Consider the following 72089-nt stretch of genomic DNA (forward strand, 5'->3'; position numbering starts at 1 on the left):
AGATGTGTTTGTGAGGACAAACATCCTGAGCGATTGATGATCTATGATTGACTACTATAATTATGAGAGATTCTAATTTAACAAGCTAAATTTTTGACATTTCAGAAGAATTTTGTTTGGCATAATCATCAATAAAGACTGAGCTGAATCAATAGTTCTTTGGGAATGTGCTCAGGAGGAATTTAAGACTGGTGGAGTAGTGGTTCTTGCAGAAACTATCATCATTTTAGGAAGGCATGAACTAAGCGCTTATTATTTCCTCTGCCCACTCTTGCTTGGGCTGCTCCCTGATGGGAATACCGAATGGTGAACTGCCTGTAATATTTGCTGTCCAGTTAGACACCTTTTTTAGTTGAAATAATAAGAAGTTGGGCAAAGATTCTGTCCTTCGGAGAAATAAATTTAGCAATATCATAAATGGCATTCAATCAGTTTTTAGTAGTCACATAAGAGATCACATGTGCATTGTGAAATAAGTTTCAATAATATTAATAAGATGATAGAATAGTACTTAGTTTCATTAGCATGGAGTGCTCACCAAATGTCATGTATATATCAAAGTTAAATGCTTGCAGCCAATGCCATTCTCAAGATTTAGCAGCAATTATACTATCTAAACATACTCATTTAAGGATTTATTTGTAACTAGATTTTTAATTTGCTCTGATAACCCTCAGTCTTCAGAATTGAAAATTATAAATTACAGCCTGTCACAAATTATTGAAAAGGTTTAACATCACACAGAAAACAGTACAATTCTTGTAGCAATGAATAAAATCATTTTCACCGCTCTTTTTACTAACCAAGATGAGTACCTCTTCATTAAAGAGTTCATAAGAAAATAGTAGCCTCTCAAGCCTTTCCTACCATCCACTATTTATTTAAATACAGTACATATATACTGTACTTCCCAGTTTTCTTCTTCTTTCTATTGCATGTATTACATTGTACTGCTGCCACAAAGTTAACTAATTTATTTTGATTCCGATCTAGCCCAGGTCTCATCTCCTAATCTGTGTCAGTGCCCCAGTACCCTATAACAATCAATTTCCTAATCTTTCAGAAAAAACTACTTCCTCTTTAAGTTCTTCCAATTAACTATCTTCCATAATCTTTCAAGGTAGAGAACTCTAGAGGTCCACCTTCTATGAGGAGAAGTTAATTTTATACCCCAGTTTCAAATAGCCAACCTGTATATCAAATCCTTAAATTTATTTCTGCACCTTTTTTCTCTTTTATTAAACAAAAATTATAGTACTCCTTTTTGACAATCTTTCTGGTACTCGTTCTAATGCATTTTTTATGTGGCTACTTGTCATATTTTGTCTGATAACTCCTTTGAAGGGTCTTTGGGTGTTTTATGCTATATATTTTGCACTATATGAAATACAAGTTAATCTTTATTACTTGGATACACATGCAATGCATGGGTGTTCAGATGAGATACAAGGGGAGATTTTAAACAACAGCTGAGTAGAAGGGATTGTGCTGAGGTGATGAGGATCCCATAAGAGGTTGAATAAAGTGAACCAAGCAAGGACAATGTGCCTAAAACTATTACATTGGATTCAAATCCCTTTATATTCAGTTGTAAAGCTGACCTACGTGTGAAAGGATGTCCATCTTTACATTGTAAATTTTTATTGTCCAATGATAAATGTACAACATTTATTCATAAAATTTAATTTAAGCTATGGAGTTTCATATTAGGTTACAGTCATTAAAGAGATTATAAATTTAAATAATTTATCGAAATAATGATGTTCAATGCATCTTTATTCAAGGTCAAAACAAACAAGAAAAATACTCTTTTTTCAGAAACATACTTTACTGCTAAGTATGTGTATTTTAAAAAATTAAATGTTTTTTAAGATTTTGTGTTAATTTAATAAAATGGTTTAGGGGATTTATTTACTTTTAACATTGAAATACTTTTATGCTGTTGTGCTTAGGACCCTATGATTGGCATATAATTTAACAGAAAACTTATTTGTTTGATACCAGGGGTCTGATATATTTAACAGATATAATTTGTCATCTCCTGAGGAGAGGTTAAGGGCTAAGAGCACAGATTCTTTTGAGCTGGCTCTCTGCCACTGTGTCATCTGTCCAGGACTAATCAAGTTATCATATCAACAAATCTCCCCCAGTCACAGACTTTAGTGTCTGGCTTTTGAGGGAAATTTGATGGCAGCAGCGCAGACAAATTTCTAGCAGCAGGATGTTGGAGCTTTCCCGCCTGGCAGTATGAAAAGTACCTGTAACCTCCGCACAACCTCTCCTCTCCCTCACGCTGAGAGTTCACTTCATGGGAGTCTCATGCTGTTCATTGCAATCAGTCAGCAGCCTCTGATTAGGCCAGTAAGAAGGAGCTGCTATTAATTTCAAAATAGAATTTGCTCTTTATTTCAATAGACCCTTGAGCTTAAGGGTTTAGTTCCGAAATATAATATAAATCTCAAAATAAATGTCAGGTTGCAAATTGCTCACAGCACTCTATATACATAATTAAGCTAAAGAAATTAAACAATGCTGTTTTCAAATGAAACTAAAATAGTCTGTTGCAAAGACTTAACAAGTTAGTCCAAGTGGAATGAAGAAATTGGGGAAGAAATTTCTTGGGTTGCTAGTATTAAACGCAAGTGATTAATGGCCACAGTTTTCAAATCTGTGTGTTTGGTTTCGTTGGACTCAATGGAAATGAACATGTGAGATGAGCACATCTGGCAGCCAACATTGGAAATGAATGTACAGTTTATGCCTCAGATTTCCATGTGTGCTTGGAAGACTTTCTCCCTCAAGGTGCTGTGAAACACAACGTAATAAAGCAAAGCCATTCTTCATCAATTGTGGACAAAACTAATAAAGATTAGCAAAACACTTATTAAATAAGTGAATCCATAACATTTTGTAACAAATATTCAAACTTTAAAACTATCAAAATACTCTGGGTATTTGTTGCAAACTGTAGGATTTAAGTTGTTTATCTTTCTTTGTAGTTTACAAGACATTAAAAATGTTAGCTTGTCTGAAGTGTTCTTTTAAGATCAGAAACAACCTGTTATATTTTTTAAATGGAATGTCAACGGTTAAATGTTTTTGGGCGAAGCAGTAGTAAGCAGCCTTCCGATTTAAAAAAAATCAGATTTCAGACTTCCCTGGCACTCGTAACAAAAGCTCAGGTATGGAGCCTCTGTTGGAGAGTGACCTTTCACATCTGCAGGCAACATGCTGCGTACAGCCCGCACAATGGAGCTCAAGGCTGGTCAGTGCACTGACCCTGGCTGCCAAAGCTACCTGCTGCTCTCTTCAAAGAAATCAAACATAGGGTCTGCCCTCAGAATGATGAAAAACCCTGAGATAATAACAAGGCAGCTAATGCGCTCAGAGCTCGTGGTGGCTATTTTATCTGCCATCAATAAGATTTATGCTCCAGAAGCTATTATTTCCTAAACATTTTGGAATTGCTTTGACTTATTTTTTTCTTCTTTTGTGTAGCTAGTTAGTAATGCCCTCTAAGCATCACTAACTGATTATGTGCACTCCATAAAGACTGAGTCCCTATTAACCATAGCTAATACCAGCATGCAATTATAAAGTACTCAAGCCTTTCTATTAGCAAAACAATGCTCAAACACTGAAATATCTTGCCCTAAATGATAGTGATACTTCAGAGTATTATAAATTAACAATGGTTACATTTTGATGATTTAATTTACTAATGTTTTCTATTGCTGAAATTTACTTTGCAGATCGCACTATTGAGGTAATATTTAATGGGAAATTACATATCAAATAAAACAACTATTATTTTATGCTGGGCAAGTGACTGACCTCTCTACACATGGGAATAATTTAATACTTCCATACTAAATTTATTGTTCGTTGAAATGTTCTCAGATTTTTTTGTGTTATAGGATCATTAACATTGACATGAAACGGTCAAACATAGATTGATAATCACAAAGCATTGCACATTACCTAACAACTGTCTGAGTCCCAGAGCATTTAATCTATCCATTAACCTTATAGAGATATTCTTTATTAAGGCTTTTGTCTGAACACAAAACCATTGTTCTTATACAGTATCTCTCACTATAAAACTAATAATGTCGCAGCTGTGAGCAAATGTCCACTATTGTCATTACCTGGATCAATTGACAATCAACAGGAAAGTGATAAGCCATTTACTCTTGTGCTGAGAGGTGAAATATGTTAAGTGTCTGCTCCCAAAACTGGGATTAGACCAGCAAATTCTCTGGTTTATGTTTTACAGGCCTCTTTTAGCAGAGTTTATTCTGATTCATTCACCACATGATTAAAGGCCACTTTTATTTCCGTTCTCTTTAATAAAATGTGATTCCATGTCATTTACCCAATTTTCTTTTTGAAAAAGTCAACTGCATTCAGCTTGCCTGAGATAAATGCCTGTGCTCGCTTATTGCTTCATTTGTATTTGTGATTTTTGGGAAAGGAAGAGCTTGAGGTGGAGCATCTGAGATATGGCAGAATTCCCTCATACAAACATCTCTACTGTACTTACTGAACAAATTACGTCAGCTGGGACAGCTGCCTTTATCAGGGAACAATCCATATCTGGCATCTGACATGAAAGCAAACTCCATTACCCTGTAGCCATACAGATCAAAACATTTCGCTTCCAGTTTTTTCCCAAGCTATTTCATGACAGTTCAACAATGTCAGCCTGCGTCAGTGTATTTATCAGAACGATGGTTCAGATGGGGAATGGAATTGTAATCAACCTGTAACAGCCCCAAGGCATGATCAAACAAGATCTAGTGAGATCATCAAATTCATTTTTGAACGAATCCCAAGTTTTCAGTTCTACCAACCTTTCCGGAAAATTGTACCAAATAAGAAGCCCTTTCCTTTTGGCTATCATACTCAATGCAGCTGAATTAGTATTTAAGTATGCCTTGAAATGGGGTTTTACATGATTTGCACAGATAATGCATAACTTAAGCCTCTCCATCCTGCCTCCTTCATGCTCAGTCTTCATCACTATTTGAGACCAGTTTTGTGGATCTTTTTGCACAAACTCCTTGAGTTAAATATATTCCTTCTCTTGGTGACTAAAAGTGAGCATAATAGCAAAGTGTGGGCCAGCCTTATCAAGACCTCTTGCAATACAAACTTGATTAAACAATTGGATCAAAATTCTGTGACATTTTTCTCTCAGGGTTGGAAGAAGTAGAGGTGGTTCAATCAGGAGCCATCCTGGGCTTATGGAGCAGTTTTTGCCATTAAAGTGGTTCACCTATCCACCTCAGGTATGTCAAGAGAGGGAACGCATGCTGGGAGTGTTTCAGATGCAGGGAATTCATCAATGAGAATGAGGCATTATCAAGAGAATGTGGCTGTGTGCGTCGTACAAAACTCACCTGATCCTTTAAAGGAAGATACTCCATATTTTATGAGGCCTCTGGCTTGAACCACTCCACATAGAAGAGCTTTCCCAGTTTTACAATTCTGAGTCTCCTCCCTCTGGGTCAAGTTTAGTGACATCGTGACCTTCTGACAAATTGCCCTCCCACTAGTAATGCATACTTTGGAGTAGTCAGCATCAAATCATGGGAAAGACACTCAGTACATTAACAAGGCTAACATTTGCCTTTTGCTTACTTTACAGTAAACTTCTATCTTAAGCTTCTACGATCAGATCTCTATCTATTTCATGTAGTGCCATTTCTAAGGTATATATCGCAAGGAATGATGTGGAAATTCAATATTACTCCAGGGTACTATCTTCATAATGAGCATAGATTGGTAAATAAATTTTAATTTGTGAAGTTGCTTTGGATTTTTGAATTAACATCATCAATGTACTGGAAATGATGCAGACTACTGCACTGAAGTTCAGTGTTTCTACTTCATTTTGACGTCATGAATAGCTACAGTTACTTTTAAAGAGGGCAGAAATCCGGTGCAGCTTCCTCAATTATTCATCAGGGCCCCGCCCATCCTCGGGCAAGATTGTCCTAAGTACGTTCAATTCACTGATAAAAGGCTACTTTAAAATATGTTAAAAATATCTGATCGGGATATCCAAATTGCAAAGATTCACTTGTTTGGTTAAGAGCTGTCTTCTCCTCCTTCTAAAGTAATGGAACTTGATATTAACTCTCAGAAAATTATCATTCTCAAAGTCATGGCTAATTCTAAGATAGCAACATTCTTAGATCAACAGTTTCATGAATGGTCTCCTTGCTAATGAAATAGAGTATAGTTCAAACATAGAACATAAAACAGTGCAGCAGAGTACAGGCTCTTTGCCCATGATGTTGTGCCAACCTGTATAAACTTATTCCATGATCAATATACCTCCAAGAGGACCACAACGTTGTGGTTTAGAGGCTTGCGTGCCTCAGTGACCCAGAGAGCTATGTTGGCTGAAGTCAGGGCCTTATGCTTTGGCTCCTGGTAGGGTAACCCATGACAAACAGGTCAAAGCGTAGAGGCCAGACCAACAGTGGTCCAACGGTGATCCAGGTTCGGGGATTCTACTCAGGGCTAACAACCCGGACTGGTAAAACAAAATTTTTATGGAAACAGCAGTGAAGGATCCTTCTATATCTGAGAGAGATGGTACTCCTGAGCCTTTACCTGGGACTTGCATGACTGACAGTAGTGAAAGCCAAGAGGAAGCCCTGAACAACATCAGAGATGGAGGACCTTCATTGCTGCCATAAATGCCAGTGATGTAACGGGCAGTAAGTAAGTATAGTCAATCTAGCCATTCTCTCCAACACTGTCTGTAATCCTCCATTTTTCTTACACAAATGTGCTTATCTAAGAGTCTCTTAAATGTCCAAATTGTCTCAGCCTCCACCACCACAACTGGCAGTGCATGCCAGGCACCTACCACTCTCTGTATATAAAAAAAAGTGACCTCTGACATGTTACCTTAACTTTCTTGCACTCACCTTAAAAGAATGTCCTCTGATATCAGCCATTGTTGCCCTGGGGAAAAGGTGCTGTTTGTTCTCTATTATATCTATGCCTCTCATAATATTATATATCTCTATCAAGTTTAAAATCCAAAGTTAAAATGAAATTTATTATCAATGTAAATATAGGTCACCATATACAACCCTTAGATTCATTTATTTGCAGGAATTCACAGTAAGTACAAGAAACACAATAGAATCAATGAAAGACCACACCGAACAAGACAAACAACCAGTCTGCAAAAGGTTGTTGAAAGAAAGAAAAAAAGAAAAAAAGAAATAATAATAATCATAAATAAATAAATAGTAAATACTATGAACATGAGATTAAAAGTACTTGAAGGTGAGTCCTTAGGTTGTGGGAGCAGTTCAGCGATGGGGTGTGAAGTTATCACCTCTGATCCAAAAGCCTGATAGCTGAGGGGTAATCTCAGCTCATGAACATGTTGATGTGGGTCCTGAGGCTCCTGTACCTTCTCCCTGATGGCAGCAGTGAGAAGGGAGATGGTGGGGGCCCTTGACGATGGGTGCTGCTTTCCTGTGAGATTGCTCCATGTAGATGTTCTCAATGGTGGGATGGCTTTTCCCATGACGGACTGGGCTGCATCCACTATTTTTTCCATTCAAGGGCATTGGTATTTTCATACCAGGCCATAATCAACACACTCTCCAGCACACATCTATAGAAGTTTGTCAAGGTAGTAGATGACTTAACGAATCATTGCAAGCTTCTAAGAAAGTAGAGGTGCTGCTGTGCTTTCTTCATAGTTACACTTACCTGTTGGACTCAGAATCAATCCTCTGAAATTATAACTCCACAAAGTTTCGAGTTACTGACCCTCTGCTCCTCCGATCCCCTGATGGGTTTCCTCCTCCTGAAGTCAATGATCAGCTCCTTGGTCTTGCTGACATTGAGTGAGGGGTGGTTGTGGTCGCACCACTCAGTCAGATTTTCAATTTCCCTGCCATATGTTGATTCAGCCAATGACAGTGGGTGTCGTAGGCAAACTTACATGTGGTATTGGAGCTGTGCTTGGGCTCACAGTCATACAGTAAGTATAAAGCAAGTATTGCCTTCCATCCTCCTTCTGTTCTAGTACAATTTGTGATTCAGTTGTCATTGCCTCAGGGTTTCCTATATCAATTGACATATCTGGGTTTTCAACAAACTCGAGAGAGAACCATTTTGACCTGCTGCTTCAGACTGAACACTTCCTTCCTAATCCCCACATCCTGGCTACGAGCAGGCAGACTCTGCCAAATTTTATAGTCTCTTCCATCTGGTGCCTGCTGATTTATTGGAAGTCCATGGTCTTAGGGTTTTGCAGTGGAGGTATTTGGCAGACACATCCTCATAAACTGTGATAGTGATTCTTCTCCCCTGACCTACCGAAAGAACTTCGGTGTTTGAGTCTACTCAGGCTCCAACGGACTGCAATGAGCTGGTTGTGGGTGGCTACTTCTTCCCAGGTGCAGTCCGTATGATTAGTCCATGAGGCAATCATCCATAAGGAACTCCTACTTGTGTGACAGTAATCATGTTAATCATGGGAAGAGCATAACAGACAAGCTAAAAACAACTCACACAAAGCGCTGGAGGAACACCTCAGGTCAGGCAGCACCAATGGAGATAAATAAACAGTTGACGTTTCGGGCTGAGACTGGAAAGGAATGGGGAAGACGCCAGCATAAAAGGTGAAGGGTGGGGAAGGAGGATGGCTAAAAGGTGATGGGAGAAGCCAGGTGGGCAGGAAACATAAAGGTTTGGAGAGGAAGGAACATGATAGGAGAGTAGAGTGGACCTTAGGAGAAAGGGAAGGAGGTGGGGATCCAGGGGGAGGTGATAGGCAATTAGGAAGAGGTAAGAGGTCAGAGTGGGAAATAGAAGAGAGGGGAGGGAAGGGAATTTTTTTTTACCAGGAAGAGAAATCAATATTCATGCCATCAGGTTGGAAATATAAGCTGTATTTCATCTAATGGAAATAGCACACATTCCTTATTATATATGGCAATGACGAAGAAAATAGGAAATTCTTTTAATATACATGTGTTTAATGTTCTGAGGAAAGTTCTTAATTTGCTACATAGTGCTTGGAAAGCCCATGCAACTGGTGCGGACAAGAAAGCGGACAGCGGTGGGTGTTGAGAGGGGGATGGGACAGGGGGATAAAACTTCTACCAGCTGCGTCTGCAGTTGTCATTAAATAGAATCTCATTATCCCAGGAGCAGCAGAATCAAAACTAGCAGGCTTAACAAGAGAAACAGAATGCAAAGATTGATGGAGACCCCTCCAAAGGTCATTGATATAGAAAGTACTTCTCAAAAGATCATTCACTTTGTAGAAATTTACTCCATCAATATTATCGGTCTGTTGTTTTCAGAGAGGACGATATTGCTCGCATTTAAAAAATGTCTTTGGATGAATGAGCACTAAACAATGTGGTAAAGTGAGAGCAGAATGAAGCATAAATTGGTAGCATATAATTTTCTGCTAAATTATATAGTGTTTTCATAATTCAGCTGACGTCTTGATAGAGAAGAAAATCAGAACATGCGAACGAATGGTTAGAAACACAGAAACATAGAAAATAGGTGCAGGAGTAGGCCATTTGGCCCTTCAAGCCTGCACCACCATTCAGTATGATCATGGCTGATCATCCAACTCAGAACCCTGTACCAGCCTTCCCTCCATACCCCCTGATCCCTTTAGCCACAAGGCCCATATCTAACTCCCTCTTAAATATAGCCAATGAACTGGCCTCAACTGTTTCCTGTGGCAGAGAATTCCACAGATTCACTACTCTCTGTGTGAAGAAGTTTTTCCAAATCTCGGTCTGAGAAGTCTTCCCCTTTATCCTCAAACTGTGACCCCTCGTTCTGGACTTCCCCAACATCGGGAACACTCTTCCTGCATCTAGCCTGTCCAATCCCTTTAGGATTTTAAATGTTTCAATAAGATCCCCCCTCAATCTTCTAAATTCCAACAAGTATAAGCCTAGTCGATTCAGTCTTTCATCATATGAAAGTCCTGCCATCCCAGGAATCAATCTGGAGAACCTTCTTTGTACTCCCTCTATGGCAAGGATGTCTTTCCTCAGATTAGGGTAGCAAAACTGCACACAATACTCCAAGTGTGGTCTCACCAAGGCCTTGTACAACTGCAGTAGTACCTCCCTGCTCTTTTACTCGAATCCTCTTGCTATGAATGCCAGCATACCAATCGCCTTTTTCACCGCCTGCTGTACCCGCATGCCCACTTTCAATGACTGGTGTATAATGACACCCAGGTCTTGTTGCACCTCCCCTTTTCCTAATTGGCCACCATTCAGATAATAATCTGTTTTCATGTTTTTGCCACCAAAGTGGATAACCTCACATTTATCCACACTAAATTGCATCTGCCATGAATTTGCCCACTCACCCAAACTATCCAAGTCACCCTGCATCTTCTTAGCATCCTCCTCACAGCTAACACTGCCGCCCAGCTTCGGGTCATCCGCAGACTTGGAGATGCTGCATTTAATTCCCTCATCTAAGTCATTAATATATATTGTAAACAACTGGGGTCCCAGCACTGAGCCTTGCGGTACCCCACTAGTCACTGCCTGCCATTCTGAAAAGGTTCCGTTTATTCCCACTCTTTGCTTCCTGTCTGCCAACCAATTCTCTATCCACATCAATACCTTACGCCCAATACCATGTGCTTTAAGTTTGCACACTAATCTCCAGTGTGGGACCTTGTCAAAAGCCTTTTGAAAATCCAAATATACCACATCCACTGGTTCTCCCCTATCCACTCTACTAGTTACATCCTCAAAAAATTCTATGAGATTCGTCAGACATGATTTTCCTTTCACAAATCCGTGCTGACTTTGTCCGATGATTTCACCGCTTTCCAAATGTGCAGTTTTTTCTTTGATAACTGACTCTAGCATTTCTTTGATAACTGACTTCAGCATTTTCCCCAGCACCGATGTTAGGCTAACCAGTCTATAATTCCCCGGTTTCTCTCTCCCTCCTTTTTTAAAAAGTGGGGTTACATTAGCCACCCTCCAATCCTCAGGAACTAGTCCAGAATCTAAATAGTTTTAAAAAATTATCACTAATGCATCCACTATTTCTTGGGCTACTTCCTTAAGCACTCTGGGATGCAGACAGTCTGGCCCTGGGGATTTATCTGCCTTTAATCCCTTCAATTTACCTAACACCACTTCCCTACTAACATGTATTCCCCTCAGTTTCTCCATCTCACTGGACCCTCTGTCCCCTATTTCCGGAACATTATTTATGTCCTCCTTAGTGAAGACAGAACCAAAGTAGTTATTCAATTGGTCTGCCATATCCTTGCTCCCCATAATCAGTTCACCTGTTTCTGTCTGTAGGGGACCTACATTTGTCTTAACCAATCTTTTTCTTTTCACATATCTATAAAAGCTTTTACAGTCAGTTTTTATGTTCCCTGCCAGTTTTCTCTCATAATCTTTTTTCCCTTTCCTAATTAAGCCCTTTGTCCTCCTCTGCTGAACTCTGAATTTCTCCCAGTCCTCGGGTGAGCCACTTTTTCTGGCTAGTTTGTATGCTTCTTCTTTGGAATTGATACTATCCTTAATTTCCCTTGTCAGCCACGGGTGCACTACTTTCCCTGATTTATTCTTTTGCCAAACTGGGATGAACAATTGTTGTAGTTCATCCATGCGATCTTTAAATGCTTGCCATTGCATATCCACCGTCAACCCTTTAAGTATCATTTGCCAGTCTATCTTAGCTAATTCACGTCTCATACCTCCAAAGTTTCCCTTCTTTAAGTTCAGAACCTTTGCTTTTGAATTAACTATGTCACTCTCCATCTTAATGAAGAATTCCACCATATTATGGTCACTCTTACCCAAGGGGCCTCTCGCGACAAGATTGCTAATTAACCCTTCCTCATTGCTCAATACCCAGTCTAGAGTAGCCTGCTCTCTAGTTGGTTCTTCAACATGTTGGTTCAAAAAACCATCCCGCATACATTCCAAGAAATCCTCTTCCTCAGCACCCTTACCAATTTGGTTCACCCAATCTATATGGAGATTGAAGTCACCCATTATAACTGCTGTTCCTTTATTACACGCATTTCTAATTTCCTGTTCAATACCATCCCCAACCTCACTACTACTGTTAGGTGGCCTGTACATAACTCCCACCAGTGTTTTCTGCCCCTTAGTGTTATGCAGCTCTATGCATATCGATTCCACATCCTCCCGGCTAATGTCCTTTCTTTCTATTGCATTAATCTCCTCTCTAACCAGCAATGCCACCCCACCTCCTTTTCTTTCATGTCTATCCTTCCTGAATATTGAATATCCCTGAATGTTGAGTTCCCATCCTTGGTCACCCTGGAGCCATGTCTCTGTGATCCCAACTATATCATATTCATTAATAACAATCTGCACTTTTAATTCATCCACCTTGTTACGAATGCTCCTTGCATTGACACACAAAGCCCTCAGGCTCACTTTTACAACACTCTTAGCCCTTATACAATTATGTTGAAAAGTGGCCCTTTTTGATTTTTGCCCTGGTTTTGCCGGCCTGCCACTTTTACTTTTCACCTTACTACTTTTTGCTTCTACCCTCATTTTACACCCCTCAGTCTCTCTGCACTTGTTCCCATCCCCCTGTTGTGAACTAACCTCCTCTCTTCTAGTCTCTTTAATTTGATTCCCACTCCCCAACCATTCTAGTTTAAAGTCACCTCAGTAGCCCTCGCAAATCTCCCCACCAGGATATTGGTCCCCCTAGGATTCAACTGTAACCCGTCCTTTTTGTACAGGTCACACCTGCGCCAAAAGAGGTCCCAATGATCCGAAACCTTGAATCCCTGCCCCTGCTCCAATCCCTCAGCCATGCATTTATCCTCCACCTACTCTCGCTGTTGCTTGGCACAGGCAGTAATCCCGAGATTACTACCTTTGAGGTCCTTTTTCTTAACTCCCTTCCTAACTCCCTATATTCTCCTTTCAGGACCTCTTCCCTTTTCCTACCTATGTCATTGGTACCTATATGTATCACAACCTCTGGCTCCTCACCCTCCCACCTCAGGATATCTTGGACGCGATCAGAAATATTCCGGACCCTGGCACCAGGGAGGCAAACTACCATCTGGGTCTCTGGACTGCATCCACAGAATCGCCTATCTGACCCCCTTACTATCGAGTCCCCTATTACAACTGCCCTCCTCTTCCTTTCCCTACCCTTCTGAGCTACAGGGCCGGACTCTGTGCCAGAGGCATGGCCACTGTCGCTTCCCCCAGGTAAGCTGTCCCCCCCCCCAACAGTACTCAAACAGGAGTACCTATTTTCAAGGGGCACAGCCACCGGGGTACTCTCTATTACCTGACTCTTCTCCTTCCCCCTCCTAACCGTGACCCACTTGTCTGCCTCCCGTGGCCCCGGTGTGACCACCTGCCTGTAACTCCTCTCTATCAACTCCTCACTCTCTCTGACCAGACAGAGGTCATCGAGCTGCAGCTCCAGTTCCCTAACACGGTCCCTTAGGAGCTGCATCTCGGCGCACCTGGCGCAGATGTGAACGTCCGGGAGGCTTGGAGACTCCGCCTTGTATGTACTTTGTTGTACAAGTAGGTAATTGGGTGAAGTTATGGAAGAATTTCCATGAATGCTGATGTAGTTTCAGCAGAAATCAGAAGAAGCCAGGAGGAATGATATAAGTAGCTAGTTTCAGTTAATCTGTGAATGTGCTGACCTTTACTTAAAGTAGATGCAGAAAAAGATTCATGAGTACCAGGCATCGATAGGTGCAATTTATTCTATATGAATGAGTACTTAGCATTTAATGCTCTGGCACCAGAATCTCACATATGCAATAAACAGTCATCGCAAGCATCTCATATATATCTGGAGAAGAGACATTCAGTCTACTGTTGGTGTCCCTTTGAAGATGAAGATCTTATATTTGTGGCATCATCCTTGTTGTCTGTGTCCTTCAGATTCTTCAGTAGATTCAGAAATGCATAAAAATGGAAATTCTCTGATCATTGAGCTCCGTGAGGAATAGAGAGTTATAGGTTAGACTCTAATGACTGTAACATCAAACCTTCTGCATTCTCAGTGTATGTGGGGAGATGCAGAAGTTGATGTCTATTTTAAAGGTAATGCCCATAAATGCAGACAGACTTACCCACAAAGTTATTTTATCTTCTACTTCAATTACACACATATATTGCTATCTGCAAAGTACTTAAGATCCTGATTGAAAAGTGCATCCTAGTCTGTTATATTATTATTGGCTGTTTAGTCAACCTGATAACATCATGCAGAAATAGGCAAGGGGAAGGGGGAAGATGGCTAGAACATTGTGGAGAACTTCTCTCACAGTACATAACAGACATCAATCCTTTGCTGCTAAATGGAAATCTGACCCAATAATTGAGTAATGTCAAATATATATAATCTTATTGACTTTAATTTTGAACACCCTTCATGAATCTGCTTTGTGCTCTCAATTGATCTTTGCTTTACTAAAGTTACTGTTTACAATTTTATAAGTCATAATACCACATTTTCCAGTACACAAATATTCTATTAATAAACAAACTAAACTAAATTATTTTCTTTTAATTGGAACTTAGTAAGTTGTAATATGGTTGAAATACTGTATATATGTAGTTCTATTCTGGATACTCCATGCCATTGCAAAAAAGGCAGAAAACTAGAGCTTCCTTTACCATCGTAATGATAATAACAATAATAATAACTTATTTATTCAACACTGTTCATACAAATGATGTAGTTCAAAGTGCTTTATAGTAGGATAAAGTGCAAACATAAAAGTAGGATAAAATTATGTTAGTTAAATGTAAGGTTAAATAAACAGGTTTTGAGCTGCCTTTTAAAAGTGTCAACTTAGTCTGTATCCCTTATAGTTGTAAGTACTGGGTTCTACAGTTTAGGAATATAGTTCAAAAAAGCTGTCCTGCCAATTAAATTTTGGGGGCGATTGTTTCAATTAAATGGACCAACAGAAGAAATCCTGAGAGCTCAAGCGGGATTATAAAATGAAAGCTATTCTGTGGTGTACTCTGGTCCTAGAGAGCTTTAAAAACAAGTAACAGAACTTTAAAATCAATTCTAGAAGATACAGGAAGTTAATGCAGAGTAGTTAGAGTGGGAGTGATATGCTCCCTCATCCTGGTTTTAATTAAAAGTCTAGCATCGGCTTAGGAAGCCTAGTCAAAAGTGCATTGCAGCAACCTAGTCTATTTGATGGAAGGGCATGAATTTATTTTTCAGCATCATTACGTAACAGAAACAGACTTTATTTTGCAATATTTCTAAAGCGTAATAATGCTGCTCTGGTCACTTTCTTTATGTGAGATTTAAAATTCAAATCTGAATCAAGGATAACATCCAGCTTATTACTTTTGATTTTGCAGGAAGAACCAAGTTTCCCAAGTTTATCAAGGAGTTTATCTCTTTTGGCTTTGGGACCAACCAAAAATATTTCAGTTTTATCTTCAGTTTTAGGAAATTGTTGCTCATCCATTTGTTTATTGCAGCCATACCAGAAGTCAGAGAAGATAGGGTGTTATCATCATCAGGCTCAACTGAGACATACAATTGTGTCATCTACATAACTATGAAAATCAAGCTTATGCTCTCTCGTAATGTCTCCTAAGGGGAGCATGCATAAAGAGAAGAGTAGGGAACCAACACAGCTTCTCTGAGCAAAACCAAATGGTACCTCGTATCTCTTAGAAAACTGGTCTCCAAGACAGACAAAAAAGAAAATTCCAATTAAGGACATTACCAGAGCAGCCAACCTAGTTCTCAAGACAGTTTAGGAGAATGGTGTGGTCAATTGTGCCAAAAGTGATACTTAGATCCAGGAGAATTAGAACTGAGACAATGTGGTAACAGTGCTGAGTTGAAGGCCACTGACAATTTTGACAAGGGCTGTCTCTGTGCTGTGGTTTGCTCTAAAACCGGACTGAAACTTTTCTAGAGTATTGTTCTCATTCAGAGGGTTGTTGAATTGCTTAAAAATAACTTGCTCAAGAATCTTGTCCAGGAAAGGAGGATTTGATTTAGACCTGTAATTGGCTACTATTTCACTCTCAAGGTTTGGCTTTTTAAGTAGGGGATAGACAGCTGCAATTTTGAAGGCATGTAGAAAACTTACAGTTTTGAGGGATGTGTTAATAATTTTTCTAACAGAATTAAAAATACTACTAAAAGATTTCCTTAAGAAGTGTGGTAGGGGCAGGGTTGAGACAGCAAGTTAATTATCATTAACATTGACATTTTCTTTAGTATTTTGATTTGTGTGATGTATTGTGCAAAGAATAGAACGTATAAGGATCTGTTGCAGAGGTGATGATGATACCAGTCTAACTTCTGATTCTCTTCTCTGTGCTGAAGACCAAGTAATTGCAGCATTCAGTTTCTGCTTCGAAGTTCCTTTAACTTCTGAGTTGCATTTCTAATTACAGGGGTTGCCTCCATTCCCATCATAAGCTTAGAGATCTTCTTAAAGTGATTGATTCTATATTGTTTCTGAACTTGAGCTTTTAAATGGCATTAAACTGTTAGGCAACTTCCTCCTTGGCCTGCCTCATGAAGAGTATGAATGATCAATGCCACTTTGAAGGATAGCAGACCTCCCCGGCACTGCCATACCCACATCCATATGTAACTTTACACACCAAATCTGTTGGCATTTTCTGCTTAGCATTGCCAAATGTATTATGTCACAATGATTTATCTGGGTCAAGACCTCATTTCCAGGTTTTACTATTAGTTACACAACTAGAATTGTTCCCACTGTTCAAACATTAGATATCTTAAATTATTGTGCATTCCTTACTCTTGGGCACATTCGTTTACAAGTCTTATTGTTTAATTTTAGCATCAATGCAACTTCACTTGTCAGTTTAATGTCATGGTGCTTGCATCAAAGAATTGTACAAAAAAGGAAGTCCATAAGACCATAAGACATTAGGAACAGAATTAGGCCATTTGGCCCATTGAGTCTGCTCCTCCATTCATTCATGGTTGATTCTCTTTACCCCTCCTCAGCCCACTCCCTGGTCTTCTCCCTGTAACCTTGGCCAATCCCATGGCCAATCAAGAACCTATTAATCTCAGCCTTAAATACACCCAATGACCTGGCCTCCACAGCTGCCTGTGGTAACAAATTCCACAAATTCACCACCCTCTGGCTAAAGAAATTTCTCCGCATCTGTCTTAAATGGAGACTATGCCCTCTTGTCCTAGACTTCCCCAATATGGGAAATATCCTTTCCATGTCTACTCTGTCTAGGCCTTTCAACATTTGAAAGGTTTCAATAAGATCCCCCCTCATCCTTCTAAATTCCAGAGAACACAGGCCCAGAGCCATCAAACATTCCACATATGATAACCCCTTCACTCCTGGAATCATCCTTGTGAACCTCCTCTGAACCCTCTCCAATGCCAGCACATCTTTTCTTAGATAAGGAGCCCAAAACCATTCACAATATTCAATGTGAGGTCTCACCAGTGCCTTATAAAGCCTCAGCATCATATCCCTGCTCTTGTATTCTAGAGCTCTTGAGATGAATGCTAACATTGCATTTGCCTTCCTCACCACTGACTCAACTTGCAAGTTAACCTTTAGGGTGTTCTGCACAAGGACCCCTAAGTCCCTTTGTATCTCAGATTTTTGGTTTGGTTTTTCTCCCTGTTGAGAAAATAGTCTGCACATTCATTTCTTCTACCAAAGTGCATGACCGTACATTTTCCAACATTGTATTTAATTTTCCACTTTCTTGCTCATTCTCCTAATCTAAGTCTTTCTGCAGCCTTCCTGTTTCCTCAACACTACTTGTCCCTCCACCAATCTTCGTATCATCTGCAAACTTGGCAACAAAACCATCTATTCCATGATCTAAATCATTGATATACAGCATAAAAATAAATAGTTCTAACACCAGCCTCTGCAGAACACCACTAATCACAATAGAGTGATTGATATCATTTACTCGGACTTTCAGAAGGCTTTTGACAAGGTACCTACAAGAGGTTAATAATCAAATTACAGGAGGTAGGGGTTCAGGGTAAGGTATGCGAATGGGTGCAGAATTGGCTCAAAAACAGAAAACAATGAGTTACGGTAACAGGATCATTTTCGCATCTAGAAAATTATAAAAGTGGAGTTCCACACAGATCAGTTTTAGGGCTACTGTTGTCTTTAATTTGCATTAATGCTTTGGATAAGTTCATAACAAATAAACTTGTAAAGTTTGAAGATGAGACAAAATTAGGGGGACAGGCTGATAATATTCAGGCAGCAGAATTAATACAATTAGATCTAAACAAAATCCAGATGTGGGCAGATAAATGGCAGCTGAAATTTAATGTAAATAAATGTAAAATATTACATACAGGAAGAAGAAATATTAGATATAAATATACATTAGGGAGGTCTTGAGTTAGAAAGTGCACTGAATGAGAATGATCTGAGCGCACTGGTAGACTCATCGCTATCAACGTCTAGAGCAGAGGTGGCCAACCTTTTACATTCCATGTGTCAATTTTTTCACAGACGAGTTCAGATGCAAATTTTTCATGCACATGTTCGAAATTAACATAATTTTACAGGAATTGAATGGGAGTACAAGAATTGTATGGTGCATCTGAACTCGTGAGTGAAAAAATTGACGCGTGGAATGTAAAAGGTTGGCCACCCCTGGTCTAGCCAATGCACAGAGCAATTCAGAAGGCTAATAGAATGTTCAGCTCTATAATGCGCTCAGTGGGGTTAAGGAGACATTCTCCTTAACCTGTATAATGCACCTGTGAGGCCACATCTTCTGTGTACAATTTTGGTCTCCATATTTTGTAGGGGATGTGAAGGCACTGGAGAGAGTTCAGAGAAGGGTGATGATATTCATTCCAGGGCTGTAGGGTATGAGCTATGAAGAAAGACTGAGAGAATTGAATCTTTTTAGACTAAGCAGACATAGAATGAGATAGAATTGTTCAAAATCATTGAGGGTATAAATAAAGTGGATGCCAACTGCTACTTCAAAATTAATCTATCAACAAGGACACAGGACCACAAGTGAAGACTGGTTAAGGGGAGATTTCAGAAGTTCTTTGGAAGTGGAGTCATTGTTGCAATGCAGGAAGCATGGTAAAACATCACTTTTCCTTTTTCTTTGGAAATTCTCTCTGTTCTGATTTGAGTTACGGTCCATTTCTTGAGCATCTTCAAGTCTGAGGAATAATCAAAGTCGAAGTTGAGTTTATCACCATCTGCACAAATATATGTATGCACTGGTGCAGTGAAAAACTTACTTGTGTCAGCATCACAGGGACATAAAGTCATATAAGCAGTATTCTTAAGGAAAATATGAATTAAGCATAACTTTTTTATAAGAAAGAACAGAATTAAAATAAATACAATGTCCATTTTAGCGTAAAAGTGGTCAAAGTGGTCATAGTTTTACTGCACTGAGGTAATGATTCAGGTTGTGCTGGATGGTTCAAAAACAGAACGGTTGAAGGGAAGTAGCTGTTCTTGAGCCTGGTGGTGTGGGACTTCAGACTTCTGTACCTCCTGCTTGATTATAGTTATGAAAAGGTGGCATGCCCGAATGGTGGGGGTCTTTGATGATGGCTGTTTCTTTCCAGAGTTCCTCTTGTAGATACTACTGATAGTGGGGATACATATGCCCATGGAGTTTTGGGCCTTACTCTCTGCAGCTTCTTACTTTCCTGAGCATTCATATTGTCATGCCAGACCATGTTACAACCAAGCAACACACACACAATACTGGAGGAACTCTGCTGGCCAGGCAACAACTATGGAAAAGAGCACAGTCGACATTTTTGGGCTGAGACCCTTCAGCAGGATGCAACCAGTCAGGATACTTTCAACAGTACATTTGTAGAAGTTTGCTCGAGTCTTCAGTGACATGCCAAACCACCTTAGCTCCTAAGAAAGTAAAGATACTGGCATGCCTTTTTGGGATTGTATCTGTGTGTTAGTGTGAGCTCTGACATAATGGCTATTTCAAATAATTTTTTTTATAATCCTGAGACGTACTGTTGATATTGCTAAACCTAAAGGCACTCAGGAAACATTTTCAAAGGTTAAAAAATGTTTAAGTATTCTTTTGTTATTACAGTAATGTACGTTGTTTTAATCATTAGGGCAGATGAATAAGAAGAGTGAATCCAAATTCATTCTTTGTATTTTTTTGTCTCGCCTGTATACTGTTAGAAATGTCCCTAAAGGTACTAAAACTGATGAAACCTTAGTAACGTAGAATAAGTAGCAGCAATTGCCACAGCTGAATCTGTTACCTAGAGCAGCTGTAATCTCATCAGAATAGGTGGCCTTAAGGTAAAGCAAAGAAGAATCAAAGCTAATAACTGCAATTTTCTGTCTCAGTACGGAAAGCAAACATTGACCAGCAATGCAGAGACAGCTGACAACTCAAGTGAAAAGAAGAACAAATAAGACTGCTCTAAAGTTTGCAATTAAATTGAAGTCATTGCGTTGTTATGTACCCCATCCAGCCCCAGACAATATGCCAGACAAGGTCTCTCATTATGCATACGTCAACCTAATAAAACTGCGCAGTGCTGGAATTCACAGACACCTCCTCTTGTTTTTACAGACTTAGTAAACAATCTTGTTTAACAAAGGAATGAGTGCTTACTCTGCCCAGTTTATGGTTTATTTCCTGCAATAACAATTGACCTGACTCTTCATTCTATTGGTTTACTCAGGTACATCTATCAATACAACAGAAGGGCACTTAGCAAATATCTTTGTTATTGCCTTGCCTGTTGCATCCAAAAGAACATTCAATATGCTGTTTGATTTGATGTTTTATTTTAAACATTCAATGCTGTGCCAAAGATGTTGAGGAATCTGTGGTCAATAAGCTATTCCAAACAATTAAATATTACTTATAATGTTCCTTACATCTGTCAACTATAATTTTACTGTTGAAATAGTGCTGAAAATAGAGTGTATGAAACCAAATGAGAATGTATGTACAATTCAACTTGATGCCTCTCTGTATTTTTTCCCATTTCTTTGGTGTTTTCAACTTTATCAATCATTTTTAGTCACATGTTAGCTTCATCTACTTTTCTCTGTTTAGATGCCAGCATGAGAAAGATGCTCATCTCCAAACAATTAACTTATAACATGTTAACTGGACAAAGGCTGTGCAAAGTGAACACAAGATAAGTTCTTACTCTCTCTTGTTTTGGGAACAAGTCAACCCTTCATCTGTTTCCAGGTTGACTATTACCAGAATGCCAATTTCTTGCTCGCCCGCTTGCCCTAGGCAAATGTTGCGGTCCTCTCTCCTTGAAACACTACAGTCACCGTTAAAATTATGTTGATGATCCTTGCAAAGTGCCAATATGAATCCAAGTAAGGGTCGTATCTAACTTGGGAGGATTCAATGCCTGTAACATAACTGCTTTTGCACTGCTCACTGCTAGAGGCCACAGGAAATGGTGGAGTTGGAACATTATAAGTTAAGAGCTTGAAACATAGAACATGGAACATTATTACAACACAGTACCGGCTCTTCCGTGCACCATGTTGTGCCGACCTTATAACCTACTCTTGAATCAATCCACCCCTTCCTTCCCACAAAGCACTCCATTTTTCTATCATCCATGTGCCTATCTAAATCCCCTTGTGTCCCTAATGTGCAAGGGGTGGCCTGTACCACCAAAGCTGGCAGTGTATTCCATGCACCAACCACTCTTCGCATAAAACACATAACTCTGACATCCCCCCCCACCCATACTTTCCTCCAATCAAATGTCTCCTCATATTAACCATTTCCACCCAGGATAGAGGTTTCTGTGTCCATTCAATCAATATCTCTTATCATCTTTTATCGAATCACCTTTCATCCTCTTTTGCTTCTGTAGCCCCCTGGTAGGCCTCAGGCTCGCTCAGCTTGCTTTCGTCTAGGGGGAGCAGCCTTCGGCCCCGCCAAACTGGGTAATCAAGTTTGTGTGGATGCTGTGTGATGTACCCCACCCCGCCAAATAACAGACAATACACCATATATGATTAAATGATTACACTTTATAGATCTTGCTGGAACTATGTAATTAATAGAGATAAAATATAAAAGGAAAATAAAAGGCGCCGAACTTATCAATGTTCAACCACTTTGTGCACAACAGTTGGAGCTCAATTAACGTAATCTTGTTTCCACCATTCGATCCCCTCCGACCTCCTCGACCTGCCGCCTGGGACCAACCACGGTGGTCGACCAGACACTCCACAGGAGTCTGTCTTCGTCTCCTCTCCTCACCGAAGACCCTGGGCCTCAGACTCCCGCTCGGGGTCTGTCCCGCCGCCCAGCTTACAGCATCGCGTCGCCTCTCTCTACCCCCATCCACCTTCTGCCTCAAAACCTGCGAAAAGCAATAGCTTACAGACACACAAGAAAGAATAACATCTATCCCAATAGGTTTGTTCTCCCTCTTATCAATAATATAACCCAAACAAGCAGAGAGAGAGAGAGAGAGAGAGAACTCCTTACCTCGCAGTTATTATTACAGAAAAGCCATTTTAATTATAACATAACAAAGAAGCCATTTTGTTAGCTTTCGCAGTAACATAAAAGAAGAAACCCTTTACACTCTCCACCAAATAAAGTCACTGTCATGGTCTGGTCTGAAGTCCGCATTCTGGTTCACGGTCCAGTCTGCGGACTCCGGACTCCGGGTCTTCTGGCTGTCCCTTGTTTCGGTTGGACTTAACCATAAGCACCTGATGCTCATCTTGGGGCTGGGAATATAAGTGGCCCTGGGATTGAGTGTGATGGTGGGGGTTGTCTTTTCAGTCTCCCCTTGGAGCAACCCATTGGTGGAAGGCTAATGCCGTCATTGAGATAGGGATTTAGCTGATCCGTAGCCCGCTGAGGTTACTGGCCGCCTCGAGTCTTGGAGCCACCCCAGACCTAGCTCCCTTCCTGTCCCTTGCCTCTGTCAAGTAAGCCAGGCTGTTTGCCGCTATCCTGCGGTTGGTTCTGTCCCTCCCTGCCCTTGCCTCCGTGGGGTGGAGTCCCGCGTCCTGCCCAGGAGTTGCCTCGAAATACCCTTGCCCTGTCACACCTTCGCCTGGTCTCCAAGAACCTGAGCCTCGTCACGTCCTTGCCTGGTCTCCAGGAACCCGAGCCTTGTCACGTCTTCGCCTGGTCTCCAGGAACCTGAGCCTCGTCATGTCTTCGCCTGGTCTCCAAGAACCCGAGCCTCGTCATGTCTTCGCCTGGTCTCCAGGAACCCAAGCCTCGTCACGTCTTCGCCTGGTCTCCAGGAACCCGAGCCTCGTCACGTCTTCGCCTGGTCTCCAGGAACCCGAGCCTTGTCACGTCTTCGCCTGGTTTCCAAGAACCTAAGCCTCATCACGACTTCGCCTAGTTTTGGGGTCTGAGGCCAAGTCAAGACCCAGGTTCTGGGTCCTTGTCCAGTCTCTGGCTCAGAGTCCATGCCCAGGCTCCTCGCTCCCAGTCCCTCGTCCTGGTCCTGTTTCCCTAGCCTAGTCTGTGTCCTGTCCCATCATTTAATTTTGTCTGTTCCTATTCCTAGTACTTCAGTGTCTGTGTCTTGCATTTGGGTCCGTTCCCAACGCCACCCATTGTGACAGTCATGTCCTCATGACTTCTAAATAACTTGCCAACCCTTCCTACAGACAGAAAAACCCAATCCAGGTACAAACAGTCACATTGCTCCCCAAACAGTAGACCTTAAGCCCTGTTTCACGGGCGCTACATAGGCCAACCTATCTGGGAGTTTCCTAATCCTCCGAGACCTCCGTATCCCCTCATCTAAACCCTTCAGGCTCAGACACTACTGGGGATACCTCGGGTCTGCTTGCCAGCTCCTCTCTCAAACTCTCACTCATGCCCCCACTGCAACTTGGAACTCCCTGTCCCGTGTCCAGGGCCCCGCTTCTTTTCCTTCCGGGTCCTGCTGTAACCCAGGCTGCCCACAGCTAGCCCTCCTCATTTCCCCTGACTCAGTGGGAGAAGGGCCAAAAGTCTCCTCCTCAATCAAGGGGAAGTTAGCGAAAGGCAGCATGTACTACACATCCCGCACATCATCCTTTGAATCGGTATTCTTCCCCATTTCCTTGATCAGTAGCTGCTGTTTGATTTTCTCCAAACTGAAGCACTTAGCCTGGGCTGCCTCTGCATCCTCTTCAGCCTCCTGTAATCGAGATGTCAGCTTCTTCTCTGACTCCTCCAACTCTTGCCCCAGTCTCAGCAGTTCTGACTCACGCTTCATGTCCATCTCCATCTGGGACGCAATTACACCACCAGCTTCTTCCAATCTGTTCTGGATCGATGTCTTGAGATTCTGCTGATCCTTTCGAAGGCTGGTCATTGTTTTGTCTCTCTGGATTAATTCATCAGTACATGACCGCAGTTTCGGATCGGAATTACGTTTCCCCGTCTCCACTTTGACGAGCGTGAACTCCAATTCTTCAATGGTTGTCCAGGGCTCCGGCACTCGCCTCACATCATAGTCCCCCAAGGCGAATCCAAACCCTAGGCAATGATCCACATACGCCAAAACTCCAGACACCTCCACATCCCCCATGGTCTTCCTCATGCCCCGCGGGAAGGTTGCAGGGGCTCCGGATATGCCCTGGGGCATCTTTTCGGATCGGAAGAATCCTAGGGGATCTATAACAGCTGTCTTCTCCTTGTCAGCCTCACTCATCGGGATCTGGCAACATCCATTCCTCAGATCCAGCACATTAAACCACGTCACACTACATAAACGGACCATCGCATCTTCGGCCCTCAGGGCCGTATTCTGGGCAATGACAGTGCGCCTGTTTAGAGTCCTATAATCTACACACACGCTGCCTACGTCTTCCATGGCTACAGGGTCCAGTCGCTGCGACCTCTCTCTCACCACGGTGTCTTCAGTGGTCAACTCCCCTCCCTCATGGTATTTCAGAGCACCTACTAAAAGGGTCTCACCCTCAGATACTTCTCCCAGACCGTACCACGATCGGCTCTCGTTTAAATTCGGTACTGGCCCAAGGCTACTACACAGGTCGACACAAGCAGCTTGAAACGCTGGGTGCACAGACAATGTCTCCATGAACTCCAGTTTCACTGACCAATAATTGTCTTCTGGATAATCACTGGCACTAGTACCCCAAATCTCCAGTGCCCTTAATGTTACCAAGAGTAAATGCTTCAGACACCGGTTGTAATACAAACTGTACAACAACTTGACCTGAGCCCCGGTGACGAGGATGGCTTTAGCATAGCTTCCATCCATCCACACATAACGACACACAGGGGTGTGGTCCCTCTAAGCCTTCAGGAATAGGGTCTTTTCCTTTCAGAAGTTCCTTGATACATTGCTGGGAACGTGCTCCCCCAGACACCTCAAGCCGTTCCCCCACTGGGCCTCCACTAAGTTTCCCGACACCTCTCTGATCAGCTGAACAACTGAGCCAGGGGCTGATTCCCTTAAATGATCCCCCTGGCACTGCAAGCAATTTAGCTGCCCTCCTAGCCAGAGAGGATACAGTGAAAGCTTTTCCCCAATCTCCTGACACAGGTATGGAAAGCCCCCCAGGCGCTGCATTTTACTTCCAGTCGAACCAGCCACATTTTCCCCCGCTTTCAGATAACTGGCAGCTGTCACTACGGGGTAATTGAACCTGACAGCTCTAACACCATCAACAGCCTGCCTACTCAAACTTTCAAGCAATCCCTGTCACTCTCCCTCAACCGAGCACTGCCACTTCGTGCACAACAATTGGAGCTCAATTAACGGAGTCTTCTTTCCACCATTCAATCCCCTCCGACCCCCTCAACCAGCCGCCTGGGACCAACCACGGTGGTCGACCAGACGCTCCACATGAGTCTGTCTTCGTCTCTTGTCCTCATTGAAGACCCTGGGCCTCGGACTCCCGCTCAGGGTCGGTCCCGCCACCCAGGGTCACAGCATCGCGTCTCCTCTCTCTGTCCCCATCGCGCCTTCTGCGCCAAAGCCCGCGAAACACACAATAGCTTACAGAGCACAAGCAAGAATAACATCTATCCCAATAGATTCATTCTCTCTTTTATCAATAATATAACCCAAACAAGCGCAGAGAGAGAGAGAACTCCTTACATCGTAGTTATTATTACAGAAAAGCCATTTTAATTATAACATAATTATGGTTTAACTAGAGTATTAGTATTAGTATCCTGTGAATGAATCATTCAATTGAGTACTGATAGTGAAGCCGGTGAACATCAAGCTGAGTCAGGTTCTAAGGTTGAGACTTGTAAATACTGTGGAGTTTATGAATGAGGAGCCACTCATTATATAAAGCCCAATTATTAACTTGCCTTTATAACCATGGTGCTGTTTGATGGATCTGGATAAGCTGAGGGTTTATACTGATCTCTGATATTAATGATGGTTATGCGTCTGAAGTTTACAAAGAGCTGACCATTCTTTTCCTCCAGAGGTTATTACCTGCCACTGTTAGTTATCAATTGTCAGCCTATGCCTAGAGCCTGCACAGGACCTGCTGCAGACAGCTTCATTATCAGGGAAGTTGTGAATGAAAATAAACATGGGATGTGTCAGCAAATAACTCTATGCCTTGTCTAATGGCTTAAACACAATTCTTTTAAGAATGTCTGCTTCTTTCAGTCCAAACGGCTACTAGAAATCAGATTTTACTGCTTATAATGTTTTCGCGTGCTAAAGCATTTTTATGTTTAGCACTAAAATTAAATTAGTTCTTCTGGCAAACACAGTGTGAAGCTGACCAAGCAACATGTTTGAATCAATTAATGTGGCCAGGCACAAGGCAGAACGAACCTTGTGAGTGAGCTGATGGGAATGGGAAATGCTGTAAATGAACTACCCCAGAGCACTCAGGAAAAGACCATGACAAGGATGCTGTGACCACAATGCCAGGCCAGCCTCATCAAATACAGGAGCTGATGAGGAGGACAGAGGAGTTCATTTTCAGACACCTTCAGGAAGCGGTGTGACATCAGGTGATCATGAGTTCTAGTCTGGAGAGCAAGCACACATCTTAGCAAGGGCTTATAGACAATCTCATCACACAATTCCTACTCTGGTGCTAAGGGAAGGTGCCAAAGACCACGTATGTCTTAATCATCTCTGTTGCTCTGCTTTTGGGTCATGCCTCCTCTCCATTCCCTGACAAGATGGGCGAATAGGCAATTGACCCAGTAGTTTGCTCGCCAAAAGGAATTCATCCGCCAACACAAGTGCACGATTGCAAACTACTGACCATCTGCTCATCACCCTCAACCAGCTCTCCGTCTCATTACAGCAGCCCCACAAGTGTCAACTTCCTCCCTCAGAGCCCCGGATTCTGGTGCCCAAATGCTTTGACAGCTCCCCGACCTGATGCTACAACTTCCTGTCCCAGTCCATCTCACACTTTGAGCTCCAGCCATCTCAGTATTCCACAGACCAATCCACAATTACCTTCACCATCTCTCTCTCTCTCGAATGGGTGAGCTCTGACCTGGGCCGCCGACAAAAAAAAAGCACCATTTGCACTAAGTATGAGGAATTTACTGCTGAGGTGTGCTATGTTTTTGACCATCCGGGAGATAGAAGGGAGGCAGAAAATCAGATACTTCACCTGCGTCAAGGCTCTTGCTCAATGTTGGATGACACCATGGAGCTCAGGGCCCTTGCATTGCTGTGCAGCTGGAATGCAGGAGAACTGTTGGCCCATTATCATCACAGTCTCTCAGAGGACTTGAAGGATGAGCTGCCTACCAGGAAGATGTCCACTGACCTTGAAAGCCTCAACACTTTGGCCCTACAGAACCCATGCACCACCAGGTAGAGATGAAGAGTTCCCCTAGCCTCTCATTCCAGCACCATAGCTCAACTCACTCTCCCTGTCCTTGTCCACACCCTGAAGATTCTACACAAAGAGGAGGCTCTGGTGCGTTCTGGTACAACAGGCAACTTCCTGGACGAGAATCTTTGTGTGTAGCTTGGACTCCTTACCAACTTTATTCCCCAGCCCTTCTGCATCACACCGTTGACGGACATCCCTTGGCGACTGGGATGGTCAGAGTGTGCACATGGCCCGTGCACGTGAGCATTGGAAGGCACCATGAGCCTATTGAATTCCTTCTCATCAACCCACCCAACAGTCCTCTCTCCTTGGGTTACCCCTGGCTCGCCTCTCACAGCCCTCACTTTGCCTCGTCATCTGGTTCATTACTCAGTTGAGGACCCATCTGCAGGACCACCTGCCAACAGCCTCAGTTGACTTCATCCCATAAATCCATGGAGACGGAGGAAACACTTGATCTCACCAAATTCCTACAGGAATACCACAGCCTAGACTTTGCCTACAGTAAAACTGATGCCAGCACCCTGCTGCCTCACAGACCACACAACTGAACGATCAACCTCCACACAAGCACCACCCCTCCCTGAGGTCCTCTGTTCTCCCATTCCCCTCCTGAGACACAAGTCATGAACGACTTCATTTGAATGTCTCAGTTCCCAGCAGATTCTGGATTCTTCTTTGTCAGGAAGAAAGATGGGAATCTCCATCCCTGCATCAACTGCCGTGGACTTGACAATATCACTATTAATACCCATTACCCACTCTCCTTGATGGATAATGTATTTAAAACTCTTTGTGGGGCCCAGACCTTCAGCAACCTGAATCTACGGAGTGCGTACAATCTGTTCCACATCCACAGGGGGCTGAATGGAAGATTAGATTAGATTATGAGGACACACAGTCCTCTTTTATTGTCATTTAGTAATGCATGCATTAAGAAATGATACAATTTGTTCCTCTAGAATGATATCACAGAAACACGAGACAAACCAAGACTAAAAAAACTGACAAAAACTTCATAATTATAACATATAGTTACAACAGTGCAAAGCAATACCGTAATTTGATGAAGAACAGACCATGGGCACGGTAAAAAAAAGTCTCAAAGTCTCTCGAAAGTCCCATCATTTCACACAGACAGTTGAAGGGAGAAACTCTTCCTGCCATGAGCTTCCAGCTCTGCAAACTTGCCGATGCAGCATCCTGGAAGCACCCAACCACAGCCGACTCTGAATCCGTCCGAAAACTTCGAGCCTCCGACCAGCCCTCCGACACCGAGCACCGAGCACCATCTCTGCCAAGTGCTTCGACCCCGGCTCCAGCAACAGACAATAGGCAAAGCCGAGGATTTAGGGCCTTCCCCTCCGGAGATTCTTGATCGCACATTAGCAGCGGCAGCGAAGCAGGCATTTCAGAAGTCTCTCCAGATGTTCCTCTGTGCTTCTCACGTCCATCTCCATCAAATCAGGATTGTGCATGGCGCCTATTTTACAAATACGATATCAATTCAGAGTGGCTGCACGCGCTGCATCGCGCCGCCATCATTTCCTTCCCTCCATACCATTATGCTCTTCATACCATTACGATGTCCAGCCATTTACCAAACCTTGATTAACGAGATCTTCCGAGACATGATACACTGACTGGAATGTGCTCCTCTACCTTGATGACATCCTTATCTTCTCCAAGGGCTGCCAAGACCACACCTGTCATGACTAATCATTCCTTCGGCATCTCCTTGAATTCCAGCTGTATTTCAAGCAAGAGAAAGGCCAGTTCCACGCATCAGTCAATTCCTTTCCGGGTTATGTCCTTTCACCTGAAGGCATAACCATGAACCCGGAGAAAGTTTGTGCTGTCATTGAATGGCCCCAATCGTGCTCCATCAAACATCTGCAGTGCTTCTTGGCTTCTCCCATTTCTACCACCGTTACACCAGAAAATGAAGCGAAATCGCTGCTCCTCTCACCTCCATCATCTTTCTCAAGGATAACCTTGTCTGAGACCATAAGACCAGAATTAGGCCATTCCATCCATTGAGTCCACTCCACCATTTCCCTCTTAACCCCATTCTTCTGTCTTCTCCCTATAGCCTTTCATGCCCTGACTAATCAAGAACCTATCAAACTCTGCCTTAAGTATACCCAATGACCTGGCCTCCACAGCCACCTGTGGCAATGAATTCAATGGTTTCACCATCTCTGGCTAAAGAAAATCCTCATAATCTCTGTTCTGAATGAATATCCCTCTATTCTGAAGCTGTGCCCTCTGGTCTAGACTCCCCCACTATAGAAAACATCTTCTCCACAGCCACTGTATCTAGGCATTTTAACATTCAATAGGTTTCCATGAGATCCCTCCTCATTCTTTTAAATTTCAGCAAGTACAAGCCCAGAGCCATCAAATGTTCCTAATATGATAACCCTTTCATTCCCAGAATCATTCTCATGAGCCTCCTCTGAACCCTCTCCAATGTCAGCACATGCTTTCTGAGATAAAGTGCCAAAAATTGCTCATGATACTCCAGGTGAGGCCTCACCAGTGACTTATAAAGCCTCAGCATTACATCCTTGCTTTTATATTCATTTTCTTGAAATGAATGCTAACATTGCATTTGCCTTCCTCACCACTGACTCAACCTGCAAGTTTACACAAAGATTCCCAAGTCCCTTCGCACCTCAGATTTTTGAATGTTCTCCCATTTTAGAAAATGGTCTTTACTTTTATTCCTGCCACCAAAGTGCATGACCATACACACACAACTCTGTATACCATCTGCCACTTCTTTGCCCATTCTCTTAATCTGTCTATGTCCTTTTGCAGCCTCTCTGCTTCCTCAAAACTACCTGTCCTTCCACCTATCTTCATATCATCTGTAAACTTGTCCACAAAGCTATCAATTCCGTCATCCAAATCATTGACATACAACATAAAAAGTGTTCCCTACAACAAACACAGCAAAACACCACGGGTCATTGACAGCCAACTAGAAAAGGCTCCCTTTATTCCCACTCTTTGCCTCCTGCCAATCAACCAATACTCTATTCATTTCAGCATCTTTCCTGTCATATCATGGATTCTTATCTTGTTAAGCAGCTTCAAGCATCATCTTCCCAAAGATCTCTGAAAATCCAAGTACACAACATCCACTGATTCTCCTTTGTCTATCTGGCTTGTTATTTCCTCAAAAAATTCCAACAAATTTGTCAGGCAAGGTTTTCCCTTAAGAAAACTATGTTGACTTTGGCCTATTTTATCATGTGCCCCCCAAGTACTCTGAAACCTCATCCTTAACAATTGACCCCAACATCTTCCCAACTGTTGAGGTCAGGCTAACTGGCCTATAATTCCCTTTCTCTTGCCGACCTCCCTTCTTAAAGAGTGGAATGACATTTTCAATTTACAGTCCTCCAGAACCATGCCAAAATCCAGTGATCCTTGAAAGATAATTATTAATGCCTCCACAATCTCTTCAACTACCTTTTTGTTAAACCTATGGTGTAGTCTATCCGGTCTTGGTGACTTATCCATCTTCAGACCTTTCAGCTTCCCAAGCACCTTCTTATGCAGCAATGACTTCTGCCCTTTGAAACACTTGAACTTCTGTCACACCACTATTGTATTCCACCATGAAGACTGATGCAAGATACTTATTTGGTTTCTCTGTTATTTCTTTGTGACCCATATCCATTCTCACCTCTCTTTTACTCTTTCTATATCTGAAAAAACTTTAGGTACTCTTTTTGATATTATTGGCTAGCTTATCTTCATATTTCATTTTTCTCCTCATTATGGCTTTTTAAGTTGTTTTTTGTTGGTTTTATAAGTTTCCCAATCCTTTAACTTCCCACTAATTTGGCTCTATTATATGCCCTCTCTTTTGCTTTATTTTGGCTTTGACTTCCCTTGTCAGCCACGGTTGCATTATCCTGTCTTTAGAATACTTCCTCTTCTTTGGGATTTATCTATCTACTGTCATGGACAACGCTTTCGAGGAGCTCAGAAGATGCTTCACCATCGGTCCCATCCTCCACGATCTGAACCTCACTGGATCTTTCGTGGTAGTGATGGACGCATCCGACGTGGGCGCTGGAGCCATCCTCTCCTGTTGAGAACTGGATGGGAAGGTGCACTTTTGTGAATTCTTCTTCTCAAATTCAGCTCTTCACTCCTTCTTTATGGAGTAGGAGATATGGAGTTATTTGCCGTTAATATTAGTAGGGGGGCAGCTGTTGATCCCAGGGGATCATGGGTTTGCGTCTCTGGTGGACTGTGTCCTCTCCAGGGCGCAAGACTGGGCAGGAAGATTTGAAGAACCGGCTGTTGCCCATGTAGCAAGTTCCCCCTCTCCATGTCACTCATGTAGTCCAAGGGAAGGGCAAGTGCCGATACAGCTTGGCACCAGTGTCATTGCAGAGGTTGCCAGAGTGAAGTTGCAAACAACATCAAACTGCCTTAGGGACCCCGGCTCCGGATTTCTTCCTTGGGGTTTACTCCCAAAGCCTTTCCCATGGATGGGTATGGCCGCAAGGCAGCGGAGGTTTAAAATTAGAGTTTTCCTTCTCTGCCATTAGTGAGTCTTTGATGAATGGAGCCATTGGCTGATGGGAAATATCAAGCCCTTCCTGATCGGGACTCACCACCAGAACCTCTTTTCCATACAACAGACCCCTCCAACTCAACCCATGTCAAGTCACTGGGCCTTCTCTTAGAGCATCCAACTTCCCCATCTCCTACTGAACCGGCTCTAGGAACACTAAGGTGGTCACAGAGTCATGACAGCTTAACCCGGCTGAAACAGAGATCAGCCCATCACTGCATCCTTGCAGATCCTCGCCCCGATTGCCTGGAATCTTGAGAACAGATCCACCAGGCCCTATAGCACAAGCCGGTTCCAGCCGACATTCCTGACAACCTCGTGTACATGCTGACAGCTGTACTCTCTGAGGCACTCCAGTGGGTCTGTTCTCCACCCCTCTCTGGCTCATGATGGACTCTGGATTTTCTGTGACACTGGTTCTTGTGGCTCACCATGATTGCAGATGTAAATCAGTTCGCCACTGCCTGACCTCAATATGCCCAGGCCAGTTCCTCCAACCAGCGGCCCTCTGTGCTCCCGCGACCTGTACTGCAACCTCAATGCCCGTGGTCACACATCACCATGGATTTCATCATGGGTTTGCCACCTGCCGATGGGGCCACGATGATCTTGATTGTGGCGGACCGGTTCTCCAGGGTGGCCCACTTCATTATCCTGCCCAATCCTCCGTCAGCCACTGAGACACAGACCTGGTTCTCCAACATGTAGCTCACCTCTGTGCTTTCCATCAGCACATTGAGTTGGACCAGGGCTCACAATTTGCCTCCTGCTTCTGGTGAACCTTCTGCTCCCTCCTCCACACCTCAATGTGTTTGTAATCTGACTATCATCTGCAGACCAATGGTCAGTCAGAAAGAACCATTCAGAAAGTGGAGAAGTTTCTGTGATGCCTCGCTGCCTCTAACTTTCCACATGGATGATGTATCTGCTCTGGGCCGAGCTGGCCCACAGTCTACACACCACCTTCACCACGAGTATGTCATCCTTTGTAGTCCTTCATGGCTACCAACCCCTGGTGCCAATGGTGGAGGACCCATTCACCAGGTCCCTGGTTCACCATTGCTGGAAAGGTTGGAAGAGGGAACTGAGGGCCACCATAGCAGTCATCTGCAGACCAGCTGAGATCTGGACCTATATATGGACTCCTACAAGTTCTCACCTGGTTCATTGTTCCCTTCAAGATTACCCATCACATCAATCCAGTTACTTACCATCTCCAGCTGCCATCATCCCTCAGGTTCACACCTATCTTCCACATGTCCTGCTTCCGGCCGATTGCCCATGAACCATTCAATCCACCTAAGCCTGCACCTCTGGAACCTAGAATGATGGAATTTTGTGCAGTGCACAGTGTGCCAATTGGTGGATTCATGTTGTCGTGGATGGGGTGTGCAGTATCCAGTCCACAAGGAAGGGTAGGGCCCAGAGGAGAGTATGTGGGTGCTGCCCAGTTTCATATTTGATCCATTGCTCATTGAGGAGTTCCATCAGACCCAACAAAGTCATCCTGGGCCGTCGGGTCCTGGCCATAGGAGGACTGGTCCTGTCAAGCCTACATAGGCAGACATCCCCCAGTCTCAACCCAGCTAAAAGGGGACACCTGTCACTCATTTCCAGCACATCACCTGCCGCCTATTTAAACCCAACTCTGATCCACAGTCCTTGTTCACCCATTGTACCAGCTGACCACAACCAGTGCCTTCTAGTCTTCAGTTACCTTGCTGCCTGTGGTGCCTAGTATCTGTTCTCTCTTGTTTTGTGGCTTGTTATTTTTGCGGTTATTGCAAAATTTATCATTCATTATTGAATCATTTCCATTGCTCTACTTTTGGATCAAGCCTCCCCTACATTCCCTGACAATGTGATGACTTTGTATTTTATACAGACTCACACTGGTACAGCTTGGGGCTCTGGACCAGCTGAAGATGAGTAATCTGAGCATTTTCTGGGAGAACAGTATACTACCGAGAAGCCTGATTCTCTCTAAAGCAGCAGAGGCCCGTTGCACATGAATTAATCATCCCCTAAAAACAGAGAGATGCTGCCAGTAGCAGATCGCTCTCCTGCAGGAGCAGAGACACGGCACTGGTGGAAAAACAGCTCTCTTGTAGGAGAAGAGCTACAGCGTGCGTGAACTTCTCTCTCTTCTGCAGAAGCAGGGACTTGCCTCAGTATTCACACACCTTCTCTTCAAGAGTTATGCTCTGAGAATTCAGAGAGCTGTTTTCAAGAAGGGTGAAGACAGCTAACACAAAATACCTATAATTTAGAGGCTGTCAACTGGGTCAGCAGGAGTTCCAGTGGTTGAAGAAAATGGTGTTTTGTCTGCAGATTATTTCAGCTTTGTTAGCCAGACCCTAGAAAGGTTATGTGGCGTGCATGTTCAAGCCTCTGATATTCCTCCTTATGAGATTTATCACCAGCTCACTCCCTGTCATGACCTCTCGGGCAGCCATCTCAGGCTGCTTCTTCCATAGGCCCAGCACAGCAACCTACAGCATTCATGAATTTTAAAGGGCGTCAGTATGGCCTCAAGTGTAGGAGCCAGATGACAACCACACAGGAGATATTGATATAGCATCGGTACATTCAAGCGCACCTGAATGATTTCAGATGGTTGCGATACTCAAGTATGCAGCTTTAGAAGCAAATATCACCTCTGTATTTATATATTATTTCATTTCACTTCATCGTAAATGATAGCTAAGACATGAGCAACATGTAAATATTTTTTTATTTCATGTAAAAATTATTTTTTACTGCACAGAGGTAAATCGCATATGTGTGGCAGCTGCTGATATTGCAGCATCCTTGTATTTCCTTATACACACCATTTGTTAATAGATTAAGTGAGCTTTATTTGTCACATGTACATCAAAACATTGGAACATTCAGTGAAATGTGTCCTTTGTGTTCACCAACACCGTCTGAGGGTGCGCCATGATTCTCGCACCAGCAAAGCATGCCCACAACTTTCTCACTCAAACCTATAGATCTTTGGCACTTGGGAAGAAAGCAGACCACCCTCATAGTCACAGGAAGAACGTACAAATTCCTCGCAGACAGCAGCGGAATGGATTCGGAGTCGCTGGTACTGCGAAGTATTACGCTAATTGCTACACTACCGTGCTATAATATTAATAAAAATTGATTGCTTTTGGAAAGTTAATGATACGTTTTGTTAAAAATTACAGCCTCACTGCACTAGAGCAGATAGTTGTAAAATATTTTGACTGGTGTCATTGCTGCCTTCTTATTCTGCCAATGATTGTATATAATGTGTCCAATGAGTCCAGTCTGCAATTCTTCTCTTCTCTTTTGCCCTTCAAATACTCAGTATGGCAAACGCTGAGGGAGAGACTCCTTGAGAGGCTGACAAAGCATAACGAAGTTACATTCTACTCTACATTGCCCATTCTTTAGGATTCATCCATTCTGTGGGTAACTGAAATAAGTGAGCAGGTGTTTGTCAGAAGTGTGCAGAAAGGTATGATGCTGGATTGATCTTATCGAATTGCTATGAATAGAGAGACATGATGATGCTACTGCTGTGATTAATTCATTGACGATTACAATCACAGCTGCAAGGCATCCATTTGACCAGTAGGAGAGAAGTCAAGGGACTCCTGCGCATGAGATTCTCCTGTTTATAGCATTTTCGAGAGTCCAGTGTTTCTAAGCCTAAAAACCCTCCTCAGAAATATCTGTTTCATGGACAGTAGTCTCCAGTTCATTCTTTTTCTTAAACTTACCCTCAGTCATCCCTTCGTAGCTTTAAGCCTCCCTGTATATATGTCCTAAAGTTTCCTTTGTAAACTGTGCTGTCTTTTCATTTTCATCTGTTTCGTCAAGGCCTATATCATTGATCAATCTTTAGGCACCTCACAAGGTTTCCTTCTTTTGATAATTTTCCATTCATTCCTCCACAGAGTACTCTGTGATATTTTTCTGGATTAAAACATCTGCAGAAATTTGGTTATTGTGAAGTATAATTATTTGTTGTTGCTTTAACTATCTTTATAACCTTTATGATGTGAACATTCAGCTGCTAATTTTAACATCATTTTATTATGTTGATGCCTCAGCAAATAATAAAATATATCTGCAAAAAAATGTATGTTTTAATGCTGTGAAATCACTAAAAGTCATTACTGCTTTGGTACATAATACAACTTCAGAATTCTTATTGAACTGAGAGGGAAGAATGATTTGTACATTACAAATTTAGTTATCCTTCCATGCTCTTCCCAGTTTAATATTGGAAGGCTGCTAAGTTTCATTGTGTCCTTTTATTACAGAGTCATTCAGTGGTATTACTCCTCTGTCACTTGAATAATCATCATTGTCTTTGCTCATTTTCAATGTGATTGAAAATTATTGAGGAATGCGGTTTTGGAAATTTATTAAAAATAGGAGATATCCATAACTTTTCAAAAAGAAATCAACAACTTAGAGTCTTAAAGGAAAAACATGTTGCAATGAGTAACTAAATCAAAAATGCTGGAAATGAATAGCAGGATGTAAAATTAGAAGAGTTATTTTATTCATAATTTTAAAGAATATTATAAGTAATCTTATAACTTACAGTTCCTTTTTTCACTTTATTTTGTCAGATCCAAAAATAGCCTTCTTGACAAAGAACTACTTTCCTCTTTTCAAATATTTATCTTAGCACGAATTAATTTACAATGTATGAAATCCTCAAGTATTCTATGCTTTCCTCCTGAACTTCATACTTGTAACAGAAGGACAACAATTTGCATTATAAATTTAAAGGCTATTTTCCATAAATTTTTGAAGAGAACTGCTTTTCCTCATCTTCTTTATGCCCCACAAGTAATATGATTCATTCTGCCAGTCATTCTTTCTTCTTCAAAGAAAGCTTTTGATATTGCTTGCTGACTATAGTCTGTCGTTGTACTGAACCCTCAATGATGTATCTTTAAGTAGAACCTTCTAAACTACTTTAAGCATGTCCATTCTTCTAAATGATGTCTTCAGTATTCACTAATATTATTTGAGTGTTCCTAAGTTCAGAGTTCCCCAGTTCATTACTCTGTAAATAAATGGGTGTCTTATTCCTTCAGACTTTCGCTGGGTGCCTGTATCTCTTTATGGCGCCTGTATTGGAGGCCATAGTTCAAGCACAAATTTGTACATAATGCCATTTTTCAAATGAATAATCTCCACACTTCTGAATTCTTTTCGTTTCTCACTGAAGTTTAATATTCAAGTATGACTAAGAGCAAGAGAGAATGGGGCAAAAATTCAATATTTTATGGAACTACTTTTATGTAGTTGCATTACTTTTGTGGAAAAAAGAATAAAAGTATTTGACATAAATCATGTCTTAAAATAGTATTTCAATTTGCTTCCATGAACTCCAAAAGCTTGATGTTTGGTTTTCATTAGAGCAGAGCATTTCTCATTTATAATTATCCATACTGCAGCAGAGGACACAATGCAGTTCTTAGAATTTTATATTGAATTTATATATAGAATGCAAAATGTGCAGGGCTGTAATTAAATGTCCCATGTGGTTTGATCTGAATGTAATCTCCTAATGTAAATGGGTTGCAATTTGGTTTGTGTTGAAGAAAGGGGCAAACCTTGATTTTTTTTTAAATGGTATTTCTATCTGATCATCTGAAAAATAAATCCCAGACAGTAGTGTCCACTAGGGCTTTAAACATGTAATTCATGATGTGATGGCTGTTAAATGTCTTCTAAGTATTTCTCTCTTCCTTCTGTGGACCTTGATATTTCTGTTAAGAGCTTCAACTCTGAAACTCAATCTTAGAACGGAATTTGCCTGCCTTTAATCTGGATAAGGGAATGCACAAATACAATAGTTACAGGCAGAATACATTGTTGGTGGTATTTTTTATTACGTTTTAACAGCTTCAAGTAAAACTGACGTGTAACATCAAACAAAGTCATAACATTAAATCAAACCCAAGCATGTACTTTTGCTTTTTAGCCTTAAGAGCTGTAAAATTCTAATATTACCAAATTTATTGGATATATTTTTATGATGCTTACAAGGATATGAAGCAAAAATGTGACTGAGATGGTCTGAATATTTGTTGTACAGAGCTGTCTTCCTTTGCATGCCAGCTGTATTACTGAGTGATCTATTAATCACTAGCAATGTTGGATGCTTGGCTGAACCGTGAGAAAATGCTGAACACTACTGCCCAGAAATTGCTATTGGTGAACCATTAACTAAAGATTTTGGGGTATGAAAATGTGTTGATTAACCCTGAGTTTTGCTGCTTCTTTTTCTACCAGAATAAAATAAGTAATGCTCTTTAACCTCTGGACAGTGGGTGACCGGTGGAGTGGATCTGTTGCTGATCATGTGAAGGAACAATATCCTGGTATTAGTACAGTGGAGAGCAGAGCAGGCGATTATTCAACAGAATTGCTATTCAATGTACCTGCGCAGACCAACATCAAGCAGATTTGTTTTTCAGGAAAGAGAGAAGAAAACTTCACAGAACAGATAGTTGTCATCAAAAAGTCAATACTAGCCAATCTCTCCAATGTGATCTTCAAAGCATAGCTCTCAATATTCCTTGTGTTGGACACTTCTGACAAACCACCCTAAATAATAGCCAGTTAGGGTTCCATATGCATTTGTGGTAGCGGTTGAAGTCTGTTGAATCTTGGGGGTTGGGGGAGAAGGGGCTACAGTTAGCACTACTTGCAAGAGTAGCCATCCTCCCCTCCTACAATCACAGGAATACGGAACCAAACAAAAACAAGCAAATTGCTGAAGAAACTCAGTGAGTCAGGCAGCATCTGTGGAGGGAAATTGACAGTCGATGTTTCACGTCAAGACCCTTCATCTAAATCAGGGGGTTTCCCAGCCTGAAGCCCTCGTTTAATAATAGGGGTCCATGTCATAAAGAAGATTGGGAACCCCTGATCTAGACTGAAAGGTAGAAGGAAGATAGCCAGTATAATGTGAGAGGAAGAGGTGGAGCATTAACTGGCAAGCAACAGGTGGGTTCGTGTAAAGTTCCATAAGGTTTTTTAAGGTTGCTGTTTTGGGGATAAGTTCCTGCTACCTACTAAATGCTCCCGATAACATGAGTCTCAAATAGCTTTCATGTGTGGCTTAGTTACCAAGCCTGGCAGAACCGATTCTACTGACAGGAGAAGAGGCAAAGGTGGGTTACTGGACCTTAAAACTAGTCACTTTGGGCAGATGAGGTTTGTCAGCCATGATTGGCAGCTCATCTAGGAGAAGGAAAACTCTGACGTCAAACCTCTGCTGCTTTATGGCTGTACCCACTCATGGGGAAAGCTTTGGGAGTGAACCCCAGGGAAAAATCCAGCGCTGGAGTCCCTAATGTAGTTCTTTGTTGTGCTTAACAGTGACTGACAACTCCTGCGATCCCACTGGTACCAAAATGGTCTCTGCTGTCCCTTTGGATTCATCAGCTGTGTGGAGAGTGGGGAGCCTGCCACATGGTTAACAGGTTGCTCTCCATATCGTACAGCCCTAGTTTGTAATCGTATAGACAGCTCGGACACGACATCCATGGTCGACCCCGACCAGTGGGGAACCTCATGTGAGGAGCTGTAGGAGTGCCGTAGCTGCTCTGATTCCGATTCACATGGAGATTCAGCTTTATTTAGCACGCGTACATCAAAACATACAGTGAAATGTCTCATTTGCATTCACAACCAGCACACCCAAGGGGGCAGCCTGCAATTTGGTAGATGTTCTCCCTGTGCCTGCATAGATTTCCTCTCATACTTCAAAACTATATAGGGTAGTAGCTTAGTTGGCCACTGTAATTTGCCTCTGGTGTGCAGGAGAATGGTAGAATCTGAGGGGAATTAATGAGAAAATGGGGAAGAATAAAAAAAATGGGACTGTAGGATTTCTATAAATAGGAGGTTGATGGTGAGTGCAAGCTTAGTGAAGAATCTGTTTTCATGTTTTTTTCAATTACCTTGTTACTTAGGTGGGCCTAACAGGGCCACAGACCTCTGAGAAAAAATAGCTTGGTGACATTATCAGGCCTGTGGATTTTGCTGCTGGTCTCATCCCTTCATGGCTTAAGGCAAGTTGAATTTGAAGAAAGTCCTGTCAGATCAGCTTTTGGCACTGCTGGGCCAACTCAGGATTTTAACTTTTTTAGTGACTCATTTCAGAGTTAGTAAAATTAGCTGGTCAAACTGAGCATTAGTTCTAATATTAACAAACTCCACAAATAGCCTCTGACCACCAAGTTCTGGCCTTCACGTGAGGCTTAGCTACTGAGTCTGGCAGAACCGTTTCTACTGACAGGAGAAGGGGCAAAGGCAAGTTACTGGCACCCTAAAACCAGCTGCTCTGTGGCAGTTGGCACTGAACTGAATGCCTTTGTGCAAATGGTGGTGAAGAGACATCAGCACACCCAGAAGGCAGTGAAAGGAGGTCACTCTGATTATTGCTTCTAGATTCAGTTCCCTAAGTCCTGAGCACCTTCCTGCAAGAAGTTCAATGACCTCTCACAAACTATGAGCATATTATTTGGATCTATTCAGCATGCAGCATTCTTTGGATGATGGTTGAGCTTCCGTTGTGCACAATCAGAAGTCAGATCTTCTCAGTACTGCAACAGAAGGTCAAATTTCATTTATGCAAGTCTGCCTTTATTTCGTGCTGGCTGTGACTATCAGTGTCCAAAGGATTTCTATGATATTACAGTAATTGATAGAAACATAGAAACATAGAAAATAGGTGCAGGAGTAGGCCATTCGGTCCTTCGAGCCTGCACCACCATTCAGTATGATCATGGCTGATCATCCAACTCAGAACCCTGTACCTGCCTTCTCTCCATACCCCCTGATCCCTTTAGCCACAAGGGCCATATCTAACTCCCTCTTAAATATAGCCAATGAACTGGCCTCAACTGTTTCCTGTGGCAGAGAATTCCACAGATTCACCACTCTCTGTGTGAAGAAGTTCTTCCTCATCTCAGACCTAAAAGGCTTTCCCTTTATCCTCAAACTGTGACCCCTCGTTCTGGACTTCCCTAATATCGGGAACAATCTTCCTGCATCTAGCCTGTCCAATCTCTTTAGGATTTTAAACGTTTGAATAAGATCCCCCCTCAATCTTCTAAATTCCAACGAGTATAAGCCTAGCTGATCCAGCCTTTCATCATATGAAAGTCCTGCCATCCCAGGAATCAAACTGGTGAACCTTCTCTGTACTCCCTCTATGGCAAGAATGTCTTTCTGCAAAACCAATGTCTAATCCAATTCACTAGCTCATCTTGAATGTCAAGCGATCAGCTTCCCATACAGGACCTTGAAAAGGCCTTGCTGAAGTCCGCGTAGACGACATCCACTACCTTGCCTTCATCAACTTTCCTGGTAATGTCCTCAAAAAGCTTACTTACATTTACAACAAGGACTGAAGCTTGATTCTTGTTTGAGTTAATAACTGCTGTATTCACATAACTCTAGAATACTTCCTAAAACAATATTCTACAAATCTATTTTCTGTGGATTATTTGAACTCCTGAATACACTGTCCAGCAGTAATTGAAGCTACTCCATTGAGGACAATCTCAGGTGACAACATTTATGACTAGCCATTGTCATTCCACCAGTGGACTTGCTCATCTGCCTAGCACATCACATCCATTGGTATTAATGCTGTAATGTACACATTCATGTCTCAGAGCTTTGACACACAGCTGGCTGGCTGAGGTTGGGCTGAGCTTCCTCCTCTGAAACCCAACAAGACTTCTACAGCATGGAGATCTTGTTAAAAAAGACCGATGTAAACTTGATAATATTTGGAAATGTCAATCTATGTACAATAAGTAGCCAATGAAACAAAGAGATGTAAATTTAGGCAAGTTTACTGATAGTAACTAAATATCTGGGTAATTTTCTCAATGCAAAGTAACATCAACTTATGTGTACACATAATATAAGACTAGCCTTAATATTGTAAACCTTAATATTGATTCTGTAGTTTCATAATATATCACATTGTGCAAAGAGATTCACGATGTTGATGTTGGAAATGAGGGGGTTAAATTATGAGAAGAAATTGAGTCAGCTGGAACTATATTCACTGGAATTCAGAAGAATGAGAGGGGATCCTATGGAAACATATAAAATTATGAAAGGGGTAAATAAGACAGAGATAGGAAAGTTGTTTCCACAAGACTAGAATTAGGGGACACAGCCTTGAGATTTGTGGAGAGTAGATTTAAGATGGAGATGATGAAAAGCTACTTTTTTCCAGAAAATAGTGAATTTGTGGTATTCTCTGCCCAGGGAAGAAGTAGAAGCTATCTCACTAAATATATTTAAGAAACATTAGGAAGATATTTGCATAGCAGGGGAATTAAGGGTTATGAGAAAAAGGCAGGTAGGTGGAGCTGATTCCACGGCCAGATCAACCATGATGTTATTGAATGGTGGAGGAAGTTCAGTGGACCAGATGGCCAGCACCTGTTCCTATTTCTTATGTTTCTTAGGTTTCTTACATGCACTTTGAGGATAGATTTAACTTGCTGTAGTTGATATTACTGTATAGGTTTGGACTCAGTCAGAGTGTGAAACATGTGAAACATTATGTCCTGCTTTAACAGATGTCTATTGCTGGCTCTCCAAAACATTTTTCATTTGTTTCAGCTGTAGGGCTCTTTAAATGCAGATGTCATATGTTGTAAATAAATCTCTATTCACTACCAGATCAGGGCAGAATCCATCAGTTAATTAACAAAAATTCAATATAAACTTCAAAAGTGAATCTACCTTCATTGAGTCAAGGCATAAGCGGAGTACATTGCAATAGCCTAAAACATCATTATTGTATGTTCAAAGTTCAAAGAGGTAAGTAAATTTGTTATCAAAGCACTTAACTCCAGAATATTCCCTGACGTACCCCCCTCTTGGCCCCTGGATAGGGGATGGAGAGGCACTGCTCTTGGCATCTTTTGAATGTGTTGGCATCCAGAACAGTGCCTGGCAAGCTGCTCGATCTGCTAATCTATCTCAGGCCACCAGACAAAGCTTCAAGTTAACACTTTCATTTTGACCAAGTATGTAGCTCCTCCTACACCTTGGCTCTCAGCTTGGATGGCACAACAACTCTCAATCCCCATATAAGGCAACCCCCATCAGCGGCAAGTTCATCCCAGCAGTGGTAAAAATGGGAGAACCGGAAGTTCTGCTGTACATTCTAGCCTTTTTGTATTACCATGTAGACCTGAGAGAATGTGAGGTCTTTTCTGGTTTCCCCTTGCATCAGCTCTGCCATAGTAGACAGACTTTCAATTTGCATTAGGATAATTTGAATTGGGATAATTTGCATTATCAACAGGAGTGTCCTCTTTTGTAAATTTTTCAGTTATTTCCTTTTCCAAGGATAAATTAGACAACCTAACCGCATTTCCATGATTAGTTGCTGTCTTGAATTCAATCTTCTAATAGTGTCCTTCAGGAAACAGAGCCCATCTCTGCACTCGTGCTGCTTCTTTTAGTGGAACACCTTCTCTGGGTTGAAATTGGGCACCAGAGGCCGATGATCGGTAATGAAGGTGAACCCTCTCTCTTACAAGTATTGGTTGAAATGTTTTGCACCCAAAACCAGACTGAAGGCCTCCCTGCCAACCTGTGCATAATTTTTCTCTGCAATTGTAGGGGAACGTGATGCAAGGGCTATGGGCTGTTCACTTCTATCACTCATGACACGTGACATGATTGGACCTGTACCATACGGTGAGATTTCGCAGGCATACTTCATTGGACAATGTGGATCACAATGTGTGAGTACAGTGTCTGACATCACCATTTCCTTTACGTTTTGGAAAGCCACCTCATGCTGCTTTGTCCATTGCCATTTCCTCCCACTCTATAGCAAATATGTTCAAGGGGTAGAGCACAGTAGCCAGGGTTGGCAGGAACCTGTTATAGTAATTGAAAAATCCTAAAAAGGACCATATCTGCAACACATCCTTTGGCTTTGGGACATCCAGCACTGCTTGAATTTTCTCAGCACACTTGTGTAATTCTTATGTGTCAATGGTGTGCCCACAGTAAGTGATGCTTGGTTTAAAGAATCCACACTTCCAATATTTTTAACACTGTCCTGAGATTTTAGAGATGTTTCTTGTCACTGTTGCTGTTGATAATGATGTCATCCAACTAACACTGAGTGCCTGGGCAACCTTGAAGCACTTAGTCCATATCTTTCTGCCAAAGTGCAGGTGCAGGTGCTATTTCAGAAATAAGCCTATTAAATTATAAAGCCCTTTCTGAGTGCTTATTGTGAGAAACACATCTCCATCTGTAATTGGGCCCCAGCTAAGTCTACTTTGCTGAAGCGTTTTCCTCCAGAAAGGTTTCCAAACATATTCTCTATCCTGGACAGATGGTATTGATTGATAGTGACATTTAAATCACTTCAGATCCTGACAGCCCCATTCTTCTTGGTTACTGGGACGCGGGCATTGCTCATGGGCTCCACACAACCTCCGTTTTTTTCTATTTATTATTATTATCACCTAGTACTCACTGTTTATGGGCCTGTGAATGGTGTCTGTTTTCTGTTTTTTTTTAACCAGACAATCTTTCTCCTTTTCCAAAGAGACAGGTGCTGCACATTTTTTAAAATTGATCATCTCTCTCTTCTTACAAAGAAAAATTTTGCTGCATCGCAACAGGTAGGTCGTTGTCTCAGGTTAGTTTTAAAATTTATTCATCACCACTGGTATGTTTTGTAACTCCAAAACTAATCCAAAGAAAAATATGGGAAACCCAGGGATAAAGATATCTATTTTGATTTTACTTTTGCAAGGCACACACATGATGTGGTGGTGTAATGATGTGTGCCATTCATGCACTTTTACATATCATCATCACCTTCATGTGCCATATCATATGATGTGGGAAATCATGGTCTTTTATATTTATTTAATCTGAGAAGTTCTAATAAGCTCCTCAAACTTTTGCTTGTTCATCCCTTGATGTTACTCATGAACATCATGTGCTGTTGACTGTGACTTGCAAGATGTTTGAACTTCTCTTTCCTCAGTACATGTCCCAGAAAATTCAGCTGCCATTTCCTGGTTGATTATATCAGCTCTCTTTTTATTCCAGGTTTTCGCAACACTTCCACATTTCTTAGTCTGTCTTTCCAGGATATTTTGATCATTCTTCCCAAAACCATATTTCTGCAGCTTCAAGTCTTCCCTCATTTTGCTTTGATATTGTCCAACATTCGCTTCCATATGTTAGTGCGGAATGAACATAGCACCGCAACACTCTGAGTTTCGTACCCGCAGAAATTATGTTATTCTTTAGTATCTTGCTGAAATGCTTGAATGTGTATTTAGCAATCCCAATCCTTCTCATTACAACATCAGCCCTACTGTCAGATGTTATCGTGCTCCCTAAGTAAATGGTGTTTGTTTCACTGCCCACTTTCAGTTCACATTTCTGTATTTTTTTCTTTTTTGTGACAACCATGCATTCAGTCTTCTTGCAGGTGATGGTCGATTCTCTCTTGGCATTTCCTTTGACAACTTTATTTAGTATTTCTTGAAGCTTCTCTTTAGAAGTAGCTATCAGCACTGTCATCTGCGTATCGTGGGTTGTCCAAATTGTATTCACCAATTATCGTACTTGAAATACTGCTGATTTCCCTTAGAATCTTCTTGCTATAAAGGTTAGATAGGTTGGGGGAGAGAACACAACCCTGTCTAACTCCCCTCTTAACTGGGATACAATCACTTGACTCATTTTTAACTCTCATTGCTGCTCTTTGTTCACAATACAAATTTCTGATGATTTTCCTATCTTTCCTATCAATTTCCAAGTGTTGAAAAATTTTTATAAGTTCTTCATGTCTCACCTTATCAAAAGCTTTGTTATAATCGATGAAACATAGATATAGGTCTTTCTGGACTCCATAGCACAATCACAAGTCATTCTAAGAATGAAGATTGCATTTCACTATTCTCAATGAAGCAATACTGCTCTTGCACGATCTCTGGTTTCATGCTTTTTCTTGCTCTCATGATGATCTGTAGCAGACTTTTACACCATGACTCATCAAACTAATTGCTATAACTCGCATTCAATCGCTCTAGGTTTTTTTGGCAATGCGATAAATACTGACTTGCTCATTTCCTCAGGTATTTCCCCACCACCATATACTGTACTTCATTCAGCAAAACCGTCAATCTTTCAATTCCAAGATCTTCCAGTGCTTGAGTCATTTCTATAGCAATGCCATCTGGTCCTGGTGCCTTATTCCTTTTTATTTTCCCCACTGCGGCTTTACCTTCTGATTTCATAATTGGTGGGCCATCCATATTCTTATTAATTATTGGCTTCTCTCTGCTCATATCTTCAAACAATTTGGCAATGTATCCAGACCATCTAGCCAGTATATCTGCTTTTTCCATGAGTTTCGATCCATTTTTCACCTTCAAACACCGATTAGATGTAGAAGATTTAGCACCCGTGAACATCCTTGCTTATTTGCGCATATCGCCAGAATTATTCAATTTCTCTACCTCCTATCACTCTCCGTTTGTCCATTGTTCTTTTGTTTCCCTATATTTTTGTTTGATTTCTTGCTCAAAGTTTTATACTTGTTGCTGTTCTTTGGTGTAATTTGCTGTCTTTCTTTCATTAGATCCAGAATTCCATCTGTCATCCATTTTTTTCTTCTTGTCTTTACTCTTTTTTGGGATTCACTTCATTAGAGACATCCACCACTGCTTTTTTAATCTTCGACTAGTTTAGTGTGTTCCCCACTGTCAGAGTTTCAAATCTGTTCGTCAGTGCTGCAGTGTATTTCATCTTCAGGTCTGGATCTTTCAAACAAGCCAGGTCTAATTTGGTATTGCCCTTAGACATTTTTAATCACCTAAGCTTAACCTTCAGCTCACATAGCACTGGAACATGATCACCTTCACAGTCTGCTCCTGGACATGCCATGAAATGTTGCACGGAATTCCTGAAATACTTGCTGATTGTGATGTAGTCTATTTGATTGCAGTACTGATCTTGAACCCGTAATGAATTATGTAAACAACAAAGAATGCTTAAACAAACCATATATTTACAATACTACTCAAGTATTAAGTACCCAACAGTAAAGCAATAGAAGGTCTTTTATCCCTGTACAATGCTCCATACCTTTATTTGTAACATCAAATCATTTATTTATATCAGTTCAAAAATGTTTTCATATTAATTCATTTATAACAATTCAGAAATTCAGCAGTATCATGAAGGATCCTACTCACCCTGCTCATGAACTGCTTGTCCTAATCCCATCAGGGAAGAGGCTACGCAGCATCCAGACCAGGACTAGACTCAAAAACTGCAGCCTCCCCCAAGCCATCCTGCGGATCAGCATCTCCACCTTAACCCAACCCGACACCACTACTTTATCATTTCCTGTCAAAAATCACCTTATGAATTTATACACGCAATCAGTTTATGTATATAAGCTAATCTGAAATATTTATATTTATTCTTTTGATGTGTTATTTATGCTTATTGTGCTTTTTTATGCTACATCAGATCCAGAGTAACAATTATTGTATTCTCCTTTACACTTGTGTACTGACAAATGGCAATAAACAGTCTTGAATCTTAAACTGGTTAATTGCATGGACACCATTTATTTCATACACATGATTTGCCTAGCACCTTTGATGATATTCCCTCAAGTAATGAAAATGAGCAGTAGACTGTATAAATATTAAGGGGGTTGATTTTCACAGACTTTATAATTGCTTCAGTCTGAGATTTGCTCCTTTGATACCAATGATGGAGCAGTCTCCAATGCAAGAGGGGTATATTACCTCAGGGCCTGCCAAAATGCCTGTTTCAATTTTCTACCATGGACATGAATTGACCCCCATTTTCCATTTCAGGGCTTGAATTCAGCACAAATGAATGGTTTGAAACCACTCTCTTTGAGGAAACAGTTACTCATGTGTGTGGTTTTGTCTGGATTAGAATTTTTCAGCCCGCAGGCAAATCTCATATATTATGCCTACAGCCAGATACAGAGATCCCCTCTCAATAATTCAAATTGAAATCTTTGAGTCTGTGCACCAAGTGTCAGCAATCTGTAAATATTTAAATCAGGTCAGGATGTGCTTTAAAAAAACAGCAAGTTTTAAGGATGACCAAGCTTTTTTTAAAAAAACGAATTGACGTTGCAGTGTCAAATTCAAATGGCATGTGATGACCTCTTTTTCTCTCTTAAATCGCAAACCAATTATTTAGCTGCAAAACAGAAATTATTTGTTAGAAATACTGAAACTCCCAAGATCCATTGATATTTGCCCAGAATTCTGTTAGTTATTTGTGGTTGTGTGTTCCCATTAAAAATACTCCTAATTCTGCCCTTGCTTTCATCTGAATCCAAGGAGGCCACAGGGATGATAGGAAAATATACTGGCCCAGAATCTTGCTTTGTAAATAGCAATTTCAGTACTCTTTTAGAAGACTGAATACAGAAAATAACAGTGTTCGACACAAAGTCCCATGAATGCTCCCCAGAAAGATCTTGTGATCTTTGTGGCAAGAGCTTCTTCATTTCCAGTGCCTGCAGCTGCCAGATGTCAGTTCAATGAGGCCCTTAGTATCTGGAACGTATGATGTCACCAAGTTGGCCGAGTTGGCCAAAACCGGAAGGGCAAAGCTGAGAAGCTGCAGCAGGCACTAACAGGAGGATGGTGAGGATGAAATTTATTTGACCTCATACTCATTTGAAGACATATCTACTTTTGGCATGAATGGTTAGAGAAACCACTGCATGGATGTTGTGAAGAAGTAAACCTGTCTTATTGGAAATAAATCTTAATAGGCATTCACATATTACCTTTTTAGGGACAGATTAATTCAAAGCAGTAAAAGACATGATTAAAACCATAGTCACTGAGCCCTCTTGCGATTAGCTACGATCTTTGATAAAGTTATAGAGCACAGACTCAGGCCCTTCTGCCCATCATATCTATGTCCTCCATCAATTAATTATCTAGACCAATGGCATTTATCAGCCCTACGCCTATAGCCTTCTATGCTTTGGCACCTCATCTATTCCTATTGTCGATCCTGCCTAAGCCTCTCAAAATTTTGTATTCCTCATTCAGATAAACCACACCCCCCCCCCCCTCGCCTCAGCTCCTGTGCTCCAAGGAGAACATGGTCTATCCAGTCCATTCTGATTCTTGGGACGGTTCCATCCCAGAGGCAACTCTCCTTTGTACCCATTCTAATCACTCTTGAAGTGTGATGAAGACAACTCCAGTTGTGGCCTAACAAATATTTTATTAACCTCTCTGCTCTTCAGGTATCTTAACTGCAAACTTGCTGAAGAGGCACTGGAACACTGAGTAGCTTCAGGATTTCCAATTTAAACTCAATATGGACAAAAACCTCTAGATTATTGTCAGTCTTATGGAGTAATGACAGCAGATTCACTGTTCTTGATTAAATATGACCATTTCGTACTTGGCAGGAGCCAGCTACAAGTGTACATTATCGGAGCAGAATGCCGCAAACTAGTCTGCAAACTGTACAAAAATTTAACCTGTTGAGGACCTGATTCTGCGGCCTGTTGGCAAAATAGAAACGACTTCTGATGCTGAAACCCACCACTACTTGAATTTAACAAATTATATTTGCCCCGTTTTTAATCATCACACTCTACTGCTTTGAAAATGGATGTGTATGCTGCGATAAATATTTAAACTGCAACAATGAGACAAGGAAGGAAATCAAAACATTTACCATATGTCAGGCATCTGCAGGCAGGTCTTTGGTTTATGAAATCCTTGGTGTATTTGGAAGGCGTTTACACAAGGCTGGACCTTTCAGTGAAAACTTTTCATTGTCACTATATTAACATTTCTGAAAGAGTGACAGCTCAAGCAGCACAAGTCGACCATTTGGCAAAAGCATAATGACTGCAGTTCCAAAAGCATTTGCTTATGGTTTTTCTGTTTGATTTTCTCAGGGTTTTGATTTATTTGCTGGCAACGCCTCTTCCGTTGTAATTGCTCACAACGCTTCATGCAGCTTTTGCCAAATATATAAGCAAATATTTGAAGAACTGAAAGAAAAGAGTGTGAAAGGAACTTGTGTTATATTTTCATATAGTTGTAAATTCAGTCACTTTTTTTTTGGAAATGTTTGCACTTGTCCAGGCTTTTACATCCTTGAGTAACTGCATTTTGTATTACTTAAAGAAGTTGATGTGGATTTTCATCTAACCATGAAACCATGTTGAAGTAGATAAATAGTATATTAGCAACGGGCATCTTAAATCAACTGAATTAATTTTTCAAATACGTAAATGATACCATTTGATCCACCAGGAACCCAAACTATATCAGGTGAATGGAATCAAAAAGAGCTACAGTAGCTCTACATTTCAATCTTCCTGGTGCATTGGACCTGGTTGACACTTTAATGCAGTTACAATTTTTTCTCTCGAACTGAAGGCATTGATTTCACATATACCGGTCAATGTTTGGTCCATTTCTATCAGTAGAAGAGCATTATTAGTAGAATAGTATTATCTGCAGCAGTCATAATCCCCACTGCTTTGAATTGATACTGTGATGCAGCATCAGGTCATATTAATATGGCTACCCTCACAGCGGTCAGAATCATAGAGAATGTGAATTGACAATTGATAACCTGAATCATCCTGTGAGGTCACTGCACGGTGCACACCATGACCTGACTGATGTTATAGTGATGAAGACAGTCTATTACAGAGATAGACTGTGTCATTCAATTCCAAACAACTTACATCATCATTTTATTGTGTTTTTTATCTTTGGTACTTAACAATGTTCTTCTTCTAGTCCTGATTTTTATGAAGTACAAGAAGAGGAATGTCTGATGAATCCAGATCCTGTCATTTTAAGGCTGGTACTTTAACCAATCTTGTAGAAACATGATATTTTAATGAGCTTAGGGCTTATACATTTCCCAAGGCACTCTTCAGAGCAAATGAGGACTCTGGGAAGAGAGGTCAATGGCAGTATCGACTCAAATGGATATTCTTGCTCTACCACTAACACATCATCAGAAAGAAATCCAAGTCTCTGGGTTAATATGTGCAATTAGTTGCTAACGTGTAACATGTACAAGATTAAAATGATGCTAAGTCCATTCATTCAATGTTAGGTCAAAGGAGAAAAACAAAAAAAAAACATTGTTATAAATGTTTGTCTGTATAGAAATGTATTAAATGGAAGGCATTCTCATTATTCTTTTGTTTAATCATAGTCTTTTTTGTCTACTTTATCTTAAATGTGAATAAATTAGCTTTTTAATGGATGTTTTATGTATGTATGTACTTCATCCTGGATGCTAATCTATTGCTTTCTTCCTTACGAATGATGTTTCCTTTGTCTAGTAAATACAAATTTTAACTTTGAACATAGTAATGTCTTGCAGAATAAATACTATTTATTTGTGGAGATACACAGAGAGATGTGCATTCAATGAAATTTAGTTTGTCACTTACAATAATTTTCAAATTGACAAGCAAAACTGAACACTAGCTCACTTAAGTCTAAACTATGGCACCATAAGTAGAATAGCCTTCCAGATGAAAGCATGATCAGTCAACTTACGTTTAGTATGTACTCGAAAAAATGCAGCAAAGGCAGTTTCCTTTACAAGTTCACCCTAACTTATAGTGTATGGGACAGCTCCAGGCTAGGCACTGACTCTATTCAGAGTCTATTATTAGAAAGTAGGAAGTCATTTGCAATTAAAGGCCTAAGCACTTTAAGAATGCAGTAATGTGTCTTTTCTCCATATATCAATTGGTGTAGAAAATAACCCACGTATATCAAAAATTCACAAAATGTAAACCATATAAACCAAATTACACAAATACATTGAGCCACAAAGATTAAAGACTTTAACATTTAGCAGCATATAAACCTAAGGATACCTCAAAAATAGCGACATGGACCAAAGACTCATCTATGGACAGCAACTTAGACTGAACGTCTAAGCAAAATTGCTTAGACTGATTTTACTTCATTTCTAATGTATTAATGTCAGGGCTGTTTTTCACATTTTATAATTTTGGTCAGTTATACGTGATAACAGATTAATTCATTCTTTCCAAACTACAGAAGTCATTCCCTTCCGTGGAATATTTAATAATTGATTTTTTAACAACTTTTCATCTCCAATAAGTTACGTATTTATTTTAAGTAACTGTCATGGCACAATGTGCTTTCCCAAGGTGTCTATTTCAGTATAACTAAATATAAAAAGGTATAAATTTTGTTCTCTAATTTTACTTTAAACTTACTAATAATGTTCCTTTGTCCTCTAGTTATTAAGTAATATGATTAAATTGCATGATTAGCGGCATTTATCAGATTACATGTTCTGTTTTCAATGAAATCTTGAAGTCCTAAATCAGCAAAATCAATCTCAACATCTTTTTCTACCTCTATATGTTTTCTTTTGTGTGAAAGTTCCCTCCAGAATTTGAAATGTAGTTCTGCAAACAATTAAAACATCTGCTCCTTTCGCTACATGATTACATAAAAGTTAAACTTTGCTCTACACATGTTCAAAACTGTTGAAAAAATCTGAGCAGGTTTCATAGTCAATTCTAAATGTATAACATGTTGGCGCATTGGCCAAGAATGCAAAACAGACAGAAACAATTTGTCTGTAAGAACTGCTGGAGCTCAAAATAGTGGAAAATAAACCTGAGACAGTTAATTGTCTGTGCTGCTTATGGTAAGATCTTATGATAGTTTAATTTTTTTTGGTTCTGATAATGAGGCACTGAAATCAGCTTCTCTCCGTGTATTAAAATTTGCCTCAGAAACAAATAGATGTTTATCTGCGGGCTGCAAGAGATAGATCATTGATTTACAATATTCATGCTTGTAGATTTTTATCAATGATCGTGTGACCTATTTCTGTTTGCAGTTATCCCAGGTTCATATCGTATGCAGCTTAGTGCTTTGACTTGACAACACAAACAGTTGTAAACGGTTAAGTTTGTGGTTTGATTTTCTGCTACAATTTTTAGAAAAAGCTAAATGTGCGCATACACCAATGCACAACAATATATTTAATCTTTACATATATACATAGATTGATAATGAAGTTCCCTAATCTCGAAGACAAATATTCACTGTCTGGAAATGCTGTGAAGAATTAAAGATTTACAAAATAAACACCAGGCCATTAAATTACTGCATGGAAAAAGCTCATAAGGAAACATTCAACTTGGAGTAACAATAGCAAATGCTCTAAATGGACAATGATACGTACAGGAGGTGCCAGTTAGACCGTGTTTTACTAGATAATGATCGACAGACATTTAGCACTGAAAACAGACATCAGAGATACCATTTATAGATAACCTGCATCTCCTAATGACTCCTAATGTATTATTTGATTCAGTAATACATTTGAGAGTTCGTAAGTAGTACTTAAATTTCAAGGATGTCACAGCAAAATTGTAAGGATTCATATAACATAATTCATGCAATAAAACAGTTTGTCAAGCAAAACTGGACACCAAGATTTAAAGGCAGATGACTAAAACCTTGGTAAATGTGCTAAGTTTTAATCAGCACATTTAAAGAACTAGAGTGAAGATGAAGTTAAGGAATTGAATTCTGATCTCCGGGTCTTGACAGTTGAAAACTTAGAATTTTGTACTGTGAATTAGTTCAGACATTATCTTGATGTCAGAATCAAAGAAATTCAGATAACTTAAATGGCTACAGAGCTAGGGAGAAATGTCGATTACTCGAGGACAGGGATTACTGCCGCTAAGCAATAGAAGAAGAGTTCCAAGGCAAGTAACCCAGCACATGAATATATCCCCCCTAGGAGCATTGGTCTAGCACCTGGTTGAAATGCCACTACCAATGAACTGCAAGACTGATAAAGTAATATTCCCAATCACCTTCCCTACATTTTACTGAGCTCTGCTCCTCTACTGTTTTTCCCCAACATTCAAACTTTCTCTCTTCATCATTCTCCTCCTCCAACCACCTTAGTGGCATCTACTGCTCTCTCCCCACATTGCTCACCCCTAGCCCTGGAGTACTTTTCACGTCCCTTCACACAATAACATTCTCTCTTGCAAGATATGTTGTGCTTTACTCACAAGGTGAAAACAAGATTAGAAAGTTGACTGTGGATTTTGTAGAAAGCAGATTTTGTAGTCTCCAGAAAGGAAATTTTGCTTCCTTCTCCATTTCCAGATCAAACTTTGAAGACAAAGAAGTCATCTCTCCTCAAGGTTCTCCTGACTTGGTGTTACTCTTGCAGACACCAGTTATGGAATTTACACCCCCACCCCCATCAGAGTTTAGAAGCCCAGTCTGATGGATCTGCATTGTGGGATTTAGTGTCTGAAAATGAGCAATTACAAGGACTGTGGGTTGGATTGACTAGTCTATTGTCCTGTTGATTTTAAAGTCCTGTCTTTAGAACACTTTTGAATATCTGACTTCACCTGCTCACATGTAATGGTCTCAAAGTACAATCTCAATATCTTACAATTTCACTTTCTTCTCTCAAGTTCTCCATTCCATGTATGTGACAATTATTCCCACATTTCCATGTTTGAACCCATGGAATCAGGTTATTGGGCTCCTGTATGTGCACGTGCTGAACAGCACCCCTCATGTCTCTACAGCTATTTGCAGACACAAATGAACTTAATGACTGGATTGAATCCTCTTGCCTTGTTTCATTCTTATTTATGTAGCTAATCCCAGGAATGACCTTCCATCATCCTATATGGTCATCATCCTGTTTACCCTTCATCATCCTATATGGTGATCATCCTGTTTACCTTTCATCATCCTATACAGTCATCATCCTATATGGTCATCATCCTGTTTACCCTTCATCATCCTATATGGTAATCATCCTGTTTACCCTTCATCATCCTATATGGTCATCATCCTGTTTACCCTTCATCATCCTATGCAGTCATCATCCTATATGGTCATCATCCTGTTTACCCTTCATCATCCTATACAGTCATCATCCTATACGGTCATCATCCTGTTTACCCTTCTTTTGATACTGCCACTCCTTTAAGAATTTTTTAATGACTGACAGCAGTATAGTATTGTAAAAGTGTGTGTGGCTGCGATATGTTTTAGAACAAGGCAGTTTGACGAAAAAACTAAAGATGCTGCTGAGCTGTGTAAACCATTTCACAAATAAAGCACCTTTTTCGAGTTTCAAATCAGCAACTATTTCCAGTTCCAGTTTCTTAGAAAGCGAATACTGGAGATATTGAGATATGGTATCGCAAGTGTTGATTGACAAATTGAGAAATGTGGGTGCCATGGCTGAACTGGAATACAGAACCCTTCCTATCTGCAATAACAAAATAGATATGTGCCAAGAGATGGAGTGCTGTAAGATTCAGTTGAGACGAGTACACAAGCTGTTGGATTTCCAGAGGAGTATCAAGTGATTTGATAGAGGTGTACACGATGATGTGGCATAGATCTGGTGGACAGCTAGAGACTTTTCCCAAGGCAGAAACAACTAATATAAGGGGCTTCATTTTAAGGTGATTGGAGAATTCAGAGGTTGGATTTTTACACAGAGAGTGGTGACTGTGTAGAATGCACTGCCAGGGCTGGTGGTAGGAGGGAAGGATTAGATTATTAAAAGGTTGGCAAAAGATTGTAGGCTGAAGGGCCATACTGTGCTTTATGTTAACCAGCCTAACAAATGGAGAGAGGGAAAGGAAAATTTACATTGTATATTAAGTTGACTATGGAGAATAGACCAAACAGATGTAAGTAAGTAAGTTATTTTATGTCACTGGTCACAAATGTACCCTACCATGATGCTCTTCAATGAGTCCAGGGAGAATGTATTTATCCATTTTGGTGTATGCTGAGAAATCAAATGGCAAACTGAAACTCTGTCTAAACGTGAGGAATCATAATGAACCTCAGCAGGGAAGACACAGACAGGGAAACTGATGCAAATTGTTTTAGCAGGTCAGGGGAGAGCAAAATGTTTTTGCAGTACTGGATGCAAAGAATGGCTTCTGATATGTGGAGCTTGCTGAGGAGTGTTCATTCTTCACCTGCTTCAGCACACAGTTTGGTAGCTACTGCAGAGAAGAATGCTATTTGTACCAACACAGCACCAGAGGCAATTTCCATAGATTGAAGTTCTTCAAAGCAGAGGTATGCAATTTTATAGCAGAGTTGTTTAAAACCCTATGGTAAGGGAAAGGAGGTTTAGGGGAAATCTGAGGACGTATTCTCACCCAGAGGATAGTTGGAATCTGGAATACATGGCCAAATTGCTGGTGGATGCAGGTACTCATGTAACTAGAAGAACATATGAATGGCTAAGGTACACAAGGTTGTGGGCCAAGTGCTGATAAATTAGATTAATATGGATGTGTACTGGATGTTTGCATCAGAGGCCTCAGAATAAAGGTCTTGGACCAATGCTCTTGAAAAAATGTCAGATGGTAAGTGTAGGGTAACTTAATTGGGAGAAATGTACAGACTTCACAACCACTGACATTCAGTTGACATTTCACTTTAAGAAGGTGGTGTGATGTGATGATGTTTTACGTAGAGAGTCTTAGTACACTTTTGGTGCAGGTTTTGGAGTTCAATTAAATGTGTTATCGGTTTCATTAAACATAAAACGCCTCACTTCGTTTTATTTGCAAAAACCTACATTGGTGACCCCGATGATTCCAGAGTTATTGAATGTGTCGGCCAATGCAACGTCTTTGAAACTGCTGGAGTTTTGGGAGCAAAATGCCACTGCTTGGTTTGTACAAGTTAAGGCTCTGTTCGCTCTCCACCGACAACATCAAATTGTTAGCTTTGCTCAGCTATCCTGTGGCTGCGAGTGTGCTGGATCTGTTTAACACCCACCTGTACATGATAAATACTATCGCTGAAAACTCACCTTTTACCCACTTCTGGACGATGGGAGTTTGAGCATGCTTACCTTACCTGGTCTCGACAATGCCAGGCCTTTGGAGCTAATAGACCACATGCTGTCTCCCCGCTTTAGTTTTAAAGAATACTTCATGAGCAAATGCCTGATCAAGTTCGCATAGCCCTTGCTAATGCGCCTGTGAAGAACTAAAGGGGACTTGCTAAAATCGCTGATAGTCTACACTCAGCCCGGCAGTGGTGCATCATTCCTCCTCCTCTCCAGACCTCAATAAGCACGGCCAGCAAGGCCCCCAACATAGGGATGCCTGTGGCTGAGAAAGAGACGACGCCAGACCTGTGTGTTTGCTATGCTTGATTTGGTACGAACGCTAGGAAGTGCCAACTGCCTTGCAGCTTTGACAGTGCCAGCACATCGGGACATCGGACGTCTGTGAGCACCATGGGGTTCCAGCTGCCAGGGATGTCCCCTGTTCATTACGGGCACCTTTCAGAGCAATGCTTCCTGTGTGACATGGGTGCTGAAGTGAGTGTGTTGCCAGCATTTCCTATTAAGGAGAAGGCAAAGAGCAACAAAACCTCACTGGAGGCTGCCAACGGCAACAAGATCCAGACTTACGGGACAGGACACTACGGGTGACGCTCTGCTTTAGAGAACGATATTACACATGGAACTTCGTCCTGGCTAAACTGGCTGGATCTCTGCTCGGTGCATTTTCCTGTGTGCCCAGGGACTGTTGGTCGATCTTACGAACTGGCAGCTTGTGGATGTCAAGAACTTTGGGTCATTTCCCTGCTCCCCCTGTAAGTTCTTCACAACGACTCTGTCAGGCACATGCACTGCATGAGAGTTTACTCAACTGCTAGGCAAATTCCCAAACCTCCGCCACATTTGCAAAACATGGGGTCGAGCACCACATTCCCACATCTGGTTCACCAGTCCACACCCGCACCCGGAACTTTCCAGCACATTTAGCCAGAAAGTTAATTTTTTCCAAAGTCAGTTTAGTTATAGCGGCTACAATCGGGTGCCTGTGTGCTCGGAGGACATTCCCAAAACAGCTGTGATATGCCCATTTGGCCTCTTTGAGTTTCTTTGCATGGTGTTTGGACCTAAAAACGCAGCACAGACTTTCCAATGGCTGATGGACTCTGTATTTTCTTTTTGTTTACCCAGATGACATACTTGTCACCAGTGTGTCCAAATCTTGACACATGCCTTATCTCTGCACACTTTTCGAGCACTTAAGCCAACGTGTGTTGATTATTAACCCTGCTAAATGCCAGTGTGGGTTGTCAACCATTGACTTTCTCAGCCATCGCATCCCCACAGAAGGTGAAAAACCCCTCCCATCAAAACTAGCCGCTATTATACATTTCCCACCACTCCACACTACTGCAACAATACAGGAGTTTTCAGACATGGTGAATTTCTATCACTGCTTCATTCTGCAAGCTTCTGAACTTGTGCTTCCCCTGTATAGTGTGCTTAAAGGCAATACCCCTACTCACATGCTTGACTGCTCAGAGAACATGACCAGGGAACTTGATGAGCTTTTTCTAACGTGACCCTACTAGCGCACCCACTCCACAACGCACCCATAGCCATTACAGTGATGCACCAGAATATGCTGTGTGTGCTGTGCATGAACAGCTGGTCAGAGGCGTGTAGTAGCCTCTCGCCTTCTTCACTCAGCAGTTCTGACACCTCGAAAGGAGGTACAACACATTTGACCATGAGCTTCTTCGTCTCTGTCTGGCTCTCTGCCATTTCCGTTTTCTTCTAGAGGGTTGCCATTTCACAGGGCTTGTTGACCACAACCACCACACCCCAAAATCCGCCCCCCCCCACCCCCGCCGGCACATAATGGCCAAAGTATCAGACCCTTGGTTTTCACAGCAGCAATGCCAACCGGACTACATAGCCAAGGTCACAACAGGTATACTATGTATCAAGAGGAAAAAATAATGCCGTGGCTGATTGCCTCTCATTGTCTCTCATAGGGGTTGACTATGCCGACATGGCAGATGTCCAAGCAACTGACCCAGAGGTCCAGGCTTAGCGAACAGGCCTGTGGTTGGCTGTCATTAAGTTTAGGGAAGCTGGAGTATCCCTCCTGTGTGATGTCTCAACCAGTCGCCCTTGCCCCATCGTGCCTGCAAGCTGGAGATGGACTGTTCTCGACTTGATACCTGGCCTCTTGCATCTGGGCTGGGAGGCCTCGCAGAAACTGGTTGCGTTAAAGTTTGGATTGGACTGCAGCCTGTGTGGAGTGCCAGCGGGCAAAAATTAACCGTCATGTTCAGGTGCCATTGGCACCTTCTGAGGCCCCGGAGTGATGTTTTGACCATGTCCTCCTGCCCCCTCCCACCCCATGGTTTCATGTACCTCCTTACCATGGTGAACCGTGCCACCAGGTGGCCCGAGGTCATCACCCTAGCATCGATGACTGCTGCAGACGTGGCTTGGGTGTTCATCAGCTCCTGGGCTGCTCGGTTTGGCACCCCAGCTGATATTTCCTCTGACCACAGTCCTCAATTCATATCAGACCTCTGGGCTGCGATGGCCCAGACCTTGGCATTAAGCTACATCACACCACCATGTATCACCCGCAATCCAACAGCCTATGCGAGTGGTTCCACTGCTCCTTTAACGGCTGCTCTGAGGGCTTCCCTGATGGACGAGTGTCGGCATGATGGTCTCCTGTGGTCCTGCTGGGGCTCAGAGCAGCTCCAATATCCACGGCAGAGTTGGTTTGCGGGCAGCCGTTACAAGCCCCAGGGGATTTCACTCCTGATGCCACGAATGCTTGTTAGCCTCCCAACAGCATTCCTCTTTGTCAGTAAATTCAATTCCTTTTCGCCTGTTCCTACCTCCCAACGTGGCATGCAGCACTCTTGGGTTCCCGTTGATCTACATTCCACCTCGTTGTTTTGATCCGCCATGATACACACCAGCCTTCCCTTAGGCTCCCTTACGACGCCCCGTTCCGTGTCTGGGAATGGAGAGCAAAGACTGTCATTGTAGATAGGAGGAGTACACCTGAGTGTATTTCGGTACACCACCTTAAACCAGTCTGCCAATACCTGGAGTATTTTGCTGCCGTGCCCCTGGCATCACAACATGACCATAAGTATGCCAACGCATATTGGGATGAGCCAGAGGCACCTGCTGTTTCTCCAACCATGGATCACAGGATCCGAGCCGGGCGGCTCGTCCATGCTCCAGACAGGCTCACGTTGCTGGCTTTAGTGAATTCTTGGGGGGGGGGTGGAGGGGGAGATCCTGTGTAGAGTAACATAACTGGGAGAAATGTACATAATTCACAACCACCGACATTGTGTGGGGTTTCATTTTAAAGAACGGGTCTAACGTGATGACGTTGCTACGTAGAGAGTTTTAGCACACTTTTGGTGTCGGTTTTGGAGTTCAATAAAATGTGTTATGGGTTTCATTTATTTGCAAAAACCAACAATCACATATACAAACAGCATTGACAGATTTAGAGAAAAATCATGCACAGAGAAGGAGTGGCTTGTTGTGATCTTTGGACTGGAGAAGGTCTCAAATACCCGTCCGGAAGAACTGTGTCTGTACACAGTTGTCAGAAGCTACTTGAAATTGCTGCTGTTTAGTCCTTCTATTGAGGAAATACAAATATGTATGAGGATGCAGGCATAATGATTCAGTGTCACGTGTGCAAGGACATACACTTAACTGACACACATCTGAACCACTTTTAAAGGAATAAGATATAATCAGAGTACTGATCTGGAAGCAATCAATATAGTGTAATACTATATATTCTGTTAGTTCAGGAGATTTAAGAAGGCACCAGAGAAGATGATACAATTGGAGCACCTGACAAAGGTGTTTCATGCAGAACAAAAAGAGGCATATTCAAAGTATATATATGTCACCGTGAGGTTCTTTCTATACCATGAGGAGTACAGTATTCCAATTGAGGCTGCACCAATGTTTTATAAAGTTGTACTGTAACTTCCTAGGTCTTATTTTGGGTGATTTGGCTAATAAATGTTGTCATCATTTTGCCTGCTTTTTACCATCCAATCTGCTTACACTGGCGTCTTCAGATACCTTTGGACGTGTATCCTGAGGTCCCTCTGTTCGTCAAAACTCCCCAGGACTCTACCATACATGGACCATCAGCTTTCATTTATCCGGATTAAATTTAATCTGACATTGCTCAGTCCATATGCCAGCTAATCAACGTCAGAGATAGACTGAGAACACCCTCCTCACTATCTGTTGCACACAGCTCCATTAATCTTTGCGTCAGCTGGAGTCTGTAAACTACTACTCAAAGTTACAAACTCCTGATTCTGCCTAACAGTTGGTGATAGGACAATGCCCTCATGCAGATCTTCAGTTAAGGAGAATATATTCTGGATGATTTCAGTCTTCATTGGAAAGACAGCCCTTGAAAGTTACAGTTTATTTGTGCCCTCTTTGTCAATCTTACATACACATTCCAGTTTTCCTCTGATGTAAGACTCTAGAAATGGAGCCACATGGACTCTAGACTGAAATGAGAAAGAGTTATTTCAATGACAGGGTTGCAAATATGTTAATCCTTGGCCTTGACCCTGCCTTGTGCATCTGGGCTTCCATTCTGAACTTCCTGTCAGATTGCCAGCAGGTTGTAACAGTGGGCTCCCTCACCTCCACCCCTCTGACTCTCAGTACAGCAGCCCCTCAGAGCTGTGTACTGAGTCCCCTCCTTTACTCTCTGTATACCCATGACTGTGTTGCCACCCACAGCTCCAATCTGCTAATTAAATTTGCCGACGACACTACATTGATTGGCCTTATCTCAAACAATAACGAGGTGGCCTACAGGGAAGAAGTCACCTCTCTGACACAGTGGTGTCAAGAAAACAACCTCTCCCTCAATGTCGCAAAAACGAAGGAGCTGGTTGTGGATTACAGGAGGAATGGTGACAGGCTAACCCCTATCGACATCAATGGATTTGGGGTTGAGAGGGTAAACAGCTTCAAGTTCCTCGACATCTTTATCACCGAGGACCTCACATGGTCCGTACACACCAGCTGTGTGGTGAAAAAGGCACAACAGTGCCTCTTTCACCTCAGACGGTTGAAGAAGCTTGGTATGGCCCTAAGACCTTTCTACAGGGGCACAATTGAGAGCATCCTGACTGGCTGCATCATTGCCTGGTATGGGAACTGTACCTCCCTTAATCGCAGGACTCTGCAGAGAGTGGTGCGGACAGCCCAGCGCATCTGTAGTTGTGAACTTCCCATGATTCAGCACATTTACAAGGACAGGTGTGTAAAAAGGGCCCGAAGGATCATTGGGGACCTGAGTCACCCCAACCACAATCTACTCCAGCTGCTACCATCCAGGAAACAGTACAGCAGCATAAAAGCCAGGACCAACAGGCTCCAGGACAGCTTCATCAACCAGGCCTCAGACTGATGAACTCACGCTGACTTGAGCGTACTCTGTATTACATTGACTGTTCTATTTATTAAAAATTATTATAAACTACTATGATTGCACATTGCACATTTAGATGGAGACGTAACGTAAAGATTTTTACCCCTCATGTATTTGAAGATTGTAAGAAATAAAGTCAATACAATTCAATTCAATTCAATTTGTTACCGTCTATAGAAATCTTTGAACCGAGGAAGAGAAAATCCATCACTGCCTCCACTTCCTTCCCATTTATTACCACAGAGTTAATAGGGCTGATCAACATAATCTTGGTTTTCTTAAAATTGAGCAACAACCCAGCTCTTGCACCTTCTTCTTTCACTTTGATTAGAAGCTTCCTCAGATCCTCCTCACTTTCAGCCATTACAGTAGTATCAGCTGCATATTTAATTGAATAGATTTGGCTTTATTACTTACAACCTTCACATACATGAGGAGAAAAATCATTACATTATGTCTCTGACTAAATGTGCAATGTGCAATTATAGTAATTTATAATCAATATTATGGACAACAGGACAGTCAATATAGCATAGAAATACAATTGGATCAGCATGAATTAAGCAGTCTGATGGCCTGGTGGAAGAAGCTGTCCTGGAACCTGTTGGTCCTGGCTTTTATGCTGCGGTACTGTTTCCCGGATGGTAGCAGCTGGAACAGTTTGTGGTTGGGATGACTCGAGTCCCCAATGATCCTTCAGGCCCTTCTTACACACCTGAGGTTGTTAATATTTCACCCGGCAATTTTGATTCCAACATTTGAGTCCTCCAGACCAGCATTCCTCATGATGTGTTCAGCATACAGATTAAATAAGTAGGGTGACAGTTCTATAGACGGAGACTGCAGCCACAAAATTGAACAGCGCTTACTTCTGAGGAGGGCAGAAATGGCAAATTTGGATAAAATACTGAAGAGCAGAGACAGAACATTATCTACGAAGATTGGTATATCAAGTCTATGGTATTTCCAGGTGTGATGCACGGCTGTGAGAGCTGGACTATTAATAAGGCTGAATACAGAAGAGTTGATGCCTCTGAGCTTGGATGCTGGAGGGAAGTGTTAAGAGTTTGTTGGACAGCAAGAAAATCCAACAAGTCAATACTTCAAGTCAAGTCAAGTTTATTTATATAGCACGTTTAAAAACAACCCACGTTGACCAAAGTGCTGTACAGATCAGAGCAAATACTTGAAGAAATACAGCCTGCTCACTAGGAGCCTTGATTATGAGACAAAAGCTCAAATATTTTGGCCACCTCATGAGAAGACAGGATTCCTCGGAGAAGACTCTCATGTTAGGTAAAACAGAAGGTCAAAGAAGGAGAGGACGACAGAGGTTATGATGGTTGGATAATATTACTCAGACAATGCGTATGACTTTGTGGGGCAGAGGGGGTGTCTTAGAGAGGAAGTTTCCAAGAAGAAGGCTTGGTATCCACGAGGTCACGAAGAGTTGGACTCTACTTAATGACTGAACAACAACAAAAAGTTATTTGATATGTGACACAAAGATTTTTGGGCAACAAGACAATCAAGTATAACGGAAGGAGAGTAGAGTCATAAAGGTGAGACCACGGATCAGGTTAGACATGATCTTATTGGCTGGTTCCAAGCAGAAGTTCGACTCCTGATGTTGTTTATTATGATTTTAAGAAATGTACCTTCCATTTGTAATCTGGACATAACTGCATTTCATTCTCACTGACTGGACAAGAAAATCCATTGGCAATATGGCATCTAAAATTCCATGCAAGACAGGTACATCCACGTACAAGGGGTCTGCTCTTCTAAACATTCTGGAACTCCAAAAATACTTGACTGTTCTGCTACCATTTTTGTAGCCCATCGGTCATTCTTCTGCCAATCTAATATTAAGATAAGCGCTGTGTGATAAGAAGCCTGGATGTATCATATCATCATCATCATCAGGTGCCGTGCCCAGTTTGAGCTTTGACTGCTATTGAGCTTTGACATACTCCTGCTTCAGGTCAAGTGAATCAATTCATTGGAATTCACTTCCAGTTCTTTGGCTGCTGTCTCCATCATTATTTGTCTTTGCCTTCCTTTTGCTTTCTTCCCTTCAATCTCTCCTACAATTACCGTGCATTCTAATTCCTCTTTCCTAATCACATGTCCAATGAAGTTACGTTGCCTTTTCATGATCTCATACATTATTTCTCTTTTTGTGTTTGCTCTGTTCATGACATCCTCGTTAGATATTCGTTTCGTCCATGATATTCTTTTTATCCTCCTCAAAAACCACATCTCTGCTGCTTCAATGTATCATAAATAAATATATTTATTTCATTACAGCTCCAAATTTTTCATTTACATTATTCACTTAATATGTCATGCATTTGATCTGAAATATAGACATTGTATGCAAATGATTACTCCTCTTTAAAGATTATTTTAGAATAGCAGTAGTACTGGTTTGCATTGCTATTTAAAAATTACCAATTACTTGTGTTAAATGTATCAAATAGCTCATAAAGCTCTGTAACTATAAGAATCTAGTAGTCAAGAAGTCTTTAGTTTCCATTCACTTAGTTGTAATAGACAATGAACTACTTGACAACTATGAAAGAAAATTTTTTTAATGCAAAAAGAAAATGACGGTTATAAAATAACAACTTCGTTCAAACCTAAACAATGAGAAAGCCCCGCGGTACAAAACGGCACTACCTGACTGATTTAACCATCTTATTGAACATAAAATGAGAAAGGCTAAGTTACAGTATGGGCACAGCTGAAGATTTACTTTGTAACCTGAGACGTTTCTTTGTCTAGAAGTACTCCATCTTTGGCCTACCTGGTAATGAGCATTCAAGATTAGCTGTAATAGATGTAAGAAAAGTGAATGTGGAGACAGGGGTATGATTTTTTTAAATGACACGGAATAAAATTGTTCTAATTCCTGTAGAGAAAAAAATAAAGCAATAATGTTCTTTTGTGTGGAAATACTTTTAGGATACCAATAATCCAAAGTGGAACAAAAATCCTTGAACAGATCGGTGGTGAGATTATGGTATATACTGCCACCTGGTGGTTATTATCTGTATTATTATTCGAGAATCAATGCAATCTACAATTGTAGTTTAAAACTAACCGGGATGCAAGCTCTGGAGAGTCTTGTATGTAAGTTCCATATTCTAAAAGTGTTCTGATTAAGAGTTTTGGCCCGAGGGGTTCACTGTCACCCCCTCCCACCCCCATGTGATCTGTTGATCGTTGCCAGCATTTTCTGTCTATATTGCTGGAAAATGTTTGTATGCAAATTAAAATTGATGTTTTAGTGCAAGTAATTCGCATTTTGATAGTTTTGAATGTAGAGGAGTCAGAAACATTTAAATAAAATAAACTCCAATCCGTGGACGAATGACTGAATCGTACTATTTTTAATGTATTTTTAATGTCCTTTCTGCAACCATAGAACCAGCAGTGCGTTGTTGCTATTGTTTATTGTGGTCAGTGACAGCCAGGGTTACCTTGGATATACCAGTCTCCAGTCTCCTTCAATCTCTTTCCCGAAAGCTGAAACGTTGTTAGGTGCCAGCTGGCGGGAACTTTCCCGCTTCTATAATTAGATCTCTAACATCTCCAACCATGGGAATAGAACAAAAAAAATACATATACCACAAGCAGTTAAAAGATTTCACTGATGTGGCATTCTGTCTGAGACTCAGAAGTTGCAGCTCACACACCTGCCGCACTTTGCAGCTTGGGAATCGTTGAATACCGTTATGGCAAAGTTTATTGTTCGCACCTCAGCAGATTTTAGATGACAGGGTGCACGTAAAAGAAATGGAAAAGTTTTCCCCATTAAATAGAAATTAACATAAAGAATAGACCCCAAATTACCATCATTTTTAAAGCTTGCTCTAAATGCCCTAATTATTGTAAATACGAAACCAAAAGCTTAGCTTTGAAAGGGCGGAGTTATCCTTTATTACAGGCTCATTCTGATTTCTACCCGTTCGAAAATAGTCATCGTTTGCACGTGTGTGTGTGTGTGTGTGCGCGCGCGCACGCGCGTGTGTGTGTATGTGCGTGTGTGTGTGCGAGCGTGCGTGTGCGTGCGTGTGTGTATGTGCGCGTGTGTGTATGCGTGTGTGTGTATGTGTGTGTGCGTGTGTGTGTGCGTGCGTGTATGTGCGCGTGTGTGTATGCGTGTGTGTGTGTGTGTGTGTGTGTGTGTGTGTGTGCGCGCGCGCGCGCGTGTGTGTGTGTATGTATGTGCGCGTGTGTGTATGCGTGTGTGTGTGTATGTGTGCGTGCGTGTGCGTGCGTGTGTGTATGTGCGCGTGTGTGTATGCGTGTGTGTGTATGTGTGTGTGTGTGTATGTGTGTGTGCGTGTGTGTGTGCGTGCGTGTATGTGCGCGTGTGTGTATGCGTGTGTGTGTGTGTGTGTGTGTGTGTGTGTGTGTGTGTGTGTGTGTGTGCGCGCGCGCGCGCGCGCGCGCGTACGTGTGTATATAACAAAATCTGTATGTGGTTTAAAATACGGTTTTTGATGCAGTACCTCGACTGGTTTACTAATTAATTATAAAACTAAGCAGCCGTGTAAGACGCTACTTCACTTACAAAATAAAAGCAACAACTTAAGGCTTTTGTTTATTTATATTAGTGAAGTTCATGTTTAGACATCGCCTAAACTGTATAGCGTGCCTCCGCACAGTCCTTTTACTGTTTTGTTTTTAGAGTGGAACAGGCATATATATGTGAAGGATTTGTTCGTTTCGGCCCATAGCATTATGAGTTACGGAATTAATTCCTTTAACAAATGCACACGGACGGCCCGGAGTAAATCAACAGTAATTCAAGCTTCTGATGTTAAGGATTTAGGGAAGTTAAGGAATTTCCGGAATATGAGTGTGTCCCCGCCAGCCTGCCGGCGTGTTCCAAGTGGCCATTGCTGGTGGCCACTAAATGGTGCGTTAACTCGACACGGCGAGAGTGCCTGCAGCAATGTCAGACAGAGCAGCCCAGCCAAGCGCGTCCAAGCGGTGCCAGGCATTAGCTCAGTCTGCCTGACCGAGGTGCCAGTCTTCTTGCTGTGCCCATTTTGCCCGGCCGCCCAAAATCTCACGTAATCACTGTCAGAAACGTCTCGGCTGGGAAATGTTTTCAAATCCGCCGGCGATCCGGGTAATTGTGTGGAAATTTCACTGTAAACCCTGCTTAATTCATGTCACGGTCCTTGTGAGAAGCAGCTTAGGGAATAGTTTGGGCTTGAGTTTCCGGGCAGCAGTGCGCGCCTTTAGGTGTGTTCACACGGCTCTGTAAAAGGCTGTACTGTGTCCGTCAGATCTGCCTGTGTGATTGAGATCAGACTTGCCTACATGCTGCCGGTGCGCTCAGCTCCTGTCTGGACTTTGTCACCAGGCGGCATCCGGCCGCATGAAGAGCGCGCTGGCTTCGTGTGCTCAACCTACCGCCGGGAGTCCCTCGGGCTTCCGCTGGGTCCTAGTGTCGAACTGGAGCTTGACATTTATACTGTATCATTAGCTAGTGTTGTACAGTTTCCCATCTGACTTTAAAAGCGTCTACCATCCTTTTGAAAAGGAATAATGTCACAAAATCACAAATTAAAGATTTAAATTTCTCCCCCCAGAATAAATTGTCGCAAATCTAATGTTAGTTCGTGTCTATTCTCCGTCAACTACAAGCTCTTGCACTTTGCGACCTTGCGTTCAGAATATGCATAATAATAATATGTATGGTATTTGTACCAACATTGTAAATATGTAGTAACACTTCAAAAATGCTTCCCTGGCTGTATGTACTGAGAATATCCTGAAATAACGTGGAGGGTGAGACATAAAGGCAAATTGTTTTAGGTTTAAGGTAACCTTTTGGATTCATCTGATGATCGCACAATAATTGAAAGACGGAAATCAGTTTTACTAATACAACACACACACAAAACGCTGGAGGAACTCAGCAAGTCAGGCAGCATTTATGGAGGGGAATGAACAGTCGACGTTACCAGCTGAGACCCTTTGCTAATACATAATGGTCTTCTTATTGAAAACGCCAAGTTACAGTATGTACAACATATCAAATCATTGATGTTGCAGGATGTGAAGGGCCTTGTTTCACAAACTGTGATTCCTTTGAGTTGAGTGTAAAGTAGACTGAACTTTTATTTCAGACTGATTCAGCTTCAGGCGTCAATGACAAAGAAGGCTAACAAATACAAAATTCTGTTTTATGAGTGAATATTTTTAATACCATATGTTGGTGTGGAAGAACATTACTCCCATGCTAAACTAAATAAGCATTGGAAATGTGCTTCTAAAGTTCAAAGGAAGCACTGCTCCTGACTCTGCCTGTCAGGTGGCATGCTGTAATTGGTACAAGATTCAAGAGCTGTAATACTACCTTCTCACAGGGGCCTGACCCATTTGGCTTTAGTATATTGAGTAATCAGATCAGGTCAGACTCTTGAGTAGTAGAACCACTTCTGCATTAGTTTATTTTGCATCAGTGAAAGTGTTAATAATAACACAATTACAGTCTCAAACCAGATGCAGATATGAATTGTTAATTGCAGGAGTTAAATACGTAGTAATTTGATTTCCCATTCACTGTTAAACTACAGTTAAGCATCCAATATTTGACTTTGCTAACCTAAAGGACTCTATTTTTCTCCCATTGAAATAGACAGAAACTAACATTAGATTATGTTTAAGTGTTTCTTTTACAGAGTTTACTATCAAACCAGTGCAGCATTTGCAAGAGCTTTTTCACCTGAAACATTAGGTTAATGTTACAGCTATTGGCATATGTGAAGACTTGTACAAGGGTTGAAGGTATTGCCAAAGCTTATGAAAGTTGTTTTCTTTTAATAAAGTGTGTGGATTTCTTAATTGTCCTGAACTGTATCTTTCATGATGTATCAGATTTAGAAATTGAAAATGTAATTACCTTCCAGGCTTTAGCTTAAGGACTGTATGGAGAGTTTCCTTCCTTCTGAATTTATAGAGAGAAAAACTTCATTGAAACTACAAGAATGATACATATTTTTCCATAAATCTTTCATTCTTTTGGGCTACGGCTTGTTGAACTTCAGTGAAATAGCCTTCAAAACTTTCATGAATGCAATTTACTGATGTGGATCTGGAAGCATATTTTATGAGAATATTTTATATTGAGAGAATCTAGGTGGAGGGGAATTATTTGTGCATCCCCCCCCCCCACAACCATTAATACTACTGCTGTTCCTACCTTAAATGGTCTCATGGTCCTGATCAGAGGGCAATTATGTTTGCATTGTAATTTGGCTGCTAAAACAGAAAAATCTACCCTACAAAGGAAAACATACTCCAAATGTTTATCAGCAGAAGCCTAAAGTGCATTGCTTGAACTTGTGGATGAGAATGGGATCGCGTTGGAAATCTGGGTTCCAAAGTTCATTGTTATTGAATAATTAAAATTGCTTAAAGGTCTGCATTGGAGTTAACTAACACAGGGCAAAGTATCAATTTTCTTTTACAACTGCTGGAACAATCATAAGAGCAATAATACTACTTTGACAATTGTGCCTTCTATTACCATAACTATAATAACAACAACTCTCATTTTCATATTTAAATCTCCAAGCTTGGGACTACCGATGTTATAATTTTCTTTTCCAGAAGCCTAGTCATCACTGATCAAGCACCAGTGCATCATGACTTGACATGCACATAATGGTTCCAATTTCAGTGGAAACTGAAAGAAAAAAACTCGGAATTGTATAGAGTCTGTCACATATTTAAGCCATGAAATGATTTTATATTCAATAACTTATTTTATATTTTGGTTGCTGTTGTAAAGTAGGACAGGCAGAAATAAGGTCCACTGAATAGCAATGAGATAAAGCAATAAGATGATTTAGTTAGGGGATTTTGATTGAGAAATAACAGAATTTGGTCTGCTTTAAACTAGCTCCTGGGATCTTTTGCATCCACCTGAGACAACAGTTTTGATATATCATCTGAAAAATACATTCAGTTACAAGAAAGTGCATCCTGTCCTGTGACCTCCCAAAAGCTTCTCGGTAAATAATTGAGGTTTGGATAACTGCCAAAGTGACATTTTGTTTATTCAAAGAGAGTTGGAAGCAAAAGGTGGACAACTCTAGGCTGGCTAGTTTAACGTCTAGTATGAAATGAATCCGTTACTAAGACAGCAGAACATTTGGAAAGTCATAATCTGATCCAAGGTACAATGGACATGATATTTTTGAAGCAATTAGTTTACAAGGAAACATGCACTAATCTCGGTACCTGACTGCTGTGAATTTCGTAAAAGCCTTGGATGCCATCAAACAAAATGGAATGTAAAACATCATTCCCAATTTTAGCTGTCCTCAGAAATGTGTTCATTGTCTTGCACTTCTCAGATGGATGCTGTGTTCATAATAAATGAGTCAAGCAGAGATCAGTCCCAGTGGTGGCTGGGGTCAAGCAAAATGTGCAGTTGCCATCAACCCTTCTCTCGGTCCTCTTCACTACAATACTGCCTCCACCAAGCTTCCTGCTGAAGTGGTTAATATACACGGCGAATAGGAAACTGGCCAGCCCGTATTGACTGAACTCTAGAACCAAGATCACTCAACCTTGGGTATCTACAAACGTTTGTAGTTACACTATGCAGACAACGAGTGTATGCATTATATAGAACAGTACAAACTCTTCAGCCCACATTTTCATGTTGTGCCTACACTAGGATCAATCTAACCCTTTCCTCCTATAGAACCCTCGATTTTCCCATCATCTACGTGCCTATACTGTATCAGAGCGTCTTAAATGCCCCTGTGGTAACTGCCTCCAGCACCACCCCGGCAAGGCGTTCCACGCACCCAGCTCTCCCTGTGTAAAACAAAACTTGCCTTTGACTACACTTTCTTCCAATCACCTTTAAATTATGCTCCTCATATGAGCCGTTTCTTGGAGGAAAAGCTGCAAAGTATCGTTCCTGTAGTGTACAGGAGAACGGGCCATAAACTGCATATCCATTTGACGAAGATTTGCTCTCACCTTACATTTGCCCTCTCCCTTTTCACTCTTCTTAACAAACAAGACCCACGGGAAGTCTCTTGAAGTTGTAAATCATTTCCCACGTTATTGGGTAGGGTGAAGCAGGGGAAAGTAGCCGCTGATAAACAAAACTCAGGACAACCTCT

The sequence above is a fragment of the Mobula hypostoma genome, chromosome 4 (genome assembly GCF_963921235.1).
Source record: "Mobula hypostoma chromosome 4, sMobHyp1.1, whole genome shotgun sequence".
Taxonomy (NCBI): domain Eukaryota; kingdom Metazoa; phylum Chordata; class Chondrichthyes; order Myliobatiformes; family Myliobatidae; genus Mobula; species Mobula hypostoma.